Raw genomic sequence first — 72,089 nt, 5'->3', positions numbered from 1 at the left:
AAGAAAATAAAGTGTCTACGATCTGATCGTGGAGGTGAATATTTGAGTTATGAGTTTGGTCTTCATTTAAAACAATGTGGAATAGTTTCGCAACTCATGCCACCTAGAACACCACAGCGTAATGGTGTGTCCGAATATCGTAACCATACTTTATTAGATATGTTGCAATCTGTGATGTCTTTTACCGATTTACCACTATCGTTTTGGAGTTATCCTTTAGAGACGGCTGCATTCACATTAAATAGGGCACCATCTAAATCCATTGAGACGACACCATATGAACTGTGGTTTGGCAAGAAACCTAAGCTGTCATTTCTTAAAGTTTGGGGCTGTGATGCTTATGTGAAAAAGCTTAAACCTGATAAGCTCGAACCCAAATCGGAGAAATGTGTCTTCATAGGATACCCAAAGGATACTGTTGGGTACACCTTCTATCATAGATCCGAAGGCAAGATATTCGTTGCTAAGAATGGATCCTTTCTAGAGAAGCAGTTTCTATCGAAAGAAGTGAGTGGGAGGAAAGTAGAACTTGATGAGGTAATTGTACCTTCTCCTGAATTGGAAAGTAGTTCATCATAGAAATCAGTTCCAGTGATTCCTACACCAATTAGTGAGGAAGCCAATGATGATGATCATGAAACTTCAGATCAAGTTACTACAGAACCTCGTAGGTCAACCAGTGTACGATCCGCACCAGAGTGGTACGGTAATCTTGTTCTGGAGCATGTTACTTGACCATGACGGACCTACGAACTATGAGGAAGCAATGATGAGCCCAGATTCCGCAAAATGGCTTGAGGCCATGAAATCTGAGATGGGATCCATGTATAAGAACAAAGTGTGGACTTTGGTTGACTTTCCCGATGATCAGCAAGCAATAGAGACTAAATGGATCTTCAAGAAGAAGACTGACGCTGATGGTAATGTTACTGTCTACAAAGCTTGACTTGTTGCAAAAGGTTTTCGACAAGTTCAAAGAGTTGACTATGATGAGACCTTCTCACCCATAACGATGCTTAAGTCTGTCCAAAGCATGTTAGCAATTGCCGCATTTTATGATTATGAAATTTGGCAAATGGATGTCAAAACTGCATTCCTTAATGGATATCTTAAAGAAGAGTTGTATATGATGGAACTAAAAGGTTTGTCGATCCTAAAGGTGCTAACAAAGTGTGCAAGCTCTAGCGATCCATTTATGGACTGGTGCAAGCCTCTCGGAGTTGGAATATATGCTTTGATAGTGTGATTAAAGCATATGGTTTTATACAAACTTTTGGAGAAGCCTGTATTTACAAGAAAGTGAATGGGAGCTCTGTAGCATTTCTAATATTATATGTGGATGACATATTGTTGACTGGAAATAATATAGAATTTATGGATAGCATAAAAGGATACTTCAATAAGAATTTTTCAATGAAAGACCTCGGTGAAGCTGCTTATATATTGGGCATCAAGATCTATACAGATAGATCAAGACGCTTAATTGGACTTTCACAAAGCACATACCTTGATGAAGTTTTGAAGAAGTTCAAAATGGATCAGTCCAAGAAAGGGTTCTTGCCTGTATTACAAGGTGTGAAGTTGATTCAGACGCAATGCCCGACCACTGCAGAAGATAGAGAGAAAATGAAAGTCATTCCATATGCCTCAGCCATAGGTTATCATGTATGCAATGATGTGTAGAATACCTAATGTGTGCCTTGCTATTAGTTTAGCAGGGAGGTACCAAAGTAATCCAGGAATGGATCACTGGACAACGGTCAAGAACATCCTGAAATACCTGAAAAGGACTAAGGATATGTTTCTCGTTTATGGAGGTGACAAAGAGCTTGTCGTAAATGGTTACGTCAATGCAAGCTTTGACACTGATCCGGATGACTCTAAGTCAAAAACCGGATACGTATTTATATTGAATTGTGGAGCTGTCAGTTGGTACAGTTCCAAGCAGAGCATCATGGTGGGATCTACATGTGAAGCGGAGTGCATGGCTGCTTCCGAAGCAGCAAATGAAGGAGTTTGGATGAAGGAGTTCATATCCGATCTAGGTGCAATACCTAGTGCGTCGGGTCCAATGAAAATCTTTTGTGACAATACTAGAGCAATTGCCTTGGCGAAAGAATCCAAATTTCACAAGAGAACCAAACACATCAAGAGACGCTTCAATTCCATCTGCAATCAAGTCAAGGAGGGAGACATAGAGATTTGAAAGATACATACAGATCTGAATGTTGCAGAACCGTTGAGTAAGATACTCTCACGAGCAAAACATGATCAACACCAAGACTCCATGGGTGTTAGAATCATCACTATGTAATCTAGATTATTGACTCTAGTGCAAGTGGGAGACTGAAGGAAATATGCCCTAGAGGCAATAATAAAGTTGTTATTTATATTTCCTTATATCATGATAAATGTTTATTATTCATGCTAGAATTGTATTAACAGGAAACCTAGTACATGTGTGGATACATAGAAAAAACAGAGTGTCCCTAGTATGCCTCTACTTGACTAGCTTGTTAATCAAAGATGGTTATGTTTCCTGACCATAGACATGTGTTGTTATTCGATGAACGGGGTCACATCATTAGAGAATGATGGGATGGACAAGAACCATATGTTAGCTTAGCATAATGATCATTTACTTTTATTGCTATTGCTTTCTTCATGACTTATACATGTTCCTCTGACTATAAGATTATGCAACTCCCGAATACTGGAGGAACACTTTGTGTGCTATCAAACATCACAACCTAACTGGGCGATTGTAGAGATGCTCTATAGGTGTCTTCGATGGTGTTTGTTGAGTTGGCATAGATCAAGATTAGGATTTGTCACTCCGAGTATCGGAGAGGTATCTCCTGGCCCTCTCGGTAATGCACATCACTATAAGCCTTTCAAGCAATGTAACTAATGATTTAGTTATAGGATGATACATTACAGAACGAGTAAAGAGACTTGCCGATAACGAGATTGAACTAGGTATGATGATACCGACGGTCGAATCTCGGGCAAGTAACATACCGATGACAAAGGGAATGACATATATTGTTATGCAGTTTGACCGATAAAGATCTTTGTGTAATATGTAGAAGCCAATATGACCATCCAGGTTTCGCTATTGGTTATTGACTAGAGATGTGTCTCGGTCATATCTACATAGTTCTCGAACCCGTAGGGTCCGCACGCTTAACGTTCGATGACGATTCGTATTATGAGTTATGTGTTTTGATGACCGAAGTTTGTTCGGTGTCCCGGATGAGATCATGGACATGACGAGGAGTCTCGAAGTGGTCGAGAGGTAAAGATTGATATATTGGAAGGTTAAATACAGACACCAGAATGGTTCCGAAGAAGATCGGGGATTTTTCGAAGTACCTGGAGGTTACCGGACCCCCCAGGGAAAGTTATTGGGCCTAATGGGCCATAGTGGAGAAGAGGAGGCAGGCCACGCGAGGTCGGGCGCGCCCCCTTGCCCTAATCCGAATTGGACAAGGGGAGGGGGCGCGGCCCCCCTCTTTCCTTCTCCATGTCCCTCCTTTCCCCCTCTCCATTGAAAGGAAAGGGGGGAATCCTACTAGGTTTGGAGTCTAGTAGGACTCCCCCCCTTGGCGCGCCTCCCCCTTGGCCGACCTCCCCCTCCCCCTCCTTTATATACGTGGGCAGAGGGCACCCCAAAGGCACAACATCAATTGTCTTAGCCGTGTGCGGTGCCCCCTCCACAGTTTACCACCTCGGTCATATTATCATAGTGCTTAGGCGAAGCCCTGCGCGGATCCCATCATCAACACCGTCACGACACCATCGTGGTGACGAAACTCTCCCTCGACCCTCTACTAGATCAAGAGCTCGAGGGACGTCATCGTGATGAACGTGTGCTGAACACAGAGGTGTCGTATGTTCGGTACATGGATCGGTTGGATCATGAAGACGTTCGACTACATCAACCGCATTACTAAACGCTTCCGCTTTCGGTCTATGAGGGTACGTGGACACACTCTCCCCTCTTGTTGCTATGAATCTCCTAGTTAGATCTAGCGTGATCGTAGGAATTTTTTGAATTACTACATTCCCAAACAGGGATTTCTCCTTGGCCTCCAGCCGGACCTTCTCCATGGAGACCAGCTTGGCATGGGATGCCTCGGCCGCCTCCATCTCCTCCTTCAGCTTCCCTAGGCGGCTCCGCTCTGTGGCATGTTCCTGGGCTGCCTACTCCAGCTCGGCGTTGTGGTCGGCGAGCGCAGTCTCCTGCGCCTTGAGCTCCTCCTCCTGCTCCTGAAGCCGACGGGCGCGGGCAGCCCGATCATCACGGAGGGCCTTCAGCTCGGCCTCCATCATGCGGCGGCGCTCCTTGGGAGACGCTGCATTGGTCAGCGCTATGTCGCGAGTCGCTGTGACCTTGCCGGCCTCCCTCCCGCCCTCCGCAACGGCAGCCTTGGCCTGGCCCTAGGCCGACACGACGGACGAGTCAACCTGGAGCCACCCCGAGATCAGCCCCAGACGCCCCGTCACCACGCGCTGGTCGGTGCCCTGAAGATCAGCCCGGAGCCGGTCCAATGCGGCAAAGGCCTCCTCCAAAGCACCGGGCATGGCAGAAGAGCCATGGTTCGCCAGTGTGAGAGCTTGGTGAGGAGGAGGCGCAGGTGCCTGGACTGGCGCCGCTATAGCAGCAAGGGCGGTCGGGGGCTCTGGAGCCCTTGGACCGCCCGCGGGTGCATCAGGGACCGGCGCCCCCGGGGTCTATTGAGCCTCGGAAGCGGCCTCCTCTTAAGGCCTCGGCCCCGAGCTTTGAGGGGCCCGTTCCACCATAGAGGAGCGCGAGGCGGCCTCTTCCTCCCGCGTCGGGGTTGTCGCGGCCATGGCAGGTCGCGTGGCCTCGAGAGCCCTAGCCTCCTCCTTATTCTTCTTCACCACCGGCTTCAGCCTGGCCACCATGAGGAGAACATCATGAGCACGGCATCAAGGATGGAAAGAAAAAACAAGGTAAAATACTTATCATCGTCAGCAACATACGCCCTCTTCTTGGCCAGGAGCGCGGTTCCCCAAGGCTTCATGAGCACGGGCCTCGCCACACCCTCAGGATCGGCCGGGCGCATGACGGCTAGCTCCGGAATGGCGGCGACGGGCGACGAGGCAGGGGCCTCGCCCCAAGGAAGCGACACTGCCTCGCCCTTCTTCGGGGACCCTCGCCTCAGCCTCCATAGAGGGGTGCCTCTGGATCTTGTGACAACCCCGGTGGAGCGCGGGGAACCCTCAGCCAGATATTCTTCGTCCACATCATCATTGGAGAGACCACGGAGGAGCTCGCTCTACAGTGGAGGAGAGGTCTCCCCCACCTCCTCCATGGTCGCCTTTGAGTCATCCTCCCCTTCCTCCCTGGATCTCTCACCGGAGGACACCGGCACCGCGGAGTTGGGGAGCTTGGGTGGCACAAGCCCCCGCTTATTGAAGATAGGCATGGAAGCGGCCACCTCCACCCCATAGCCGCGGCGGTACAGCCAGTGGTAGGCCTCCGAGAGGCCGCCCGGCTCCTTATCAAGAAAGGTGCGCAAGACCTTTCTTAGCTCCTCGTTCGTCAAGCCGTTCGGGCGCAGCCGGATGTCGCATTCTGCGCCCTTGAGGTCCCACAAGGGGCGCGAGCATGCCTGGAGCGGAGCAAGGCGCTGCGTCAGGAACTCCATGACGAGCATGGCCCCCGTCGGCTTCTCCGCCACCAGATCTGCCGTCATCTTCTCCGGGACCGGTGTCGCCTGGGGGGTTGGTGAGCTTATCGTGAGTCCACCGGTCCAGCTTCACCGGCATCGTGGTTGGCAGCTCCAGCCGAGCGTGAAGGCGCCTGGCATCCATGAAGATCCACTTGTGCCGGAAGTCGTCCACCTTCTTCTCGGCCCTCGAGAGCGTGTTGCTGTCGTGGGACACGACGAAGCAGACGCACCCGAAGCACTGGGTTGTGTTGCATATCCGAAGGTAGAAGAAGTGGCGAAGCAGCACGACGGAGGGTGCCACCCGCACGAACGCCTCGCAGTAAAAGGCAAAGATCGACGAGAGAAGGATGGAGTTGGGGTGGAGATAAATGGCGCGGATCTGGTAATGGTCAAGAATGCCAAAGAAGAAATTGGAGAAAGGAGGGAGAAGCCCCACGAAGACACTGTACAGGAAGAAGGGGTAGAAGGTCCTCGCCAAGGTGTCCTACTTGGCGGAGCCGACCCGGAGCGCTGCCTCCCTCCCCTCGTTGTCATTGCTCGCCGTCAGCGGGTGCACGGCGGCGAGGTGTGTCTCCTCGATGATGTGGACGCACTGAGGGCCGGCTCGAGCGAGGAGGCTAGATGCACGGAAGGAGTGGCGGACTTCGCCTTCTCAGTTGCCATTGGTGGCGAGCTCGTGGAAGGTTCGACAGATCTAGAAGCGCTCTGAGTAAGGAGGAAAGGGGATCTGGAGCAATACGAAGGGAATGCAATGAATGCTCAGCAGCAAGCACCAGCCATTTTTTCAGCCCAGGACGGTTGCCGACGCAGCGTGGGGAAGCGGAGACGCCCATGTCCCATCAAGCGCCACGCGTCGAGCGGGTCCACAGGCGGTTGGTCCCGCGGCGCTTCGCCCTTGCCCTTTGGCTTCGCCTCAAAGCCAAGTCTGAGCGCGCCTTGGGCCCAGGGCCTACTGCCAGCATTCAGGGAACCAGGGTACCCAGACTTGCCTGCCTGCGGCCCATGGCGTGGCTCCCTCGATGGCCTGGTATGGCCCACCTTCAGCATCGACAACACAAGACCCTCTCAAGGTGCCAAGCCTCGTGAGGCAGATGACGTCAAGACCTCCAGAGGGAGCGGCATCCCTAGGCTTGCTCCCGAGGAGCAAAGATTCCTATGCAGGCGCCCACCTCGTGAGGTTCGGGTGACGTAAGCCATGACGACCAAGGCCAGGCGGGTGCCAGCGGGCACAGTACAACAGGTTTCCTCTTTGGTGCTAAGGAGGCAAGCGCGGGCGTTGTGTCTCGAGGAATCAGCCAAATGTTTCCATTTTCGTGCTACAAGACCAAGACCGCTAGGATAGCAGGATGGGGGTCATCGCCGAGCCCACCATGATGTCACGACCAGAAGCTTTGCAGGCGAAGACCATGTTTCGTCAGGATAACATGTACTATTTGTCTCCCTTCAAACTTGGTCGTTGTGGAATCCCTTCCCGCCTTCATTTTGGGGGAAGAGGACCAAGGCCACTATAAATATAAGTTAGCCACCACCATAGGAGGGGATCGAGCGATCTGAACCCTCACCAGCTCACACCAACACAAGAACAGACCTCCTGAGGTAGTTCTTCCTCTGTACTAGTTCATTCTTAGCCCACCTCGAGGCAAATCCACCATAAAGTAGGAGTAGGGTCTTACACCGCAAGGTGGCCGGAACCTGGGTAAACTATCGTGTCCCTTTCCTTCCCTGTTCATCGAGCTAGGCTATGAGGGCGTCGAGTCGGTAGGTGATACGTCTCAAACGTATCTATAATTTTTGATTGCACCATGCCATATTACCTACTGTTTTGGACATTATTGGGCTTTATTATCCACTTTTATATTATTTTTGGGACTAACCTATTAACCGGAGGCCCAACCCAGAATTGATGTTTTTGCCTGTTTTAGGGTTTCGAAGAAAAGGAATATCAAATGGAGTCCAAACGGAATGAAACCTTCGGGAACGTGATTTTCTCAACGAATAAGACCCAGGAGACTTGGACCCTATGCCAAGAAAGAAATGAGGAGGCCACGAGGTAGGGGGTGCGCCTGCCTACCCTAGGCGCGCCCTTCACCCTCGTGGGCCCCCTGTTGGTCCACCAACGTACTTCTTCCTCCTATATATACCTACGTACCCCCAAACGATCAGATACGGAGCCAAAACCCTAATTCCACCACCGCAACTTTCTGTATCCACGAGATCCCATCTTGGGGCCTATTCCGGAGCTCCGCCAGAGGGGGCATCGATCACGGAGGGCTTCTACATCAACACCATAGCCTCTCCGATGAAGTGTGAGTAGTTTACCTCAGACCTACAGGTCCATAGTTAGTAGCTAGATGGCTTCTTCTCTATTTTTGGATATCAATACAATGTTCTCCCCCTCTCTTGTGGAGATCTATTCGATGTAATCTTCTTTTTGTGGTGTGTTTGTTGAGACCGATGAATTGTGGGTTTATGATCAAGTCTATCTATGAATAATATTTGAATCTTCTCTGAATTCTTTTATGTATGATTGGTTATCTTTGCAAGTACCTTCGATTGATCTTTCTTGCAATGGGAGAAGTGCTTAGCTTTGGGTTCAATTTTGCGGTGTCCTTTCCCAGTGACAGTAGGGGCTGCAAGGCACGTATTGTATTGTTGCCATCAAGGATAACAAGATGGGGGTTTTCTTCATATTGCACGAGTCTATCCCTCTACATCATGTCATCTTGCTTAAGGTGTTACTCTGTTTTTAACTTTATACTCTAGATGCATGCTGGATAGCGGTCGATGAGTGGAGTAATAGTAGTAGATGCAGGCAGGAGTCGGTCTACTTGTCTCGGACGTGATGCCTATATACATGATCATACCTAGATATTCTCATAACTATGCTCAATCCTGTCAATTGCTCAACAGTAATTTGTTCACCCACCGTAGAATACTTATGCTCTCGAGAGAAGCCACTAGTGATTATGGCCCCCGGGGCTATCTTTATCATATTAAGCTCCTACTACTTAGTTATTTACTTTGCTATTTACTTTGCCTTTATTTTACTTTGCAACTTTGTCATAAAAACACAAAAAATATTATCTTATCATATCTATCTGATCTCACTCTCGTAAGTGGACCTATAGGGATTGACAACCCCTATTTGCATTGGTTGCGAGGATTTATTTGTTTTGTGCAGGTGCGAGGGACTCGTGCGTAGCCTCATACTAGATTGATACCTTGGTTCTCAAAAACTGAGGGAAATACTTACGCTACTTTGCTGCATCATCCCTTCCTCTTCGGGGAAAACCAACACAGTGCTTAAGAGGTAGCAAGAAGGATTTCTGGCGCCGTTGTCGGGGAGGTCTACGCAAAAGTCAACATACCAAGTACCCATCACATACCCTTATCACCCGCATTACATTATTTGCCATTTGCCTCTCGTTTTCCTCTCCCCCACTTCACCCTTGCCGTTTTATTTTCCCCCTCTCTCTCTATCCTCTCTCTCTTTCTCTATTTGCCTCTTTTTGCCCGTTTCTTGTTTGCTCATATGGTTGGAATAGTTGTTTATTTATTACTAAACAGAGAACCTAAGATCTATGGATCCTCATCCACTTTCTAATCTTTTTAAGAGATCCAATTATGTTGAACCAATTGCTAGTGAGTTTTGTGCACTAGATTATCTTTATGAGGTTTTGCTTGAAATTCGTGAATCTGAAAAGTGTGATGAATTACTTTATGAAGCGATTCATGATAGATCTTTGAATAAAAAGCATGATTGCAATGATGATAGTATAAATTCTATTAATGTCAATTGTGCTCATAATATGCAAAACCCTAAGCTTGGGGATGCTAGTTTTGCTATGTCTACGACTTGTTGCAACGATCATGATTGGGGTGATTCTTCTTTTGATCTTGAAAATTTATTTAAGCCCCATGATGAATATGAGATTGATAATAGTGTTTGCAATATTGATAAAAGTGGGTTTGGAGAAGTCATGACTTTAGTTAATGTTAATCCCACTATTTTGGAAGAGTGTCAACTTTGCATACATGTGGATCATGTTGAAAATATTTTATGTGATAGCTATTTTGTTGAATCTGCTTATGATCCTACATGTAATTATTATGAGAGAGGAAAATATAGTGGTAGAAATTTTCATGTTACTAAATTACCTCTCGTTATGTTGAGATTGCTATTGTTTCGTTCCGCTTCCTTGCATATGCTAGTTTTTGCTTGCCTTGGTAATTTGTTTGCCTATAAGATGCCTATGCATAGGAAGTATGTTAGACTTATATGTGTTTGTCACATGTTTTATGATGCTCTCGTTGTGCTTCAATTCTTGTCTTTCATGTGAGCATCATTAAAATTATCAATGCCTAGCTAAAAAGGCTTTAAAGAAAAGCGCTTGTTGGGAGTCAACCCAATATTTATCCTTGCTGTTATTCAATAAATAAATTATCTAGCCTCTGTTTTGGTTGTGTTTTTTGTGTTTAATTAGTGTTTGTGCCAAGTAGAACCGTTGGGAAGACTTGGGGAAAGTCTTGTTAAACTTGCTGTAAAAAACAGAAACTTTAGCGCTCACGAGAACTGCTGTAATTTTTATTTGGAAAGTCCTATTTAGTTAATTCTTTTTGTAGATGATTAATAGATAAATTCCTCACGTCCATCAATTTATTTTAGAATTTTTGGGGTTCCAGATCTTGCGCTAGCTACAGATTACTACAGACTGTTCTGTTTTTGACAGATTCTGTTTTTCGTGTGTTGTTTGCTTATTTTGATAAATCTATGGCTAGTAAAATAGTTTACAAACCATAGATAAGTTGGAATACAGTAGTTATAACACCCATATAAATAAAGAATGAGTTCATTACAGTACCTTGAAGTGGTCTTTTATTTTCTTTCGCTAACGGAGCTCACGAGATTTTCTACTTTAAGTTTTGTCTTGTGAAGTTTTCAAGTTTTGGGTAAAGATTTGATGGATTATGGAACAAGGAGTGGCAAGAGCCTAAGCTTGGGGATGCCCATGGCACCCCCAATATAATATAAGGACACCTAAAAGACAAAGCTTGGGGATGCCCCGGAAGGCATCCCCTCTTTCGTCTACTTCTATCGGTAACTTAACTTGGAGCTATATTTTTATTCGCCACATGATATGTGTTTTGCTTGGAGCGTCTTGTATTATTTGAGTCTTTTCTTGTTAGTTTACCACAATCATCCTTGTTGTACACACCTTTTGAGAGAGCCATACATGATTTGGAATTTGTTAGAATACTATATGTGCTTCGCTTATATCTTTTGAGTTATATAATTTTGCTCTAGTACTTCACTCATATCTTTTTAGAGCACGGTGGTGGATTTGTTTTATAGAAACTATTGATCTCTCATGCTTCACTTATATTATTTTGAGAGTCTTAATAGCATGGTAATTTGCTTAAAATCCTATTATGCTTGGTATGCAAGATTAATAATAAAACTTTCTTATGAGTGTGTTGAATACTATGATAAGTTTGATACTTGATAATTGTTTTGAGATATAAAGATGGTGATATTAAAGTTGTGCTAGTTGAGTAGTTGTGAATTTGAGAAATACTTGTGTTGAATCTTGTGATTCCCATAGCATGCACGTATGGTGAACCGTTATGTGATGAAGTCGGAGCATGATTTATTTATTGATTGTCTTCCTTATGAGTGGCAGTCGGGGATGAGCGATGGTCTTTTCCTACCAATCTATCCCCCTAGGAGCATGCGCGTAATACTTTGCTTTGATAACTTGTAGATTTTTGCAATAAGTATATGAGTTCATTATGACTAATGTTGAGTCCATGGATTATACGCACTCTCACCCTTCCACCTTTGCTAGCCTCTCTAATACCGCGCACCTTTCGCCAGTATCATACACCCACCATATACCTTCCTCAAAACAGCCACCATACCTACCTATTATGGCATTTCCATAGCCATTCCGAGATATATTGCCATGCAACTTTCCACCGTTCCGTTTATTATGACACACTCCATCATTGTCATATTGCTTAGCATGATCATGTAGTTGACATAGTATTTGTGGCAAAGCCACTGTTCATAATTCTTTCATACTTGTCACTCATGAGTCATTGCATATCATGGTACACCTCCGGATGCATTCATATAGAGTCATATTTTGTTCTAAGTATCGAGTTGTAATTGTTGAGTTGTAAGAAAAATAAAAGTGTGATGATCATCATTATTAGAGCATTGTCCCAGCGAGGAAAGGATGATGGAGACTATGATTCCCCCACAGATCGGGATGAGACTCCAGATGAAAAAAAGGAGAAAGAAAAGAGGCCATAAAAAAGAGAAAAGCCCAAAGAAGAAAAAAAGAAAAAATGAGAGAAAATGAGAGAAGGGACAATGTTACTATCCTTTTACCACACTTGTGCTTCAAAGTAGCACCATGATCTTTATAGTAGAGAGTCTCTCATGTTATCACTTTCATATACTAGTGGGAGTTTTTCATTATAGACCTTGGCTTGTATATTCCAATGATGGGCTTCCTAAAATTTCCCTAGGTCTTCATGGGCAAGCAAGTTGGATGCACACCCACTTAGTTTCTTTTTGAGCTTTCATATACTTATAGCTCTAGTGCATCCGTTGCATGGCAATCCCTACTCACTCACATTGATATCTATTGATGGGCACCTCCATAGCCCGTTGATGCGCCTAGTTGATGTGAGACTATCTTCTCCCTTTTTGTCTTCTCCACAACCACCATTCTATTCCACCTATAGTGCTATATCCATGGCTCACGCTCATGTATTGCGTGAAGATTGAAAAAGTTTTGAGAATGTCAAAAGTATGAAACAATTTCTTGGCTTGTCATCGGGATTGTGCATGATTTAAATATTTTGTGTGGTGAAGATAGAGCATAGCCAAACTATACGATTTTGTAGGGATAACTTTCTTTAGCCATGTTATTTTGAGAAGACATAATTTCTTTGTTAGTATGCTTGAAGTATTATTATTTTTATATCAATATGAACTTTTGTCTTGAATCTTTCGGATCTGAATATTCATAACACAATTAAAAAGAATTACATTAAAATTATGCCAAGTAGCACTCCGCATCAAAAATTCTGTTTTTATCATTTACCTACTCGAGGACGAGCAGGAATTAAGCTTGGGGTTGCTTGATACGTCTCCAACGTATCTATAATTTTTTATTGCTCCATGCTAGATTATCTACTATTTTGGATATTATTGGGCTTTATTATCCACTTTTATATTATTTTTTGGACTAACCTATTAACCGGAGGCCCAGCCCAGAATTGCTGTTTTTGCCTGTTTTAGGGTTCCGAAGAAAAGGAATATCAAACGGAGTCCAAACGGAATGAAACCTCCGGGAACGTGATTTTCTCAACGAATAAGACCCAGGAATCTTGGACCCTACGTCAAGAAAGAAACCAGGAGGCCACGAGGTAGGAGGGCGCGCCTGCCTACCCTAGGCGCGCCCTCCACCCTCGTGGGCCCCCTGTTGCTCCACCGACGTACTTCTTTCTCCTATATATACCTACGTACCCCCAAACGATCAGATACAGAGCCAAAACCCTAATTCCACCGCCGCAACTTTCTGTATCCACGAGATCCCATCTTGGGGCCTGTTCCGGAGCTCCACCGGAGGGGGCATCGATCACGGAGGGCTTCTACATCAACACCATAGCCTCTCCGATGAAGTGTGAGTAGTTTACCTCAGACCTACGGGTCCATAGTTAGTAGCTAGATGGCTTCTTGTCTCTTTTTGGATCTCAATACAATGTTCTCTCCCTCTCTTGTGGAGATCTATTCGATGTAATCTTCTTTTTGCGGTGTGTTTGTTGAGACCAATGAATTGTGGGTTTATGATCAAGTCTACCTATGAATAATATTTGAATCTTCTCTGAATTATTTTATGTATGATTGGTTATCTTTGCAAGTATCTTCGAATTATAAATTTGGTTTGGCCTACTAGATTGATCTTTCCTGCAATGGGAGAAGTGCTTAGCTTTGGGTTCAATCTTGCGGTGTCCTTTCCCAATGACAGTAGGGGCAGCAAGGCACGTATTGTATTGTGGCCATCAAGGATAACAAGATGGGGTTTTCTTCATATTGCATGAGTCTATCCCTCTACATCATCTCATCTTGCTTAAGGCGTTACTCTGTTTTTAACTTAATACTCTAGATGCATGCTGGATAGCGGTCGATGAGTGGAGTAATAGTAGTAGATGCAGGCAGGAGTCGGTCTACTTGTCTCGGACGTGATACCTATATACATGATCATACCTAGATATTATCATAACTATGCTCAATTCTGTCAATTGCTCAACAGTAATTTGTTCACCCACCATAGAATACTTATGCTCTTGAGAGAGGCCACTAGTGAAACCTATGGCCCTCGGGTCTATCTTTATCATATTAATCTCCTACTACTTAGTTATTTACTTTGCCTTTATTTTACTTTGCATTGTTATCATAAAAATACCAAAAATATTATCTTATCATATCTATCAGATCTCAGTCTCGTAAGTGGCCCTATAGGGATTGACAACCCCTATGTGCGTTGGTTTCGAGGATTTATTTGGTTTGTGCAGGTGCGAGGGACTCGCGCGTAGCCTCCTACTGGATTGATACCTTGGTTCTCAAAAACTGAGGGAAATAATTATGCTACTTTGCTGCATCATCCCTTCCTCTTCGGGGAAAACCAACGCAGTGCTCAAGAGGTAGCAGTAGGCTGGGGAGATTGAGTTCTTCGCACGCACCCTAGAGTTTGAATCTTTCTTGGGTCTATGGAGCCCCGAATCCAACACTAATTACATTGTTGCTAGATTTATACCACCTAGTTTCACATACCAGCAAAAGAAAAAGTTTTTCTATGATTTAGGACATTACTTTTGGGATGACCCACCCCTTCATAAAGAAGGAGTAGATGGTGTTATTAGACGATGTGTACCTGAGCATGAAGAGGGACAGATCCTACACAAGTGTCACTCCGAGTATTACGGAGGACTGCACGCTGGAGATAGAACTGCACACAAGGTATTACAATCCGGTTTTTATTGGCCTACTCTCTTCAAGGATGTCCGTAAGTTTGTTTTGTCTTGTGATGAATGCCAGAGAATTGGCAATATTAGTAGACGTCAGGAAATGCCTATGAATTATTCACTTGTGATTGAACCATTTGATGTTTGGGGCTTTGATTATATTGGACCTTTTCCTTCATCTAATGGGTATACACATATGTTAGTTCTTGTTGATTACGTTACTAAGTGGGTAGAAGCTATTCCAACTAGTAGTGCTGATAATGATACTTCTATTAAGATGCTTAAAGAAGTTATTTTTCCGAGATTTGGAGTCCCTAGATATTTAATGACTGATGGTGGTTCACATTTTATTCATGGTACTTTCCGTAAAATGCTTGCTAAATATGATGTTAACCATAGAATTGCATCTCCTAATCATCCTCAGTCTAGTGGTCAGGTAGAATTGAGTAATAGAGAGATTAAATTGATTTTGCAAAACACTGTTGATAGATCTAGAAAGAATTGGTCTAAGAAACTTGATGATGCATTATGGGCTTATAGAACTGCTTATAAGAACCCTATGGGTATGTCTCTTTTTAAAATGGTTTATGGAAAAGCATGTCACTTACCTCTTGAATTAGAACATAAGGCACACTGGGCTATTAAAGAGGTCAATTATGAATTCAAACTTGCCGGTGAGAATAGGTTATTTGACATTAGCTCACTTGATGAATGGAGAACCCAAGCCTATGAGAATGTCAAGTTGTTTAAAGAAAAGGTTAAAAGATGGCATGACAAAAGGATACAAAAGGCTGAGTTCAATGTAGGTGATCATCTTTTGCTACACAACTCTCGTTTAAGATTCTTTGTAGGAAAGCTTCTCTCTAAATGGGAAGCTCCTTACATTATTGAGGAGGTCTATCATTCTGGTGCCGTAAAAATCAGCAACACCGAAGGCACAAATCCAAAGGTGGTAAACGGTCAAAGAATCAAACATTATATCTCAGATACTCCCATAAATGTTGAGACCAATATAATTGACACCATAACACCGAAGGAGTATATAAGGGACACTTTCCAGAACATTTCAGACTCCGAAAAGGAATACGTATGTGGTACGGTAAGTAAACCAACTTCAAAACTGTTCTAATGGCAATTTTTCTCCATTTTGGAATATTAAAAAAAATAGTAAAATTAAAAGTAGTCCGAAAGAGACATGAGGCGTCCACAATGGTGGAGGGCGCGCCCCCCGTCCTTGTTGCCACCTCGTGTACCCTCCGGACTCCGTTTTCTTGCACAATTCTTCTTTTGGTCAGTTAAATTTCATTATATAATCTTCTGAAGGTTTTGACCACCGTACCAGGACAATATCTCATGTTTTTGTTTTGAGCTGTTTTTCTGACAGATCTAGATCACCATGACATCTCCAAGCGCCCCAAGGACATGTTTTTCGAGAAGGTCATCAACCCTTACCTTGCGGAGGTGCTGCGACACCCTCAAGCCATTGAGATGCGTGAGGGGGTGCTGCACATATGCGATGTTGAGGGGCCGAAGAAGATCGGAAGTGTGCAGATAAGACTCGAAGCAATGGAGCAACCAGTTTTCAAGTGCCAAGGGATGGTGGGACGTGGACTCAATGCCAATAACATGATGATCGAGGAGTTCACCAACAATCACAAGCTGGATGCCAAGAACATCGGGGAGGCCATCTTCAAGCTTCATGAGAAAATCAAGCATCTCCAAGCCCAGATCAATGACCTGCGAAATCAAAACTGTGAGTATGAATACATATTCAAGAGGATGAGTTTGGCTGCAGATCCGAGGATCCCGAAGACTCATTCATCTTTCTATGATGGTGAGCCTATGCCATGGAAGATGGATGACAAGACTACTTCATCAACAACTCCTTCATCACCACCTCCAAAGAAAGAGACATGAATACATGGGTATGGGTACTCCCCTTGGCAACTGCCATGCTTGGGGGAGGTGCCCCGATATCATATCACCATCACACCTTTACCTTTATCGTTTTTCTTAGTTTGATCCTTTTGGTTATATCTTGATATAGTAGAATAAAGTTTTTAGTATAATCTAGCTTTGAGTTTTGCTTTATGTTCCCTCTATGTAATCGAGTTCGTGAGTTATATATAATAAAGAGTAGTTTTGAGTTGAGGGCTTTGCTTTCTTGCTATGATCTTGAGGGAATTAAATAAAAGAAAAAATAAAAAGAAATTAAAAGATCATATAGTGATCTTATGGAGAGTAATGACTTCCACATATAAAGAGTATGATGAATAAAAGTTGTTGAGAGTTGACAAACATAGTTTTGGTCATTGTTGCAATTAATAGGAAGTAATGAAGAAAGAGAGGCTTCACATATAAATATACCATCTTGGACATCTTTTTTAATTGTGAGCACTCATTAAAATATGACATGCGAAAAAGTTGATGTTGGACAAGGAAGACAACATAATGGGTTATGTTTTCTTATATCTGAATAGAAGTTATATTGTCATGGATCCTCCAACATGTTGAGCTTGCTTTTCCCTCTCATGCTAGCCAAATTATTTGCACCAAGTAGAGATACTACTTGTGCTTCCAAACATCCCTTAAACTAGTTTTGTGGTGAGGTTCCACCATACCTACCTATGGATTGAGTAAGATCCTTCAAGTAAGTTGTCATTGGTGCAAGCAATAAAAACTGCTCTTTAAATATGTATGATCTATTAGTGTGAAGAAAATAAGCTTTATACGAACTTATGATATGGAAGAAATAAAAGCGACGGACTACATAATAAAGGTCTTTACCACAAGAGACAATATAAAGTGACGTTCTTTTGCATTAAGATTTTGTGCATCCAACACTAAAAGCACATGACAACCTCTGCTTCCCTCTGCGAAGGGCCTATCTTGTACTTTTATCTTCCACCCTTATACAAGAGTCATGGTGATCTTCACCTTTAATTTTTACACTTTTTCCTTTGGCAAGCACTATATATATATATCCACTCGGATGTAGGTTATCATAAAGTATTATTGTTGACATTACCCTTGAGGTAAAAGGTTGGGAGCCGAAACTATAAGCCCCTATCTTTGTCTCTGTCCGACTAGAACTTTGAACACATAAGTATCACGTGAGTGTTAGCAATTGTGAAAGATTAAATGATAGTTGAGTATGTGGACTTGCTGAAAAGCTCTTATATTGACTCTTTCCGATGTTACGATAAATTGAAATTTCCTCAATGACTGAGATCATAGTTTGTTAGTTTTCAGTTTAGTTTCTGATTCATACTTTACCTTGTGAATGAATTGTTACTTTAGCATAAGAAATTATATGACAATATATGTTGATGTTCTAAAGATGATCATGATGCCCTCATGTCCGTATTTTATTTTATCGACACCTCTATCTCCAAACATGTGGACATATTTTTCGATATCGGCTTTCGCTTGAGGACAAGCGAGGTCTAAGCTTGGGGGAGTTCATACATCCATTTTGCATCATGCTTTTATATCAATATTTATTGCATTATGGGTTGTGATACATCTCCAACGTATCTAAATTTTTTGATTGTTCCATGCTATTTTATTATCTGTTTTCGATGTTTCATATGCATTAATATGCTATTTTATATGATTCTGGGACTAACCTATTAACCTAGAGCCCAGTGCCAGTTTCTGTTTTTTCCTTCTTTTAGAGTTCGTAGAAAAGGAATACCAAACGGAGTCAAAACGGAATAAAACTTTCACGATGATTTTTCTTGGACCAGAAGACACCCAGGAGACTTGGAGGGCAAGTTAGAAGAGCCACGAGGTAGCCACAAGGGTGGAGGGCGCGCCTAGGGGGGTAGGGCGCCCCCCGACCTTGTGGGCCCCTCGGTGACCCCTTGACCTAGATCTTCCTCCTATATATTCTCAAATACCCCAAAAACTTCCAGGGGAGCCATGAAACCACTTTTCCACCGCCGCAACCTTTTCTACCCGTGAGATCCCATCTAGGGGCCTTTTCCGGCATCCTGCCATAGAGGGATTCGATCACGGAGGACGTCTACATCAACACCATTGCCTCTCTGATGAAGCGTGAGTAGCTTACCACAGACCTACGGGTCCATAGCTAGTAGCTAGATGGCTTCTTCTCTCTCTTTGATTCTCAATACAAAGTTCTCCTCGATGTTCTTAGAGATCTATTCGATGTAATACTCTTTTGTGGCGTGCTTGTCGAGATCCGATGAACTGTGGATTTATGATCAACTTATCTATGAGTATTATTTGAACCTTCTCTGAATTCTTATATGCATGATTTGATATATTTGCAAGTCTATTCGAACTATCAATTTGGTTTGGCCAACTAGATTGGTTTTTCTTGCAATGGGAGAAGTGCTTAGCTTTGGGTTCAATCTTGCGGTGCTCGATCCTAGTGATAGAAGGGGAACCGACACATATTGAATTGTTGCCATTGAGGCTAAAAATATGGGGTTTTCATCATATTGCTTGAGTTAATTCCTCTACATCATGTCATCTTTCTTAAGGCGTTACTCCGTTCTTTATGAACTTAATACTCTAGATGCATGCTGGATAGCGGTCGATGTGTGGAGTAGTAGTAGTAGTAGTAGATGCAAAATCGTTTTGGTCTAGTTGACACAGACGTGATGCCTATGTTCATGATCATTGCCTTAGATATCGTCATAACTTTGCGCTTTTCTATCAATTGCTCGGCAGTAATTTGTTCACCCACCGTAATAATTCCTTTCTTGAGAGAAGCCTCTAGTGAAACCTATGGCCCCTAGGTCTATTTTCCATCATATAAGTTTCCGATCTACAATTCTAGTTTCCTATTTACTTTCTTAGCAATCTTTTACTTTCCATTCCATAAACCAAAAATATTACTTTGCCGTTTATCCATCTCTATCAGATCTCACATTGCAAATAACCGTGAAGGGATTGACAACCCCTTTATCATGTTGGGTGCAAGGTTGGTGATTGTTTGTGCAGGTATTCGGTGGCTTGCGCGTTATCTCCTAATGGATTGATACCTTGGTTCTCAACACTGAGGGAAATACTTACTCTACTTTGCTGCATCACCCTTTCCTCTTCAAGGGAAAAACCAACGCAAGCTCAAGAGGTAGCAGGCTATTGTTACACATTATATCACAATCCTTATGCCTTTCACTACAAAAAAATACACTTCCGTGTTGATACGTGTTTGTCACAGTAGGTCACATTTTCTGTCATGCATGTACATCCATGACGATTTTATGACAGAATTAAGATAGTCATACATGTGCTATCGTAGAAGTGTTCCATGACATTACCAAAATTATCATCACAGAAGTGTCCACTTCCATGATGATAAATCGCGCATCATAGAATTGCTTTCGTCAAGGGTAATTGACATGTGGCATCCACCGTAATGGGTCACCGTTAAGCTATCGGGTTCCGATTTGGATTCGATAACCCGTTAATAGCCCCGACCAATGGGGATTTTCCATGTGTAAAATTCTCACTCGTCGACGGATCCACGTGTCGGCTCAGCGTTTGGACAGATGCCATCCACTCATAGTACGGGAGGCGCCTATGATATGTCGGCACGTGGCAAGGCCCAACAATGGCCCATTTCGGTGAAAAAGGCCGGCCCAGTAAAAATTAGCAAGCAAGCCCATATAAGGCCTACTCGTGTCAGGTCCATTTAAGCCCACGACGCATACGAGATGTGCCAATTCGGCCCGTCAACGGCCCGTTAACGATTTGGCACCATTGCAGCCCATCATCAGTTCGAGCCCGTTAACAACCTGCTATATATCTTTGCTCAATATCGACCCGATGTGATTTCTGCCTATTAACGACCCATTCAAGGGATGTGCCAATTGTCAGGATGTAGGTCTTTCGGCCTTTTACTGACCCATTTAAGTGTTGGGCCAATTTTCGGCTTAGTGTGTCTTTCAGCCTATTAGCGGCCCATAAATGAGTTGGGCCATTTGAAGTCGGAAATGAGTTTTGGCCTTTTAACGGCCCATGCTCTTCATGGTCCCCAGTTTATCTTTGGCCTGCTAAAGGCCCACAACATAGTTGGGCTATATACAGCACGACCTGACTTTCGGCCTCTTAGCGGCCCATGCTCTTCATGGTCCAGTACGAGACCACTGTCTCTTTTGGCCTGCTAAATGCCCACATTGTAGTTGGGCCATATGTATCCCAACCTTAGTATCGGCCTGTTAACGACCCGTGAAATCAAATGGGCCCACCTGTTGCCTACATCGATGTCGGCTGTTAACGACCCGGGAGATAACAGGGTCGAGCATTACCTTTCGGCCTAGTAATGGCCCATTAACTTAATGGGCCCACTAAAGTTCAAACATGTCAGTAGGCCCAATTAGAAAATTTGAGCCCATTACAACGAGCAATTATGCACAGGACCAAAACCGATCAATCAAAGGCCTATGAGAATTTTCGCCCCTGCGAGCCCATTAAGGGTAGTGGGCTGCTTCCTTCATATAGGGCCCATGACTGTTCATGCTAACTAATAATTTCACTGCTTTTTTTAGCTTCCTAGCGACAAATTAGCTGGAATGCGAGGCGCACTAAGAAAAGGTACGACCTACAGGGAAAACGTTGCACATCCAGCATATATTACAGGAAAGTACATCCACTTGGCAATCAGATTGATGCCAATGCAAATAAATGAACAAAACCTAATGATCTACAACGTCACAATCTGCAACCTCAGTGCGGATGACACCCATAAGCATATGAGCAAGTTCTTCCTTCTTTGCTACACTGTCTCTGAAAACATTGATCAGTTGTTGTTGCGCAAGAATGTGCGCCTCTAATTCCTCCAAGATTTCCAACATTGCTTTAGCCAGCAATTGGTTCACAAACATACATTTGTTTCCGTTGCATTCTAGACAGAGGAAACTAAACAGATTCAGATGGCAATTTGGCAGGCTTGTATTATTGATAGTGGAGAGTGTCTCGACCACTGCATCATAACATAAGTTAGGAGGGGAACCAAATAGATTAATCAGGAGTTATTGCCATATTACCTGGACTAGACTTATTGGAAAGAAACAATGGGGTTGCCTTGTTGTTTTCAGAGTTTGTCTTCTTATCTTCCGCAGCCTGCACCAAATTAACACACTAGCATTGCTATTATTGGCCAGGTCAGATAATAGGAAAGCAACACTGACACAAGGAACATTTGGGCAACCAGACCACACCAGCCTACACCAAATTAACACAATATGGCACAACTATCATCAGCCAAGTAAGGTAATACAAAAGCAACATTGACAGAATGAATGAATGGGCAACCAGAGCAGCACTACAATTCAGTAATGTGCATGATATGAGATAGTACACTCATGCAGCTCAGTATGCAAAACTACCAGGAAGTTTTCCTTACAAAAGTCAACATTGTCGCCTTTAATTATAATTTTTTCTACAACTAAATTTAGATCAGATAAAGGTTGGATTCACGCCGATTAACAAAATACATGCTGATGTAAAAATATAGTGATATACAACACGTACTTACATCAGCATTGGAGCACAGAGAATTCCCGCAACATACTTTCCTCGAATATGATCCCAGTGTAGAAAGTCTTCTATCCTTTAAGCTTATTTTCTAAAAGAGAGATGGGTAAGAAACATGTAGAAAATATGATCAGAATGCTAAAAATTTCATGATGCGAGGATACGCACATGCTTCTTAGAATGGAGTTGACATATTTTTCCTGGACTGGAGCGGACTAGTTCTTTGGCCACTTTAATCTGCTTATTATCAGTAGGAGTTGGGTTTCTCTGTGCTGGAGCAGTATCTATGAAAACTGGAGTTGGTTTACTATATCCTGGCGTTTGGATCTTTTGCAAAGACCTTGTTTGTAACGCTTCAGATTGAAACATAGCAGTCTTCCCCTTGCATGCCTTATATAGAAGAATGGTGCTTCAATTATAAAACATGCTATAGCAGAGAAATGGAATAGGTACTGAAGAATAGAAAGGCATGACATATTGACATGTATTCTCTCCATTCGGAAATAAATGGATGGGTCTAGGTGTATTTCAGTTCTAGATACATCCATTTTTATCCATTTCTGCGACATGTAATCCGGACAGAGGGAGTATGATGTAAGAGCTAGGATACGACAGTACGACGGAGTAAAAAACCACTAGTTGAATGTAAAACTGTATGCTAGCGGAATACATACAGAAAAACACTAAGGCAACATATGCGTGTATGATTGCGAAACTAAGATGGCATTGCAACAGACCACTAGAACAACACTTCAATGTAAAAACACATGGTATCGTAGACAGATGAAGTAACTACTTATGAATAACAATGCATAAGATATTCAGAAGCATGGTGTTCAAACTAAGCAGATGGCATTACGATAGAGTAGAATGACAGTACTTGAATTTGCAAACGTGTTATCATGAATGGAATAGGTACTGAAAAACAGGAAGGCATGACATATTTACATGCATGATCAGCAGGCTAAGCACATGGCATGGCAACATAGTAGGTGCACTCTAGGACATTATATGCATGATGTACCTATATCACGGGCCAAGTTAGAGCAAGGACCTTGTGGGGTGAATAGGATTCATCATCTTTCTGCAAGTCTTCTGAAGAACTGCCTTTACATGTTCCATCATATTGGGTATCATTGACGTCAAGTTTGTTGGCCGTTAGATTGCTCCGTGAGGTTCTTGTGGACATATCAGTGTGTGCAATTATATCTAACATGCATGGAAGACAACTAGTAGTTAGATTTATGTAATGAGTGCCTGTAGGAGACGATATAAATAGTAGGACTGGGGTTAACTAGCAGCAACAGGTCTCAAAAACTAAACGGAGAACACAGATGAAAGCTACAGAATATGTATCGTTTGTACTGGAGATTAACTAGATGGCACACAAAAGTATTAAAGAACAACATAGGTAATACTAAAAGTGGTATAATACTATAATCACCAGCCTGTGGGATAGCATTGCCTGACGGATGATGTCGGCATTCTGGGAATGGGGGTCCCCAGACTTGCCTGCTTGAGGCCCACTGAGTGGCTGAGCTAGCAGGCCCGTACGGCCCATCGTCATCGACAAGGCATTCAAGACCCTTGCGAGGGGCCAAGCCTCGCAAGGCAGAAGATGCAAGACCTCCTCAGGAGAGGGGTAGAGAGATCAAGGCAGGGCAAACCACGCAAGGTTCTCGTGACGTGAGCCATGACGATCGAGACCAGGCGGGCGCCGGCGCGCGCAACGTCCTTGTTTCCTCTTTGGTGCCAAGGGGGCAAGCGCGGGCGCCGAGTACCGAGGCATCAAGCAAAGGTTTCCATATCGCTGCAACAAGACCAAGACCAGTAGGATGGCAAGACGGAGGTCACCATGGAGCCCAAGACGGCGTCATCACCAGAGCCTTTTGCAGGCGAAGACCGCTTTTGTCAGGATAAGTTGTACTAGTTGTCCCCTTTCAAATTGGCCGTTGTTGGCTCCCTTCCCGCTCAATATTCGGGGAGAGGACCAGGGCCTATATAAGTAGAACTAGCCACCAAAGAGGGAGGACGGATCCAAGATCATCTCACCCACACAAGTTCGCCAAGCACAAGAACACCTCAACCTTAGGAGGCTGTTCTTCCCCTTGTACTGTTCATCATCAGCCCAAGAGGCTATCCACCACACTAGAGTAGGGTATTACACCACAACGGTGGCCCGAACCATTATAAATATTGTGTCTTTCTGTGTTGTGAGTTCGCCGAGTTCGCCTGCGAGATCTTAGAGAGCTGGGGCGTGGATCGATAGGGAGAAAACCTTCGCGCGCACCCCAGTGTTCGAACCTCGAGGGTTTTGCCGGAACCCATGATCGAACATTTGGTGGACCAGGTAGTGGTGCAGCGTAGCTTCTCTTCCGTCGATCTGCGCTCTATCTCCACCGCGCTTCGCCCACATGGCAGGCGCCCTGCTGCCAACTCCAATGACTAGCATCGATGACGGGGCCAGGGGGCTCCGAGGGTGCAGTGGCGCCCAAGTTCAAGCTGGAGATGCCGCCGTGCTACGATGGTGCAGCGGACCTGTCAGCTTTCCTGTTAGCGTACAAGGAGGCCGTCCTCGAGGTCGGGGGTGATGACAAGGTCATGGCCAACTGGCTTCCCATGGCCCTCGCCGGCGAGCCGCGCGCCTGGCTGCTCAACCTTCCCGGATCCACGGTGGCGTCTTGGGAGGAGTTGCGCGACCTCTTCACTGCGTGCTATGCGGCACCGGTGCACCACGCGGTCGCGCCCCTGCTAGGTGGCTCACAGGCGCCACCCTCAGAGCGCCACATCAAGCCGTTCCTCCGCCAGATTGGTGCTGCTTCCAAGCACTCGGGGGCTTTGCTGGGCTGGGCCATGCCTGAGACTGACCTCATCTTCAGCTCAGAAGACCACCCCATCACCACCACCGGCTTGGGGATGCTTCCGATGCTCTGTACGTGCACCATCTGCAACATGGCCGTCACCAAGACCCTCGTCGACGGCAGCGTCGGCCTCAACTTGCTCTCCGTGGAGGCCTTCAGCCTTCTTCACGTGCCACTTGAGCGACTCAGCCTCAGCAAGCCTTTCTCAGGAGTTGTTGCCGGTGCTGCCCGCTCCCTAGGGCAGATCCGCCTTCCTGTCACCTTCGGCACGCGCGACAACTACCGCACTGAGCTGGTCGACTTCGACATCGCCCGCATTGGCCTCCCGTACAAGGCCATCCTCGGGTATCCAGCTCTGGCCCAGTTCATGGCGGTGACTCATCCGGCCTACAATCTCATGAGAAGATGCCCGGAAGCAAAGGTGTCCTCACTGTCAAGGGAGACACCAAGGAGGCGGTGACGACACTCGAACTTGCCTTCAAGACAGCTGCAGCGGCGCAGCCCATCGGCGCCGGTGCCCACGAGGCCAAGGAGGCCGCGCCAACCAAGAAGAAGCAGCTGTTCACCCAAGATAAGGCAGAAACCAAGCAGGTGCCGGTCGACGAGGACGGCTCCTCAGGAGCCACCTTCACCATAGGTGCCGGCCTCAACCCCAGCCAAGAGGAAGCATTGGTGAAGTTCTTGCGCGCGAACAAGGACATATTCGCATGGGAGCCCAATCAGCTGGTGGGGGTCCCGAGAGAGGTGATTCAACACCACTTAAGGGTGTGCCCCAATGTCCGGCCTGTGAAGCAGCGAGCGAGGCGGCAGTCCACAGAGAAGGAGGCCTTCATCGTCCAAGAGACCCGCAAGATGGAGGCGGCAGGTGACATTCGTGAGGTTAGGTACCCCGAATGGCTGGCGAACCCAGTCGTGGTGCCGAAGAAAGGCGGGAAGGAGCGAATGTGCGTCGACTTCACCAACCTCAACAAGGCGTGCCCTCAAGATCCATTCCCTCTCCCGCGCATCGACCAGATCGTCGACTCCACCATCGAGTGCGACCTACTGTGCTTCCTGGATGCATTCTCAGGGTATCACCAAATCAAGATGGCGGTGGAAGATGTAGAGAAGACAACCTTCCTGACCCCGTGTGGGGTGTACTGCTACACCTGTATGCCCTGCGGACTGTGCAACGCGGGTGCGACCTTTCAGCGGCTGATGCACATCGCTTTAGGGAGGCAGCTCGGGAGAAACACGGAGGCCTACGTCGACGATATTGTGGTGAAGTCTCAGGAGGTGAGAACCTTGATCCAAGACCTGGAGGAGACCTTTGAGATCCTGCGCCAGGTGAAATTGCGGCTCAACCCAGAAAAGTGTGTGTTTGGTGTCTATCGATGTCAAAACCGGCAGATCTCGGGTAGGGGGTCCCGAACAATGCGTCTAAGGCGGATGGTAACAGGAGGCAAGGGACACGATGTTTACCCAGGTTCAGGCCCTCTTGAACGAGGTAATACCCTACGTCCTGCTTGATTGTTCTTGATGATATGAGTATTACAAGAGTTGATCTACCACGAGATCGTAGAGGCTAAACCCTAGGAGCTAGCCTATGGTAGGATTGTATGTTGTCCTACGGACTAAACCCTCCGGTTTATATAGACATCGGAGGGAGCTAGGGTTACCTAGAGTCGGTTACAAGGGAGGAGATCTACACATCCCTATTGCCTAGCTTGCCTTCCACGCCAAGGAGAGTCCCATCCAGACACGGGACGAAGTCTTCAATCTTGTATCTTCATAGTCCAACAGTCCGGCCAAAGGATATAGTCCGGCTGTCCGGAGACCCCCTAATCCAGGACTCCCTCAGTAGCACCTGAACCAGGCTTCCATGACGATGAGTCCGGCGCGCAGTATAGTTTTTGGCATTGCAAGGCGGGTTCTTCTCCAAATTCTAAATATCTTCTAAGTAGTGTCCGGCTCCCCATAAATGTTGCACTTCTTGGCTTCTGCGCCCAATAAGGGCTATCTTCCACGTGGCAAGCAAATGCGAGGAGCCAGGTCATTTTTACATTCGCCCCCCCAGCCAGGTAAATAAATCATCTATTAAAGGGATGGGGATTCTTAGATCCAATCCACACCATCCTCCCACGGCAAGAGTCCATCAGAGCACGCTCGGAAAAATCCATTCCATCATGGCCGGCCATCCCAGCTCCTCCTCCCGCTCCCGTAGCCCTAAGCCCGGTGATTGGGAGAAGTGTTCTATCCCGCACAGCCGATTAGTAGAGTTGCAGACCCAGGGATTTCTTCCTCCAGCGTATATGGTCCCCGTCCGAGCCGGGCTCGCCACCTATAATGGCAGGGAGCAAGCGGAGAGCTTCCCCAATCCCTCCAAGGGGGAGCGGGTATGCCTTGTCCCTTACTTACTAAGGGGCCTCGGATTTCCAATTCATCCGGTCCTCCACGGGCTCTTGGAGTTTTACGGCCTCCAGTTGCATAATTTCACCCATGCTTCCATATTGCACATCGCCGGTTATGTTGCCCTTTGTGAGCTGTTTCTGGGCTGCGGGCTCATTTTGAGCTGTGGAAGAGGCTATTTTGCCTTGTGCCCCGCACACTGGAGGGGTCACTTTATCAAGTGGGAGGAGCCGAAATATGGTGCATTGCCGAGACCGGATACCTGTCCGGTACCCCGAAGAAGACGTCCGAAGACTGGCCTTCGGAGTTGTTTTACATGGAGGACGTCCCCCTCCCGGACCATGTTTGGAGGGGTCTTCCCGAGTTCAACAATGCTCGTCTGAAGAAACGCCAAAGTTGGCGCCCACGGAGCCCCCAAGAGGAAGACAGCGGAGAAGTCCTTTACCTGATGGACCGGATTAAAGTGATGGCTCAATCAGGATTGACAATAATCGAGGTTTTGTCAATATGTATAATGCGGGGGGTGCAGCCGCTTTAATATATCCAGGGCACCCACTGTGGTGTTTTAACGGGGAAGATGATGCCACCCGCTGCGGGCGTAAGGGACCGGACTCCGCTACTGCTTTAGCAAAAATTCTGTCCGAGTTGTTCAAGGGAGAGGAAGAGGAGTTCATCCGTATTAAGCCACGGATGGATTCTCCATGTACGACCCTCCAAGCTGGGTGAGTTGTCACTCTTTACTCCCAACCTTCCTGCATTCTTCGTCGTAGATACTCACCTTGCCATTTCACGGCAGGGACTGTGAAAAGCTGTAAGGGAGGTCAATAGCCCACCTACACAACCAAAGGACCCTGGTTGGGCCCTCGATCCCGGACTCGAAGAGGATCCAGACATATTCGTGGAGCTGATAGACAGGCAATTCTATCAATTGAGCTGCGATGACGCCATGGTGGCCATAACAGCCGACTATCTTGACTACTCCCTGCATCGCACGTAAGAAAAAACCAAAGTCCCAACTCCCAAAAAGGATCCCCTTTTATGCACTTCACCTACCGTACACACACGGTGTTTTACAGGGAAGGCCTTCGGGGCGCCGTGCCGAACCCACAGCAACTCGCCAACAAGGGGCATCGAGGCCGGGTAGGCCAAAAAGGAAGGTGGTCAGGACGGAGACGCCGGCGCAGAGGTATGACACAAAACCTCACTCCGTGGTTGTCGCCTTTCTCAAAATATAATCACATCCATGTTTCTTAGTAGAAAAAACGCTCGCCGGACTATATCCAGAGAGGCTGCTGATCATGCCTCGACCAGTCGGGCTCCAGGGCCGGACATGGAGGCGGAAGCTAACGTGGGGCAGACGCCGGATGTTCCTCCTACAGAGCATGCGGACAGATTATCCGCTACGAATTCCCAAGTGGAGAGCGCCATGAATCACAGGCGTCGCTGGGCCATACTCCGTGACGCTTGTTTCTCCCAAGAGGCGTTCAATGCCTTCAACTCAGGAGATGCGTACATCCGTGCTACTCAAAATGGTCTTGCCAGAGCCACGGACCAGTATGTAAAGGATTTACGGGTAGGAAAATCTGACGACTATGTATATCAGTAGCCCCTGAGACTTGAAACAGTTGACACAACTGATTTAAGGATCATTATTTGTGCAGGTTCTTACAGAGAAGAATTCCCGACTGTCTCAAGAGCTAGAAGAGTGCAAGGCACAGCTAGGGGCCGCTGTTGCCACTTTGAAGGAGTCCGAGAAGGGCCCCTCTGGTAATACTTGTTTCCATTGCAAAGAATACAGGTACCAGGAAGTATACGTCGTGCATGCAAATCTAACAATAGATGTTGCAGATGACCCCGGAGTGAATCCGGAGGCCGTGGCGGTGAATGCGGCACGTGCTAATCGACAGCTAAATGCTAGCGAGCGCGTGCTTACGCGACTCAGGCATGAGAAAATTAATCTCCAAGATGTCAATATCCGGCTGGGCGTGGAACTGAAAGATGTCCGAGCCCAGCTTGCGGACTCCATGAAGGAGAATAAGCGGCTTTGGCGCGGCATTTTTAGGAAGTGCTTGAACGAACTTTTAAAGGAGTTCGGCGAAGAAGCCGGCTAACAGAGTTATGTCTGCAGGTATGCTGACGGGTCGTCCCGCAGAGGAGATGCCCGGGTCTTCGGGTGATCTTCTACTAGAGCTCTCACAACTGCACGAGCAAGTTCGACAGGTGATGCAGGGTATTGCCCAAGCCTTGTGGCCATCCGCGTCCCTGCCAGGAGGCATAGGGGTGCTTATGGATAAGCTCAAGGGAGAGCGGCGGCGCTTCTGATTATGGAAGATATCTGCCTGCCGATAAGGTGCAAGGGAAGCCTTGGCTATGGTGAAGACGCGCTATACCAAAGCAGACCCAAACCACATGGCCGAGGTCAGACCTATGGGGCCCGATGGGAAAGAGATCCCCATCAGTTTAGTGTATGATCAAGTAGAATTAGCCGCAAAGTATTCCCAATAGGATTGTAGGGTAGACAGCCTGTTGGATGGTATAGAAGAAGAATTTAATCAGTCTTAGTGACTGTGTACTTAAAGTGACATATGTAATGTCCCTAGCCGGATTGTAAATCATTTGTCATGGCGGTCCTTTTCGCTTCGACCTCTGGACCTGATAGTCCGGAGTGTATCCGAATACCCGCTCGGTTATGTAGAAACCGGGGTATGCATGGAGACCAGGCGTAGGGGTCATAAGTGCTTGAACAAATAAGTACCCAACTAGCTATGTTATATTACATGGGTAGTAAGAAACATCTTCCAGGGAGAATAGTTCCGTTAAGGGTTCCTGTCGGTGTCAAAACCGGTGGATCTCGGGTAGGGGGTCCCGGACTGTGCGTCTAAGGCGGATGGTAACAGGAGGCAGGGGAAACGATGTTTACCCAGGTTCGGTCCCTCTTGATGGAGGTAAAACCCTACGTCCTGCTTGATTGATATTGATGATGTGAGTAGTACAAGAGTAGATCTACCACGAGATCTGAGAGGCTAAACCCTAGAAGCTAGCCTATGGTATGATTGTATGTTCTCCTATGGACTAAAACCCTGCGGTTTATATAGACACCGGAGGGGGATAGGGTTACACAAGGTCGGTTACAAAGGAGGAGATATAAATATCCGTATTGCTTAGCTCGCCTTCCACGCCAAGTAGAGTCCCATCCGGACACGGGACGAAGTCTTCAATCTTGTATCTTCATAGTCCAACAGTCCGGCAAAGGATATAGTCCGGCTGTCTGGAGACCCCCTAATCCAGGACTCCCTCAGTAGCCCCTGAACCAGGCTTCAATGACGATGAGTCCGGCGCGCAGTGTTGTCTTTGGCATTGCAAGGCGGGTTCCTCCTCTGAATACAACACGGAAGAGTTTGAATACAAGGATAGTGTCCAACCCTGCAAAATAAGTTCCACATACCACCATAGAGAGAATAATATTTCCACAAATCTAATGTGTCGACACGTTTTGGCAGCATGACATCATGGCACGGCCCGATCATTATTCTAACTGTTCTTTAACCAGCCCCGCACATAACGCGAGGCGGTTTCTTGACACGTCTTGTCAAAGCAGAGATCATGTTCCCCTTATCACGGGATTCTCATCAATACAAACGTGGGTAACCCAACTGTGCCTGTTGGTATGACTCCTAGATCTGAGGTAAGTCTCAAACGGCCATGAGGAGGACGCCTGATATTCACCCTCTTTATAAAGGAACAATGCTTTTTCTTTTTCCCCTCACGCTCAATCGAATCCTTCCCCCGCTTCGAGTTATAACACCCAAAGCTCAGGTCAGGTACCTCGGACCTTCAATCATGTCCAGATCTAGCCTTCAAGGCCGGTGGATGCCTTTCTCTGTCACGGAGGAGGACATCAAAAAGTTGAGGGAGGCCAGATATCTGACCGCCGAAATTTCACATAGGCTACCCGCCCGAGGGCAGATCGTCCCTACTCCTGAACCTAACGAAAGCATCGTGTTCGTCTCCCACTTCCTCCGAGGGCTAGGCCTCACTCTGGATCCCTTTGTTAGGGGTCTTATGTACTATTACGGGCTGGATTTTCATCATCTGGCCCCGGATTCCCTTCTTCACATCTCATCATTCATTGTCATATGCGAGGCATTCCTCCGCATTGCCCCTCACTTCGGCATGTGGCTCAAGACCTTCGATGTGAAGCTGAAGACGGTCGAGGGGCAGTACGCAGTGTGCGGAGGTGCTTTAATAAGCAAAATGGCTAACACTACATGGCCAAAGGGTTCTTTTCCAGAGGTATCCGGATTGTGGCAGGGCGAGTGGTTTTGCATCACAGCTCCCCGAAGTGCCAAATGGGTAGCTGCCCCCTCCTTTCGCTCGGCCCCCCCACCACAACTGATGTTATGGATCAGCAGGAGGCTGAGCTGGGGTCCAGCCAAGGACGTGCCAGTGCTGCAGAGCCATATCTGAGATCTCTTCAAGGGAGACTTCTGTCTGGTTATGGTAATGCAAGTTATGCTGGTTCGTCAAGTCCAACCTTGCAAACGCCGACCCCTCCGTATGTGGGAATTCAACCCGGAAGGACCGCACACTATTCAGAATTTCCTCGGCATGACGCAAGAGGAGATGTAAAAATCGTTCTTCGGACCCCAAATAGAGTGTCCGGACACCACCGAGGACGTGGGCTTAAGCTGCAACCGCCCCGCTGCCCAAGTAAGTAATCCCATGGATGAACACACTGTCCTATTATTTATCACGACATCATTCTGAAGAATCATTCTTTGACCAGGACTAGATAACAAAGGAAAAGATGATCCGGTGTTCAGCCCCCCTTCCTGAGGGCTTGGACAATCCGGTGCTGGAAAAGATGCTCGAGCCAGCACCTTGTTTAGTGCCCTCAAAGGAGGATGAAGGGGGGAATAAAGAGGGAGAAAGCAGGCCTCCTTCGCTACCTATTCCAACCGAGGGAATGAGCACCTCCGCGAGGGAGGATAACACAGGGGAAGAATCTGACATTCTCTCTCCCCGGGGAAGGAAGAGGACTACCTCTGAAGATCCGGAAACCAAGGTTTCCAAACGGGAGAAGAAATCTCAGCCAGAGGGTCCTGCCTCGGAGGGTATTCTTGCCACACAATGTCCGCGCGGGGATCAGCCCTCTACCGAGCTGTAAGTAATCAAAAAGTACTTAAATAGTGAAGATATCCTACCTTACTTCTGAAGACAATAACCGATCCTTATAAATTGTAGTCCGGATCGCAGCCCTTCTCGACAGAGTTCATCTTCGGGGGATCTTCTTCCGGAGATGATGGAGAGCGAAACGCCTCCCCCGGACTCCCCAGCTCAAGAAGCGGGCGACCTTGTAGTGTCGTCGCGAAGGGTATCTCCGGATCCACTAGGACCAGAGGATAACCCTTTGGCTGCCCAGAATCCCCAGTATCCGGCTCTTAAGGAGAGCGATAGCAAGGGTCTGTACAGTGTGTAGTCGAACGCGCTGAATGATCTTTTGAGGCAAGCTGTCGTCTCGGAAGCGCATCGTACGCTAATGGGTACGGTAATTGAGACGATTTCATCCGCTGAAAGCGGGTTGCATGAAGCATTTATGAGTCTGCTGAAAGGCTTCGAGGTACGTGAAATAATGTATGCTTTTAACAGTACCACATACGTTAGGTATGCCCATGCAGGTAGTAGCCCCTGAGACTCTGGTTGTCGTCGAGGACGGTGGCAAACAGAGGATCATAGTCCCAGGTAATAACCAGACCGCCTTTATGTGCAGGTGGTTGAAGCTCCGGTGGCTAGCCGAACTGATGGGTTTGCCTAACTAAGGAGACAACTGGATGCGGCAGATGCCGACATCGTGCTTGTCCACAAGCGGCTTGACAAGGCGCAGGGTGAGTGATTTTACTGGTGATCATCACATAATAAGAGCAGCATGATGCCAGTATCTTTAATATGTTGTGACTGCAGATGGAGCTGCCACCGTGGAGACCCTTCGGGCGGAGCTTGCCCGAGCCAAGGAGCAAGCAAGGAGTAGCAATGCGGCCGCTTTAAAGGCGGCCGAAGAGTTAAGGGCCGAACAGGCCGCACATTGCGAGAGCAAGGAAAAAAATAGCCAAGATGGCTGCAGAGTTAAAAGATGCTGCTGACCGTTACCAGCTTCTCGACGAAGAAAACCGGGTGAAGGCGACGGACCTGGAGAAGGCCCTGGTGGCTGCCAAGGAAGCCCTCTCCAAGGAGGAGCTGAATCAAGCTGCAGATATCGTGTCTGGGAAGCCCTTCTTGTTGCGGACTAAGTTCGGAGATCTAAAGTATGCTCCTCTGGACCGGCTATGGAGTTCTGCAGACGCGTACATGGATTTGGCTGCAAGTGCTGCTGATGCGGCCGAGTACTTCAAGGATCAGAAAGCTCCCGAAGTGGAAAGCTGTTCTGGTCACAGTTTCACGCTCCAGTTCGTCCGCTGCTGCTGAATGATCGATTGACCGGTTGGGCCGAGCTCCATAGGTTGTCTGAACTTGCCATGAGGTCCGTTGTGGATCATCTGTGGCCGGGAGGGTCAAGGCCAAATAGCTACTTTAGCTTAGTGCAATAATTCCTTGATGATGTGCCATGCATCGATGCTGTAAAGAGATCGGCGTGCATAGAAGGTGCACGGATGGCCCTTGCCCGTGTCAAAACATACTGGGCGGAGATGGATGCCACCACTGTTGCGGCACAGGGTTCGGCCATAGGCTGAGTGGCTGCCAAGCACTACTTTGAAGAAGTCCTTGAAGGCGCTCGTTCGATAGAGGCTTAGTGCTCGAAAGATATTATTTTCTAGTGACATGTAGTCCCATTGTGCAAACAGTGTTTTTTCTGAATTAATCAAGGATGTATTTATACTTTTGCATGAAAGTACTATGATGCCTCCTGTGCGGCCGTTTATGTATATATGTATATAACCTGAAAGTTTGCAGTCATCGGCTTCCGCCCCCATGCATATAATGCGGGGGTGTTCGCAAAAGATGCATATCCACACTTGATCCAACGTCTTCGTCCGTTAAGGAGGTGATAGCGTAGCGAATGAGGCAATCGGACTATATTGCTTTAACACTTTCACTTAGCCATAGGAGTTTGACAGTGGGGCTACTATATAGCCCCTGGTACGTCTGCGCTCGTCCGAATATGGGGCGCGTACAGATATGACCGGGAAACGGTCCTTCGTTAATGCGGAGGAATCCTGAAGATTCCGATTAGTCATCGAGTGGTTGACCAGTCTCTCGCTATATCATGACAATCAGTTTTCGGCTTTCTCTACTGAGGTGCTCATCCGGATGAACCAGGGAACAACCGCAGTAGTTCTGCTACCTTAGCCGATATAACGGAACGTAAGGTACCAAAACATGGGAGCCGGGCAAACCCAACATTTGACCAAAGACATGATTCAGAGCTAATGCATATAGGTCCAAACTCACGACGCCGAACACTCCCTAAGGTGTTTGGTCTTTATAACATATATTGGGCTAAACAATGCCCTTTATAAGAAACCCCATGTGTCCAGGTACGTGCAAAATCCTGGCGTGGCCACATGCCAACAACGCCGGCATCCTTCTCGGTTGTGTTGAGTATCCGGAGGATGTGAGCAACAAGAGACAATAAAAAAGGTTTACTCGGGGCCTTAATCTAAAAAGAAACCTTTGGGCAGGTCCCTGCTGCACGTCTGCGCCTGTGTCTCTATTGTGCCGTGTCCTGGACGGGTATAGCACGATTGTCACCTATAAAAGGAAAGAACTTAGGTGAAAGTTGTCGTGCCAAAAAGAAGAATAAATTATCAAAATTCCAGAGAGGCCTGGTTGAGCCGGGCTGGCCCTAATTGCATGCGGGAAGCCCCTGGTATCGTTTTATGAGGGTTCGAAAACCAATCTCATGCATGTACGATGGAACGCCGGACTCGTCTAACTACGTCCGTGGTCTTGACGACCTTCCATCTCTTCTGGTTGGTGAGGTCATCTAGTGTGCGGCTGTTAGAGCCGCCGCGTCCTCTTCTGTATGTAAAGAACGATTGGCATTTCCGCTAACTGTGATGACGCCTCGCGGACCGGGCATCTTGAGCTTGAGAAAAGCATAATGAGGTATTGCGTTAAAACAAGCAAAAGCCGCTCTTCTGAGTCGTGGTTGATAATCACTTCGGAATGGAGCGATGTGAAAAGTTAACGTTTCACTTCGGAAGTTATCGGGAGAACCGAATACCACCTCTACTGGTAGAGAGCCCGTGCAGCGGGCCTCTTGGCCTGGTATTACCCCCTTGAAGGGGTAGTATTAATGTGGCTTGTTTGTGTCGGGTCTATCCCCATTTGGCGGACTGTGTCCTGATATATCAGATTTAGATCACTGCCGTCGTCCATTAGGACCCTTGTGAAATGGTACCCGTTTATTATTGGGTCTAACACCAAGGCCGTTAGTCCTTTGCGCCAGATATTTGTATTGTGATCCCTATGATCAAAAGTGATCGGGCAGGCCAACCAGGGGTTGAGCCTGGGGGTGACGGGCTTTATGGCGTGTGTGCATCGGGGTGCATGATTGCTTCTCCCCTTTGTCACATGGATCACATTTACTATTTTAACCTCTTTTGGGAACATTTTCTATCCTTCGGCGCTTTGCTAGCGAGGTTCATCCTCGTCTTCGCTTGGTGTCTCTCCCCCTTTGTGTTCATCGTTTAGCTTACCGGCCTGCTTGAAGACCCAACATTGTCTGTGGGTATGATTTTGCAGGTTTGTCTGGGGTGCCGTGAATCTGACAGAGTTTGTCAAGAATTTTGTTTAGGCCAGATTGTCCTTCTCTACTGCCTTTGAAAGGCTTTTTCCGCTGACCTGGTCTAGAGCCCCTCAATCCGGCGTTTACCGCCGTGTTATCTGGGCTACCTTCTTTACTTCAACGCTTGTTTTTGTTGCGTCGTGGTTTACCATTGCCATCCCTGACTTCGGATATTCTTGGGTCGCTGATGCTGCTACGGACTAACCAGCTGTCCTCACCCGCGCAAAAGCGGGTCATGAGGCTTGTTAGGGCTTCCATTGTTCTCGGTTTTTCTTGACCGAGGTGTCTGGCGAGCCATTCGTCTCAGACGCTGTGCTTGAAGCCTGCTAAGGCTTCAGCGTTCGGACAGTCGACAATTTGGTTCTTGTTGGTGAGAAACCTGTTCCAAAGCTTTCGGGCGGACTCTCCGGACTAGTGGATTATATGACTTAAATCGTCTGCATCTGGAGGTCGGACATAAGTCCCTTGAAAATTGGCCCGGAAAGAGTCCTCGAGCTCCTCCCAACTTCCAATTGAGTTTTCGGGGAGGCTTTTCAGCCAGTGCCTAGCTGGCCCTTTAAGCTTGAGGGGCAAGTATTTGATGGCATGGAGATCGTCTCCACGAGCCATATGGATGTGGAGGATGAAGTCCTCTATCCAGACTCGAGGGTCTGTGGTTCTGTCATACGCCTCTGTGTTCACCGGTTTGAATCCCTCTGGGAATTCGTGAACCAGCACCTCATCAGTGAAACATAAGGGGTGTGAGGCACCCCTGTATTGGGAGGCGCCATGGTGTTCGGACGGTTGTAGTATTCGGTGTTGGTTGTGTACCGTAGCGCGCTTCCTAGATCCATAGATAGATCTGGTCGCGCTGGATTTTTGATGCAAGTTCTCACGTAGATCGTGTGTTGACTTATGCGTGACTTTGTTAGCTGCTCTATCGCGTTCACAGGGTGGTGGATCCGTCCTGTTGGCCGTCTCACTTTTCGGTTGTATGGGCTTGAAGGCCTCATCGTCGAATTCCGGTAATATCTTGCGCCTTGGATAGCTATTTGGGTGGTAAATTCCACCATACTTTGTTACTTTGTTCCACTTGCTGTTGAGCGTATTTTGTGCGACCTTGATCCTTTGCTTCTATTTCTTCAGGCTTCTCGTTGTGGAAATAAGCCATATGCGGAGGTTCTCTTGCTCCAAGTGTGTTTCCGGGATGATGGGTGCATCTTTGTCCGGACTGTTTTCTTCCCTAGACGGGTATTGATGAGGCAAATCTTTGACGTCATCGTGTTTGGATGTTGGATCCGTACTATGTATGCAGTTTGCATCTTGATCGTGTTCTGCCACCGGGGTGGTGCAGTTGTCGTCTCTTTTGCTGTGGCGGGACTTAGAGCGGCACCGCTGATGTCGGCGCTTGGGGTGCTTCTTGGAGGGGTCATCCTCCGCTTTCCCATCGCCATTGGCTTCGTTGGGGGTGTCCACCATGTATATGTCACATGAGGAGGTGGCGGTCCAGTGCCCCGGGGGCGGTGGATCCTGTTCGTCTCCGGCTTCGTCGTCCATACCGTCGAAGTCTTCGGAGCCGAAGTCGAGCATGTCGGTTAAGTCGTTGACAGTGGCTACTAAGTGGGTGGTGGGTGGGCAGTGAATTTCTTCGTTGTCCGCATCCCATTCTAGCCGGACATAGTTCGGCCAAGGTTCTCCTGATAGGGGGAAAGACCTTAATGAATTTAGCACATCCCCGAAGGGTGAGTGCTGAAAGATGTCCGCGAAGGTGAACTCCATGATCGGCGCCCAGTCAGACTCGACGGGCACGGATATGAGTGGCTCGGAGTCTGTGGCCGGAGATGAATCCAGTGGTTTGGCGACATGGCTCTCGTAACGGGTGAAGTCAGTATCCGGCTCTATCGCCATTGAGAGTGCGGCCTCCTTGGCGGGGTCCATCCCTCCGCTCTCGGATGGTGCAACTTGCTCCAGATTAAAGGCAGGAGTAGCTGCAGATGCGTTCTCCCGAACACTGTCCGACGGTAGAGTTACGTCATGCTTGTCACGACTGTGCGGCGCGTCCGGCATGGGCTCGAATCCGTCGAAGATCAAGTCTCTGCGGATATCGGTCGTGTAGTTCAAGTTTCCAAATCTGACCTGATGGCCAGGGCGTATCTCTCAATCTGCTCCAGATGGCCAAGCGAATTGGCCCGCAGTGCAAAGCCGCCGAATATGAAGATCTGTCCGCGGAGGAAAGCCACACCCTGGACCGCATCGCTAGCGATGATCGAAGGAGCCATCAAGACTTATGGTGACGACACAAAGGAAATCTCAATGAAAGCACCAACGTCGGTGTCAAAACCGGTGGATCTCGGGTAGGGGGTCCTGAACTATGCGTCTCTGGTGGATGGTAACAGGAGGCAGGGGACGCGATGTTTACCCAGGTTCAGGCCCTCTTGATGGAGGTAAAACCCTACGTCCTGCTTGATTGATATTGATGATGTGAGTAGTACAAGAGTAGATCTACCACCAGATCAGAGAGGCTAAACCCTAGAAGGTAGCCTATGGTATGATTATATGTTGTCCTACGGACTAAAACCCTCCGGTTTATATAGACATCGGAGGGGGCTAGGGTTACACAAGGTCGGTTACAAAGGAGGAGATATACATATCCGTATTGCCTAGCTTGCCTTCCACGCCAAGTAGAGTCCCATCCGGACACGGGAAGAAGTCTTCAATCTTGTATCTTCATAGTCCAACAGTCCGGCCAAAGGATATAGTCCGGCTGTCCGAAGACCCCCTAATCCAGGACTCCCTCAGTTCATTTCCCTGGGTACGCATGCCCTAATGTGCATGTCCGAATTGCGAAAAGAGACGCAGGCTATAAACATATGGGGGCATGTGTCATATTAAATAAAAGTCATGTTTTATTCACCGACCGAATATTCTCTTAAGAACGCTAGCTTTTGGCTTCACCCAGTCTGAGGTACACATCCGGCTGACTCGGTAGTAGCAATCGCAGAGGTGCTCCCCTTATGCCCTAGCCTAATTAACGGGAACGTAGGGCATAATACAAGAGCCAGGCAACCCAGCTTAGCCAAAACTTAAGTCATATCGATGCATATAATGGTGAAAAAAGGTCCATGCGGAAGAATAACACATGTGTGGGGCATAAAGCCCGGAAAAATAATGTGCACGGTTAGCGCGTCAAGATTGTGTAACCAAGACGCAAGTTTAGAAGTTTAGGGCCTTGATGAGAAGAAAAAAAAGAGAGAAAGAGAGAACAGGCAGATATGCAAAAAATTGACGGAGGTAAGGAGATGAAGATAGAGTCTGGCGCTAGGCGTAGAATCTTCGAAGTCTGGCTGCGTTCCATGGGTTTGGCTTGAGTCGATTTTCCGATGCGTCCCGCAGACGGTACGCTCCACCGGTCAGAACCTGGTCAATAATGAAGGGACCTTCCCATTTGGGCTTGAGCTTGTTCTTTTTCTTCTCCGGCAGGCGTAGAATTAGTTCACCAACATTATAGGTTTTGGCCCGCACTTCTCTGCTTTGATACCTTCGAGTCTGTTGCTGAGAGAATGCGGAACGGGCTTTTGCCACATCACGCACCTCCTCCAAGCATCCAAACTGTCCTGCCGATCGAGCTCGGCCTCTCTTTCTTTGTACATGCGCACTCGAGGTGAGTCATGAATTATGTCACAAGGCAGAACCGCCTCAGCGTCGTACACCATAAAAAACGGTGTGTATCCGGTAGTGCGATTTGGCATGGTCCGCAGCCCCCATAGTACGGAGTCGAGCTGCTCTACCCAGTGCGTGTTTGATTCCTTTAAGGACCGCACTAATCTGGGTTTAATGCCGCTCATGATAAGACCATTTGCTTGCTCGACTTGACCATTAGTTTGCGGGTGATAGACATAAGCATAATCGAGCTTGATGCCCATGTTGCTGCACCAAAGTTTCACCTCATCGGCTGTAAAGTTTGTGCCGTTGTTAGTGATGATGCTGTGGGGGATGCCATAACGGTGTACGACCCCGGATATGGAGTCTATCACTGGTCCGGATTCAGCCGTTTTGACAGGTTTGGCTTCTATCCATTTGGTGAATTTATCCACCATGACCAGTAAGTATTTTTTCTTATGGGTTCCCCCTTTAAGGGGTGCGACCATATCAAGCCCCCAGACCGCAAAGGGCCAAGTAATGGGTATCGTTTGGAGAGCGGTAGGCGGCATATGGCTTTGGTTTGCAAAAAGCTGGCAACCAATGCAATGTTGGACCATATGCTGCGCATCTGCCCGGGCCGTCGGCCAATAGAAACCTGTACAGAAGGCATTGCTTACAAGGGCCCGGGCTGCGGTGTGATGGCCGCCGAGTCCGGCATGGATTTCTGCCAAAAGCTTCCGCCCTTCCTCTTCGGAGATGCACCTTTGAAGGACTCCGGTAGTGCTTTTCTTATAAAGCTCTCCCTCGTTGACCTTGTAGGCTTTAGATCGCCGCACTGTGCAGCATGCCTCATTTTGGTCCTCGGGTAGTTACTGCCTGGTTAGGTAGGATGGGAATGGTTCTGTCCACGGGGCAATGACGGCCATTATTATGTGGGCTGAAGGTGTTATTTCGATGGCAGAGCCTCCGATTGTGTCAGAGTGTTCGGTATCTGGTGTTGTGGCCGGGTCTGGACTATTGTTGCTGGTGTCCCCTTCCCATGCCACGGATGGCTTAAACAGTTTTTCCAGGAAGATGTTAGGTGGCTCAGGGTCGCGTTTAGCACCGATACGGGAGAGGATGTCTGCCGCCTGGTTGTTTTCCCGAGCCACATGGTCGAATTCAAGCCCCTCGAACCGAGCTGACATTTTGAGGACGGCGTTGCGATATGCTGCCATTTTCGGATCCTTGGCATCTAAGTCTCCATTTATTTGGGATATTGCGAGGTTCGAGTCCCCACGCACCTCTAGGCGTTGAATGCCCATGGAAACTTCCATCCAGAGACCGTGTAATAGGGCCTCGTATTCGACTGCGTTATTGGAGTCTGTATATAGTATTTGAAGTATGTATTGCATTGTATCTCCGGTGGGGGACGTCAGGACGATGCCAGCCCCCAGACCAGCCAGCATTTTAGAGTCGCCGAAGTGCATGATCCAATTGTAGTATGCGTCGTACTCTTTAGGGAGTTCGGCTTCTGTCCATTCGGCTACGAAATCGGCCAGTACTTGCGACTTAATGGCTCGCCGTGGTTTATATGTTATGTCGAACGGGAGGAGCTAGATAACCCATTTGGCAATCCGGCCCGTGGCATCGCGGTTGTTTATTATGTCGTTGAGTGGTACTTTGGAGGCCACCGTAATTGAACACTCTTGAAAGTAGTGTCGTAGTTTCCGGGATGTTATGAAATATTGCGTATGATATCTTTTGATAATGTGGGTACCGTGATTTGCATGGAGTGAGGACGGTGGATACATAATATACCGACTTTTGAAGTGGGAATTTATGTCCGTCCGTCTCCCGTTCGACGACTAGCACTGCGCTTACAACTTGCTGAGTTGTCGCTATATATAATAGCATTGGTTTGCCGACATTTGGTGCGGCCAAGATTGGGTTGGTGGCTAGTATGGCTTTTATTTCTTCCAATCCGGCCGTGGCTGCGTCCGTGCACTCGAAGTGTTCGGTGCGCCGAAGAAGGCGATAAAGGGGGAGTGTCTTTTCTCCTAATTGGGAGATAAAGCGGCTTAAAGCCGCGACACATCCAGTTAACTTCTGGATTTGCTTGAGGTCAGTTGGGATAGCCAACTGCAAAAGAGCCCGGATTTTGGCCGGATTTGCTTCAATTCCTCTGCTGGAGACGATAAAGCCCAGGAGCTTTCTGGCGGGTACGCCAAAAATGCATTTTTCTGGATTGAGCTTAATGTCGTATGTTCGGAGATTGTCGAACGTGAGCCTCAAGTCGTCTATTAAGGAGTCAACATGTCTGCTTTTAACGACCACATCGTCGATGTATGCCTCCACTGTTTTGCCGATCTGCTTTTCCAGACATGTCTGAATCATGCGTAGATACGTTGCGCCGGTTGAGCCCAAAGGGCATTCTGTTGAAACAGAAGGGGCCGTATGGAGTGATGAATGCCGTTGCGGCTTGGTCGGACTCCGCCATCTTAATTTGGTGGTAACCAGAGTATGCGTCGAGGAAGCACAATGAGTCGTGTCCTGCGGTAGCGTCGATAATTTGATCGATGCGAGGGAGGGGGAAGGGATCCTTTGGGCAAGCCTTATTAAGGTCCTTGAAGTCGACGCATAGGCGCCAGGATTTGTCCTTGTTTGGCACCATCACCAGGTTTGCTAGCCAGTCCGGATGCTTTATTTCTCTAATGAATCCGGCCTCCAGTAATTTGGCTAGCTCCTCTCCCATGGCTTGTTGCTTAGGTTTGGAGAAGCACCGAAGAGTCTGGTTGACCGGCTTGAATCCTTTTAGAATGTTAAGGCTATGCTCGGCCAGCCTGCATGGAATTCTGGCATGTCTGAAGGATGCCAGGCGAATATGTCTCAATTCTCGCGTAGAAACTCCCGTAGTGCGGCGTCTACGGCGGGGTTTAACTGTGCCCCAATGGATGCCGTTTTTGTGGGGTTCGTTGGATGGACTTGGAATTTGACTATTTCATCTGCTGGTTTAAAGGAGGTGGACTTGGATCTTTTGTCTAGTATCACGTCATCCCTGTCCACTGTGGAGCGCAGCGCGGTTAACTCCTCCGCCACAAGGGCTTCGGATAATGCCTCAAGGGCCAGTGCAGCTGTTTTGTTCTCGGCGCGGAGTGCTATGTCCGGATCACTAGCTAGAGTGATGATTCCATTGGGTCCGGGCATTTTGAGCTTCATGTACCCGTAATGGGGTATGGCTTGAAAAATCGTGAATGCATCCCGCCCTAGAAGGGCGTGGTATCCGCTACTGAATGGGGCCACTTGGAATGCGATTTCTTCGGACCTGTAATTCTCCGGAGTGCCGAATACCACATCTAGTGTGATTTTCCCAGCGCAACGTGCCTCCCGACTGGGGAAGATTCCTCGGAAGGTCGTGCTGCTTTGCTCAATACGGTTGCTGTCTATTTCCATTTTTTGAAGAGTCTCCTCATAAATGAGGTTTAATTCGCTGCCGCCGTCCATGAGCACTTTAGTGAGTCGAAAGCCGTCCACAATTGGACTGAGGACCAAAGTGGATGGTGGTCGGGCTGTTCGGAATTTAGGTTCGTCACTGGCATTGAAGGTGATAGCCGTGTCGCTCCATGGATTTATTGCTGCCACGCGGCAGACTTCGGCAAGGCTGCGGAGTGCTCGCTTACACCTATTATTTGAGCGAAGGTCTCGGAGACCGTTAATACCGGTAGTTGTCCACGGGAAGGTGTTCTGAGGTATTTTGGATGAGGAGATCCTCACCGCTCTTGGCCGTCTGCCGGAGTACCCAACATGCTCTAAGGATGTGTGTTGATATGGTATCCGCTGTACTATGAATTTTGCAGGGCCCATTAATCCATCCCTCCAATACGGTTCCACGCCCTGTAGTGGGCTTTTGCTTCTTTGTAATTGAGTCTGGCGACTTATGAGAGTTCACCCTTTTAGTTCGGACAGGGGGTTTTGTCAAAGCCGGATTATCCCAAAATTGTGTTTGGGTTTTCCAAGCACTTTCCATCACACAGTATTTCCGTACTATGGCCGCCAAGTCAGCGAAGTGTGCTATGTCACAATGATTTATGGCATTGAGGATTCCCTTGTCCGTGCAATTGTTGCAAAAGAACGAAATTGCATCTTCCTCGCGACAGTCCTTGACCTTGTTCATTACAAGGAGGAATCTGGCCCAATAGTGATGTACTGTCTCTTGGGGCGCTTGCCTAATGTGGGAAAGATCGTTGGTATCTGGGTGGGTGGGTGGATTTAAGTCCAGACCTTGACCCAATCTGAGATCCCGGGGCAGGGGAGTTTCCGATCTTGGAAGTTCGGGCTCCAGGATGTTGCCTGGCGGGTTCAGTATGGGACCTGATTCTAGGTTCAGAGTTAGGGCGATGTCCTCCCAGGAGCGGGTATCCGGCTCGAAGAGCTCGGGAATCCAGACATAGTTCGTCCTCAGGATAGAGGGAGAATCGCCGCATTGCTCCTCCACCACCGCTATCTAGTGGGTGACCGGCGGAGAGTTAATCTCCCTTTGGTCGGCTTTGAGCCCGATCCGATCATAGTCCGTAGCGACTCCCAGAGCAGCGATGTGATCCAAGAGCTCGTTTAAAGACGAGAGCTCCATTGGATCCATCTGCTCAGCGAATTTCGAGCTGATGTGGAGGCTATTTTCGATGACCAAATAAGTCATCGTCGGTGCAGCGACCGAGCGAGCGGTCATTACGAAGCCGCCTAGTCAGAGAGTTTGGCCTACAGCCAGGGCTCCCCCAGAGGTGATGTTGTCCTTGACAACGAGATGAGCCATCCCCCTTATGATGACGACACAGTGGAACTCTCAATGAAAGCACCAATGTCGGTGTCAAAACCGGCGGATCTCGGGTAGGGGGTCCCGAACTGTGCGTCTAAGGCGGATGGTAACAGGAGGCAAGGGACATGATGTTTACCCAGGTTCGGGCCCTCTTGAAGGGGGTAATACCCTACGTCTTGCTTGATTTTTCTTGATGATATGAGTATTACAAGAGTTGATCTACCACGAGATCGTAGAGGCTAAACCCTAGAAGCTAGCCTATGATATGATTGTATGTTGTCCTACGGACTAAACCCTCTAGTTTATATAAACACGGAGGGGGCTAGGGTTACATAGAGTTGGTTACAAGGGAGGAGATCTACACATCCGTATTACCTAGCTTGCCTTCCACGCCAAGGAGAGTCCCATCCGGACACGGGACGAAGTCTTCAATCTTGTATCTTCATAGTCTAACAGTCCGGCCAAAGGATATAGTCCGGCTGTCTGGAGACCCCCTAATCCAGGACTCCCTCAGTGTCCCTTCCGACAAGCTGCTGGGTTTCCTCGTGTCACGCAGAGAAACCGAGGCGAACCCGGAGAAGATCAAGGCCATCGAGAACATGAGCCCACCGCAGACACTCAAGGAAATGCAGTAGCTGGCTGGTCGGGTGACTGCATTGGGGCGCTTCATCTCCAAGCTGGGAGAGCACGCCTTACCCTTCTTCAAGCTAATGGAGAAGAAGGGCCCGTTCAAGTGGACTCCGGAGGCCGACCGAGCCTTCCAAGACCTGCAGAGATACCTGACCAGCCCTCCAGTGATGGTGGCGCCACGGCCTCTCGAGCCTCTAGTACTTTATCTTGCCGCCACCCTATACTCCGCCAGCGTTGTGCTAGTGGCGGTTCGGGAGGAGCACCTGGCCAAGAGCGCGTTGTGCCAAGCTACGTCACCAGCTGAGATGACGCAAGATCAGGAAGGCGCAACAAGAGCCTAAGCGGCAGCAATAGAAGACCAAGCTCGGCAGAATGACACCGTAGAGATTCCCACAAGCGATCAAGCGCCAGGGGTCCCACCACCTCAGGAGGCACCCCAGCTTGCACAAGATGCGAGCCCCACCAACATGCCGGTCCTTGTCGAGCACCCGGTGTATTTCGTCAGCACGGTGTTGAGGGACGCGAGGGCACGATATCCCATGCCTCAGAAGCTCCTGCTCATGCTCCTGGTGGCCTCGCGCAAGTTGCGGCACTAATTACAGGGCCACCCTATCAAGGTCGTCTCGGCCTACCCATTGGAGAGGGTGCTCATGAGCCCCAACTCCGCTGGAAGGGTCGCTGAGTGGAACATCAAGCTGCAGGCGTTCTAGTTGGAGTTCAGCACCACCACGGTCATCAAGGGAGCTGCGCTCGCTGATTTTGTGGCGGAATGGATGGATGCCCCGGCACTTGAAGTGGGCGAGGACCGATCTACCTTGCCAGGAAGTGAGGCGCCCGACGGATGGGTCATGTATTTTGATGGTGCCTTCGCGCACCAGGGTGCGGGGGCTAGAGCAGTACTCATCTCGCCCACGCAGGACAAGCTCTACTACGCTGTGCAGCTCTATTTTTAGCAGGGCGAGAAGGTCTCCAACAACATCGCAGATTACGAAGGCTTCATAGCTGGCTTGAAGGCCGCGGCAGCTCTAGGGGTAAAGCGCCTCACCATTAGGGCGACTCACAGCTCCTAGTCAACTTCTCCAACAAAGTATATGAGCCAAAGGATGAGCACATGGAATCATACCTCACAGAGGTACGTAAGATGGAAAAGTAGTTTCTAGGTCTGGAGGTGCAGCATGTGCCCCGTGGCACCAACAAGCAAGCCGATGACATCGCCAGGAGGGCATCCAAGCGGCAGCCCCAAGAGCCTGGCGTCTTCGAGGAGCGGCTCTTCAAGCTGTCAGCGACGCCACCACTTTCAAGCACGGCACGGCCCCGGGAGGAGCTCCCACAACCGCCTGCCACGGGAGCCCTAGCCTGTGGCCCAACCTCAGGAGCTTGCTTGCTCTTGGCGCTCGAGCCCCAAGAGGGATGTTGGACCAAGGAATTCAAGGAATATCTTATGCAAGGGGCGTTACCGGAGAAGGAAGAGGACGCAGAGCGCGTGGCCCGGCAAGCCACGGCATACTGCATCCAGGACGGTGAGTTGTACAGGAAGCGGCCAAATGATGTTTCGCTGCGTTGCATTTCCAGGGACCAGGGGAAGGAGTTGCTGATCGACATACACGGCGGGGACTGCGGACACCACTCGTCGTTATGGACTCTCATAGGAAAGGTGTTCCGCAGTGGATTCTACTGGCCCACGGTGCTCAACGACGCAGCTGAGCTGGTAAAGTCATGCGAAGCTTGCCAGTTCCACGCCAACCAGATCCATTAGATAGCTCAGGGCCTCCAGACTATACCGCTCACATGGCCGTTCGCGGTCTTGGGGCTAGATATCTTGGGCCCATTCCCTCGAGCACCAGGGGGGCTACCGCTACCTCTATGTCGCCATCGACAAGTTCACCAAGTGAACGGAAGTGGAAGCCGTCCGCACCATCCCAGCTAGTTCCGCGGTTAAGTTCATCAAGGGCCTCATGAGCCATTTCGGGGTCCCCAATCGCATCACCACCGACAATGGCTCAAAGTTCACCAGTAAACTCTTCAAAACATAATGTGCTAATCTTGGAACACATATCTGCTATGCTTCGGTGGCAGACCCCAGGAGCAATGGCCAGGCTGAACGTACCAACGCGGAGGTCTTGAGACGCCTCAAGACTAGGACCTTCAAGAAGAAGCTCGAGGCCTGCGGCAGGGGCTGGCACAACGAGCTCCAGTTTGTGATGTGGTCCATTCGCACCACCGCCACTAAGCCAACGGGAGAGACCCCATTCTTCCTCTTCTACGGAGCCGAAGCGGTCCTCCCTCATGAGGTCAAGCATCGCTCCGCACGGGTCCTGGCGTTTGATGAAACACAGCAGGACGCCATGCGGGGGATGGACCTCGTACTGGGGTAGGAACGTCGCCGTGAAGCTGCACTAAGGGCGGCAAAGTACCAGTAGGCACTACGGCGATACCACTGTCGCAACATCCGCTCTAGGATGCTCAAGGCAGGCGACCTCGTCCTGAGGCAGGTCCTCTCCAGGGAAGGGTTGCGCAAGCTCTCACCCATGTGGGAGGGCCCGTTTAGGGTCGTCCATATCTCCAGGCCTGGCGCCGTGCGCCTGGAGAAACAGGACGGGGTGCCCATCCAGAATGCCTGGAACATCCAGCACCTCAGGAAGTTCTACCCATGAAGCAAGGCCTAGTGCGTGTGAAGAAAGGCCCAGTGCATGTGAAGCAAGGCCCAGTGCCTGTGAGGAAAGGCCCAATGCCTATGAAGCAAGGCCCAATGCCTGTGAAGAAAGGCGTAGTGCCTGTGAAGAAGGCCCTTGTGCCTGTGAAGAATCCCCACCCATGACACTCTCATGTAATAATGAGTGGGGCTGTACACGCCCCGGAGTCTCAGGAGTGCCGCCCTCGGGCCTCGGGGGCTCCCTCCCACGCTTAGTGGCAGCACTTAGCTCCGCGCTGGTGAGAAGACATGAAGACTAGACTAGGTGCCGGACGCGGCTTTTCATTTTCTTTCCGTAATTGGATCGCCTTCTCTTAATCGAAGTTTGCTTCTGGTGTTCCTTGCTGACTTGGTTCCGTCGCCTTTTGCAGCCTTTTCTGAATCTAGTTCGCTTATGTTCTCTCTCTCGCATACCTCATGAGGGGGCTAGGCAGGTGCCTTCGCGAGGGTTTCTTCCTCCTGTGTTGGTCCTTCTCTCTGCCTTCGGTCTGCTTTCTCGCGAGGCACCCTCGTTCGAGCCCACAAGCTGGCACATCTCTCCTAATCCGTGCCCCTTGGGTACCGTGGTATGAAGCACTGGGTCAAGGCTCGGGTGAGCAATAAGTCTCCTAGCGAGACTCCTAACTAATTCTTTGCAGTTCCTGAGCAACCACTAAGCCAAGATGGGAACGAGGAAACAAGTGCCTCATGAAGAAGAGGCTGCCCCGAACGCGCCAGGCTAAGTTATCTCCGCACAAAATAACGACACAACACGGAAATAACAAGCATAACGTAATGATTGAGGAATCACAATTCTATACACGCCCCTCCGGGCCCATACTGGTTTCATTTTTGATACAGGAAAGGAAAGAGGAACAAAACAAAAGCGGCGTTGCCACGAACCACGGAGGCAGGCCTCCAGCGACGTCTCGAGCTCAGTCGGATCCCTCCTCGCGCTTCACGGAGGCGCGGCAACGAGACGACCCGCTACCACCTTCAAAGCGAGCGCGGCGGCGTGGCGGCTGGTTGTAGCCGCCGTTGCTGGAGCTTCTGCCAAGAGAAGAGGCACCATAGCTGGACGAGGCGCGGCCGGCGGGGTCGCCCTCATCGCGGCCATCGCTGAGATCGAGCACCTCCTCGCCGTCGTTCGTCTCGGGGCAGCACCCAGCGTGGTGACCATCTTCCCCAAACACCCTCACGTAGAGGGTCGCATCACCGTCATACTTGAAATGGAGGGTGCACCACCTACCCAGGCCACGCGCGCGGGCGAATGTCTCCCAACCACGGGCAAGAGCTATGTTGCCCGCGGCGGAGACTTCTACCGCGACCCAGGAGGCCCTGCTGTAGCAGCCATCCGCCTGCATCGAGAGCCCGCCTGGACCAGAGGCGGGCAGCTCGTCGACGAAGAAGCACGGAAGCTAAAGCCAGTTGCCGGCCGGATCCTCCAACCAGACAACGAACTCCGACAGCACCTCTGCCGAGTGGAAGCGTGGCCGGGGAGGCCGCGCAACCACGTCACATCTCACCACATCAACGGGGATGCCACGACCGGAGCGACCCCCACCACGCGCAGCGACGCCACCCCGGGAGTGGGGGGCCACGGCGGGAGTCGTGGTGTGTTTGCGGGTATGGCTGCGTCCCCGCTTGGGCGCCGGGGAGCCGGGCACCTCGCGAGGGGCCTTTCCTTTATCCGCGGTGGAGAACCTCTTTGACGGCGCCATTAGAGCAGAGGAGGAAGAAGCATGCGGAATGGGAAGAAGTGGGGGATGGGGGCTCCGCCCCCTTCCTCATTTATAACAAGAGAAGGCCAACCAGCGCCCCCCACGATCACAGGTAATGATGGTTTTCCTTGCATGTCGCAGGGACTTGTCAAGTCGGGCGATTGCTGAGGCGGCATGGGGAAGCGGAGATGCCCACGTCCAATCAATCGCCACGCGTCAACCGAGGCCGTAGGCTTTTGGGGCCCGCGGCGCTCCGCGCTTGACCTTTGCTTTGCCTCGAAGCCAAGCCCGAGCGCGCCTTGGGCCCGGGGGCTACTGTCGGTGTTCTGGGAACGGGGGTCCCCAGACTTGCCTGCTTGCGGCCCACGGCGTGGCTGAGCTAGCAGGCCCGTACGGCCCATCATCATCGACAAGGCATTCAAGACCCTTGCGAGGGGCCAAGCCTAGCGAGGCTGACGACGCAAGACCTCCTCAGGAGCGGCCTCACTAGGCAGGCTCGCGAGGGGCGGAGAGATCAAGGCAGGGCAAACCACATGAGGTTCTCGTGACGTGAGCCATGACGATTGAGACCAGGCGGGCACCAGGCGGGCACCAACACACGCGACGTCCTTGTTTCTTCTTTGGTGCCAAGGGGGCAAGCGCAAGCGTGGAGTACCGAGGCATCAAGCAAAGGTTTCCATATCGGTGCAACGAGACCAAGACCAGCAGGACGGCGAGACGGAGGTCACCATGGAGCCCAAGACGGCGTCATCACCAGAGCCTTTTGCAGGCGAAGACCGCTTTTGTCAGGATAATCTGTACTAGTTGTCCCCTTTCAAATTGGCCGTTGTTGCCTCCCTTCCTGCTCAATATTTGGGGAGAGGACCAGGGCCTATATAAGTAGAACTAGCCACCAAAGAGGGAGGACGGATCCAAGATCATCTCACCCACACATGTTCGCCAAGCACAAGAACACCTCAACCTCAGGAGGTTGTTCTTCCCCTTGTACTGTTCATCATCATCCCAAGAGGTAATCCACCACACTAGAGTAGGGTATTACACCACAATGGTGGCCCGAACCAGTATAAATCTTGTGTCTTTCTGTGTTGTGAGTTCGTCGAGTTCGCTCACGAGATCTTAGAGAGCTAGGGCGTGGATCGATAGGGAGAAAACCTTTGTGCGCAACCCAGTGTTCGAACCTCGAGGGTTTTGCCAAAACCCGTGATCCGACAGATGATTACTATGGAACAGCGTTACCAAAAGAACAAGTCTCTTAGCAGAACTATGGAACATCGTTAACTCCTGGACAAGACCCATAAGAGATCAACATGAATATAAAGTGAAATTTGATAATCTATTTTCCATGCTTAGATGAATAAAAAAGCCATAAATGTTGCACACAAGTAAGATGAGGGTACAACCTATCTGGCCTCCATCCATAGGAGTGAGCATCATGTGCTGACTTGTCGATGGTCCTGCAGTTGTTGTGGCTGTCCATGTTGGGCACGCGCATTTGATGTAGGGAACTATTGAGTGGGGACTATAGCTCCCTTCTGGTGTATGCTTCCCTTGTTGGAGCAGCTGTGGTGAGAAGGAAGACGGTGTGGCTGTAGATGCAGAAAACACATAATGGTAAGAATGACACATATCTCTGATCTAAAGAAATACCCTAAGAGATCAAAAGTAAGGTACAAGAGTGGTCACACGTCTGTTGACTGAAGAATAAATTGGGGTCACACGATTTTATTTTATTTTGGTACTGTCCGATCTACGCCGGATGGCTTGATGGCCGTCTTGTGCCTCCCGGCTGACACTGTTCAGAATCTTCCCCGTAGAACCAGCGACCATCGGTAGATCAGTCTGCCTCTGCCGTCCGTGGCCGCGACAGCTCCGACCAAAACCCCGCTCCCCGCCCCACCACACTGTCGTGGTTGCCTCGCTCCCAGCCAATCCAGAAAGACTCGTCGTCATCTAGATCTGTTGGCGGTAGTACCTTCAACCCACGCAACTCTAAGATAGCCATCTAAGCGCTGCCGAGTCGGTGAGTCCGGCACGGTTGTGGTGGCTACCGGCGGCGGGAAAGCAGAGATGTCGCGACGGTCGATGGCTACGGAGAAGTAGCGACGGGGCCCTGGACGGATCCGAAGTTGGAGCCGCTCTGGTGCCGTGCACAACGGCGAGAGTGAATCAGCTCCGGTATGGTCCACGCGACCATCGTCGAGGCAGCTCCAGCAGCACGGAGTAAGAGGCACACATCCCAGTGCACGACAGCAAACACACAACGTCTCTGGCATGGGGGAGGAGTGGAGCGGTGAATTTGGTGCAATGGGGGCGCCATGGAGGAGGGGCTGAGGTTTCACGCTTGGTGAGAAGGGAGCTTCCGTGGAGAAGGTGATTTGGCGCCCACGAGGTCTGAATGGGGAATTGGGAGGGGGAACCATGTCTTACGGACCCATTTGTTTGAAATGTGGGGGGAGTAATAGTTCTACCCCTGCCTTTAGGCTTCTGGGCATGTGTCCATGTACTGAGGGTCGGGGATAGTAGAATAACTTTGCTTCTCCCAAATAGTAGGCGCAAGCGATTTCGGGCGAGGGGCGTGTTTTGAAATAGTGGGCACGAGCGATTTCGGGCGAGGAGGGCGTGTTTTGAAATAGTGGGCGCGAGTGATTTCGGGCGAGGAGTGCGTATTTTGAAATAGTCGGCGCGAGCGATTTCGGGCAAGGAGAGGGTGTTTTGCCGCCCATGGTTTATGAATTATTCGGCACATGTCATTTCGGTCGAGGAGAAGGCGCGCTTGGATGAAGTTATGAACCTACCCTCGATGTACAACGGGCCAATTGATCTGTGTCCCACATAGGCCGGTAATTTCGTGTCTCCCATTTATTTGCTCGGGCAAATTCCACCGAGCAGAGGGTGTTTAGCGATTCGTTCAAATTTTGGGAGAACGAGCATCCACGTCTACCTTACCAAGTCGATTCGAATCAAATTTTGAAATATTAGCTTGCCACTTCTTTTTTAGATGGAGAGATGATGCCTGGGACTAATGTGTTTTTACATGCTCGTTGCTAACAATTTACTATATGACAAATAGTTGACCCACTCAAAACGGGAATCAAACCCAAAATGAAATATCTTGATTCAATGAAATAGCTCATTCACCAGGTCAAAATAGTGTACTAAATTCAAAATTGAACACATCAATCAACTGACAGGTTGCACATTAGTATAGTACTCCATGAACATGTTGAAAGTCAAATTAATGAACTTGTTTGATACACATATCCCTGTTCATGTGTGGATTGCAGACAACATGTTATCCAACTTAAATATTTGAATGCAAGTTTATATCGAAACATGGTTTATATCAGTCTTTGATGCATAAAACGCGACCTCCCCCTCTCCAAGACTCCTGCTCTCTCTCTCTCTCACCGACAATCTTCAATTTTATCACACGCATCCAAACACAAACCTTGTTGGTCTCTCTCTCTCTCTCTCTCTCTCTCTCTCTCTCGTTGTTTGTGTGTGTGGGGGGGGGTATTTCTAGTTCGCATGCACACTCCATGTATAGGTATCTCTCACACACTATGTATGATTCTCTAGTCCAAGCTAAATATCTTGGGTGCACACATCATACGCACCCAAATTCCCTGGCTTGTTGCTCGTAACTCTCTCATACACCACTCTGTCGTCTTAGAGCTCTTCCCTCTCTCTCTCAAACTCCATATCCCTAGGTCGCACATACACATGCATATATCACTCGCACTCGATAGACCCATCTAAAACTCTCTCTCTCTCCCTCGTTCTCTCTCCATGTCACATGCACAAACACACAATCTCACGCCTAGCCAAGTATGATGTTCTCTCACTCAATTTTAGGCACACGCAGTCCCCCCTATATGTATATGATTAGCTAATTCTTAGTCTCCATCACAAACATGTGCATGGTCTATCTCGATTCTCACAGGGCGTCTTTCTATCGCACACGCACCTCATCCCTCGATCTCCTGCCCATATAGTCCCCTCACGATCTCGAAGGGATCTCTCTATCACAAACACACCCTCTCTCCCTCCCCATGTCTCCATCTTCTCCATGCGTTCCTCTCTGCCTTTGTGCCTTGTTGGCCAGACCTCTATTGGACATGTGCTATAGGGGTGTCTCTCTCCGTTGCAAACAATCATGCACTAGCTATCTTCGTGTATCTCCTCACCTCACTTTTCTATCTTGGAGGTGCATGCGTGATATGTTTGCATAAGAAACAAACACTCTCTCTCTCTATCTAATTTATCATTTGTTGTCCCTTTCTCTTTTACGCACATACTGTTTTGCACACTCACTCATTCTCCTTCACACGCATTTGATCTCTCTCGACTTACACACTCTCTTCGGTCCATAGCATATAGATTTATTGAAAAGTCAAACATCACAAAGTTTGACCATGTACATGCAGAAAAACATTTACATCTAGAACGGCAAACATATATAATTAGATTCATCATGAGATGTAGTTTCGTATGATGTATCTTTGGTATTGTAGATATAAATAATATTTGCATAAACCTGGTCAAAGTTTCCAAAGTTTGACTTCTAAAAAATTTATATGCACTGCATTATCGAGCAGATGGAATATCTCTTTCCCCCTCTTAGCTATCTAACGCACCACTCAGCCGTATTGGGGCTCCTCTATCTCTCTCAAACTTTATATCTCCCTGGTTCACACATACACATATCTCGCTCGCGCTACATAGACCCATCTAACATTCTTTGCCCTTGTTCTCTCTCTATGTGACACACACCCCCAAGTACCATAATCCCTCACTCCATCATAGGCGCACGCACTCCCCCCTAAGTATGACTATCTCTCTGTAGCCATCAGGAACACACGTATTGTCTCCTTCCATCCATACGTCTATCTTGATATCTCTCAAGGTATCTTCCATCATGCACACACATTTTCACTCGATCTCCCACCCATGTAGTCCCATCAGTTCTCCAGGGGATCTCTCTGTCACAAACATACTCTCTCTCCTCCCCATGTCTGCATTTTCTCCATACGTCTCTCTCGACCTCTCTCCTTTTTTGTCAAATCTCTCTTGGCCACGTACTATGAGTCTTTCTCTCTCGGTTGCAAACAACCACACACTATCACCTCACCTCGCTTCCACTGTCGAAGATGCATGTGTGATATGTTTGCATAAGTGTAACGCCCAAGATGCGGCTATATCTCCCATGTGTTGAGTCACGACTTAGAGGCATAACTGCATGTTGGTTTTGTCGCAAGAAGGGTCATATTCACACAATCCCATGTAATGAACAAGAAAGGATAAATAGAGTTGTCTTACAATCGTTGTCGGCATCCTGGGAACGGGGGTAACCCAAAAACTGCCTACCTGCGATCCAGGGCGTGGCTCCACCAACGGCCTGGTACGGCCCATCTTCATCAGCAACCACTCAAGACCCTCACGAGGGGCCAAGCCTCGCGAGGCGGACGACACCAATACCTCCCTAGGGGTGACCTCCCTAGGCTGGCTCCTGAGGAGCGGAGATATCTATGCAAGGGGCAACGACCAAGGCCAGGCGGGCGCCAGCGGGCGCAGAATGCCAGTTTCCTCTATGGTGCTAAGGAAGCAGGTGCAGGCGAGGAGTCCCGAGGCATCAGGCAAAGGTTTCCATATCGGTGCAACAAGACCAAGACCAACAACACGTCAGGACAGAAGTCACCACGGAGCCCACGGCGGTGACACCACCAGAGCCTTTGGCAAGCAAAGACCACCTTTTGTCAGGATAAGTTGTACTAGTTGTCTCCCTTCGAAATTGGCAGTTGTGGGATCCCTTCCCGCGTAAACATTTGGGAAAAGGACCAGGGCCTCTATAAATAGGGCTAGCCACCACTGTAGTGAAGGATCGGCTCATCTTGGATCAGATCACTCCACCAAGACCATCCTAAGACACACCAGCTCATCGAGCTCAAGAACACCTCTCCTCAGGAGGCTGTTCATCCACTGTGTTGGATTAGGGGTTTCGGCAAACCCTTGAGGTTCGAACACTGGGGTGCGCATGAAGATCTCTCTCCCCGCGAGCCCACTCTCGCAGCGATCTCAAAGCATAGCTCGCCGAACCCAAAGAACAAGGGACACCAGGATTTATACTGGTTCGAGCCACCATTGTGGTGTAATACCCAACTCCAGTGTGGTGTGGTGGATTGCCTTGTAGGCCGAGGATGAACAAGTACAAGGGATGAACAGCTTCCTGAGGAGAGGTGTTCTTGAGCTCAATGAGCTTGTGTGTGTGTGTGTGTGGGTGGTTTAGATGATCATGTCCTCTCTATGGTGGTGGCTAGTCCTATTTATGGAGGCCCTGGTCCTCTTCCCAAATATTATGCGGGAAGGGATCCCACAATGACCAGTTTGAAGGGGGACAACTAGTACAAGCTATCCTGACAAAAGGTGGTCTTCGCCTCCCAAAGGCTCTGGTGGTGACACTGTCGTGGGGTCCGCGGTGACCTCCAATCTGCCATCCTGCTGGTCTTGGCCTTGTTGCACTGATATGGAAACCTTTGCCTGATGCCTCGGGACTCCTCGCCTGCGCTTGCTTCTTTAGCACCAAATAGGAAACTGGCACCCTGCGCCCGATGGCGCCCGCCGGGCCTTGATCGTCATGGCTCACGTTACGTGAACCTCGTGAGGTGCCCCTTGCATAAATATCTCTGCTCCTCGGGAGCCAGCCTAGGGAGGCCGCCCCGGAGGAGGTCTTCGTGTCGTCCGCCTCGTGAGGCTTGGCCCCTTAGGAGCGTCTTGAGTGGTTGCTGCTGAAGATGGGCCGTACCAGGCCGCTGGTGGAGCCACGCCCTGGGCCGCAGACACGCAAGTTTGGGTACCCCCATTCCTAGGACGTCGAAAGTAGCCCCCGGGCCCTAGGCGTGCTCGTACTTGGCTTCGCGGCGAAGCCAAGGGTCAAGTGCAGAGCGCCGCGTGGCGAGTGACGGGACGTGGGCGCCTCCACTTCCCCATGCAGCCTCGATTTCCACCTGGCTAGGCAACCACTGTCGTCTTCGTAGCTCTGCCTCCTTTAAAGGCAGCACTCTCCGCCGCTCCCTCATCTTCCGGAAAGCAGCTGAGGGAGTCCTGGATTAGGGGGTCTCTGGACAGCCGGACTATATCCTTTGGCCGGACTATTAGACTATGAAGATACAAGATTGAAGACTTCGTCCCGTGCCCGGATGGGACTCTACTTGGCGTGGAAGGCAAGCTAGGCAATACGGATATGTATATCTCCTCCTTTGTAACCGACCTTGTGTAACCCTAGCCCCCTCCAGTGTCTATATAAACCGGAGGGTTTTAGTCTGTATGACGACATACAATCATACCGTAGGATAGCTTCTAGGGATTAGCCTCTCTGATCTCGTGGTAGATCTACTCTTGTAATACTCATATCATCAAGAACAATCAAGCAGGACGTAGGGTTTTACCTCTATCAAGAGGGCCCGAACCTGGGTAAACATCGTGTCCCCTGCCTCCTGTTACCATCCGCCTTAGACGCATAGTTCGGGACCCCCTACCCGAGATCTGCCGGTTTTGACACCGACATTGGTGCTTTCATTGAGAGTTCCATTGTGTCGTCACCATAAGGCTTGATGGCTCCTTCAATCACCACTAGCAATGCGGTCCAGGGTGAGGCTTTTCTCCCCGGACAGATCTTCATATTCGGCGGCTTTGCACTGCGGGCCAATTCGCTTGGCCATTTGGAGCAGATTGAGAGCTACGCCCCTGGCCATCAGGATAGATTTGGAAACTTGAACTACATGGCCGATATCCGCGGAGACTTGATCTTCGACGGATTTGATCCCATGCTGGACGTGCCGCGCATTCGTGATGAGCATGATGTAACTCTGCCGTCGGACAGTGTTCGGGAGATCGCATCTGTAGCTACTCCGGCCTTTAATATGGAGCAAGTCGTGCCATCCGAGAGCGGAGGGATGGACCCCGCCATGGAGGCCGCACTCTCAGTGGCGATAGAGCCGGATACTGACTTCACCCCTTACGAGAGTCGTGTCGCCAAACCACTGGATTCATCTCCGGCCATGGACTCCGAGCCGCTCATATCCGTGCCCGTCGAATCCGACTGGGCGCCGATCATGGAGTTCACCTCCGCGGACATCTTTCAGCACTCACCCTTCGGGGATGTGCTAAATTCATCAAGGTCTCTCTCCCTGTCAGGAGAACCTTGGCCGAACTATGTGCGGCTAGAATGGGATGCGGACAACGAAGAAATTCACTGCCCACCCACCACCCACTTAGTAGCCACTGTCGACAACTTAACCGACATGCTCGACTTCGGCTCCGAAGACTTCGACGGTATGGACGACGAATCCGGAGACGAACAGGATCCACCGCCCTCGGGGCACTGGACCGCCACCTCCTCATATGATATATACATGGTGGACACCCGCAAAGAAGCCAATGGCAACGAGAAAGCGGAGGATGACCCCTCCAAGAAGAAACCCAAGCACCGACATCAGCGGCGCCGCTCTAAGTCCTGCCACAGCAGGAGCAGTGATACCGGGACAGGAGATAATAACACTCCGGATAGTGCCGAAGACAACAACAATCCCCTCCAGCACGATGTAGAGTCGGAGGACGAACAAGCTAGCCCTCCAGAGCGGGCAACAGATGGAGAACCGGAGGATGACAATTACATGCCTCTCTCCGAAGACGAGGCGAGCCTCGGTGACGACGAGTTTATCGTGCCTGAGGACCCCGTCGAGCAAGAGTGCTTCAAGCACCGGCTTATGGCCACCGCAAGTAGCCTAAAGAAGAAACAGCAACAACTTCAAGCTGATCAAGATTTTCTAGCAGACAGGTGGACCGAAGTCCTTGCGGACGAGGAGCATGAACTCGAGCGCCCGTCCAAGAGTTACCCAAAACGCAGGTTGCAGCCTCACCCCGAGGAGGAAGCATTGAAACCTCATTCACCAATCTACAATGCGGCTAACCGGCCACTACGCGGCCGAGTCAGTAAGGCGTTTCAGCCTAAAGTTTAGCCCGCACCCCGTCGCCACTCAGACAAAAATACTAAGGCCTGGGGAAACACAGAGGACCTGGGAAACATCTTGGACAGTAAGGCAAAAATCACAAGGTTAATATACGGGACACGGGCACATGCACCCACACATGATGATGATCATGGCATCGGATACACCAAGAGTAAATCCGGTTGGGCCGAATATAGCAGACAAGACTCATACGAAGTACGTCGGGATATAGCCTGGCACAGAGGTGCCGCACACCCCCTATGCTTCACTAATGAAGTTATGAATAATGAATTCCCAGAGGGTTTCAAACCCGTAAATATTGAATCATACGACAGCACAACAGATCCCGCGGTATGGATCGAGGATTTCCTACTTCACATCCACATGGATCGCGGTGATGATCTACATGCCATCAAGTACCTCCCACTAAAACTCAAATGACCAGCTCAGCATTGGTTGAATAGCTTGCCAGCAGATTCCATCGGCAGTTGGGAAGATCTGGAAAACGCATTTCTTGACAACTTCCAGGGCACTTATGTGCGGCCACCGGATGCTGATGTCTTGAGCCACATAACCCAGCAGCCAGGGGAATCAGCCAGACAATTCTAGACTCGGTTCCTGACAAAGAAAAACTAAATTGTAGACTATCCGGGTGCAGAGGCCCTAGCGGCATTCAAGCATAACATCCGCGACGAATGGCTCGCCCGCCACCTCGGCCAGGAGAAGCCGAAATCTATGGCAGCCCTCACAACACTCATGACCCGCTTTTGCGCGGGAGAGGACAGGTGGCTGGATCGCAGCAACAACACATCAAGGAATCCGGATACCTCAGATACCAAAGATGTTAACGGTAGGCAAAGTCATAACAGACCAAAGCGCCGCAATAACGGCGATAACACCAAAGATACGACAGTCAATGCCGGATTCAGAGGCTCGAGATCCGGTCAGCGAAAAAAGCCATTTAAAAGAAATACTCCGACTCCGTCCAGTCTGGATCGCATACTGGATCGCTCGTGTCAAATCCACGGCACCCCCGAAAAGCCAGCCAATCACACCAATAGAGAATGATGGGTGTTCAAGCAGCCGGCAAGTTAAATGCCGAAAACAAGGACAAGGGGCTGCATAGCGATGACGAGGAGGAGCCCCGGCCGCCGAACCCAAGAGGACAGAAGGGGTTTCCCCCACAAGTAAAGACAGTGAACATGATATACGCAACCCACATTCCCAAGAGGGAGCGGAAGCGTGCACTAAGGGACGTCTACGCGACGGAGCCCGTCGCCCTGAAGTTCAACCCATGGTCCGCTTGTCCGATCACCTTCGATTGCAGGGACCACCCCACTAGCATCGATCATGGCGGATCCGCCGCACTGGTCCTAGACCCCATCATTGACGGATTTCACCTCACTCGAGTCCTTATGGACGGCGGCAGCAGCCTGAACCTGCTTTATTAGGATATAGTGAGAAAAATGGGTTTCGATCCCTCGAGGATCAAACCCAGCAAAACCACCTTTAAAGGCGTCATCCCAGACGTAGAGGCCCATTGCACAGGCTCAATCACAGTGGAAATGGTCTTCGGATCACCGGATAACTTCCGAAGCGAAGAGTTAATCTTCGACATCGTCCCATTTCGCAGTGGTTATCATGCACTGCTCGGACGGACAACATTTGCAAAATTCAACACAGTGTCGCATTACGCATACCTCAAGATCAAGATGCCAGGACCCCGCGGGGTCATAACAGTAAATGGGAACATAGAACGCTCGCTCCGTAGAGAAGAGCACACTACGGATCTAGCAGCAGAGGCACAAAGCAGCCTGTTTAGGCAGACCACGAATTCGGCGTTACAGTCCTCGGACACCTTCAAGTGAGTCCGGAACAATCTGCAACAGGACTGCCTTCCACGATCAATGCTCACCCAGCAATCCGGCCCCCGTCCCAGTCCCAGTGTAGCGACGAAATTCATGCCGCGCGTACATAACTACGCATTGAAAATACCATGGACATAAGCGGGGGCACAATCGGGACACGCCCTGCATTGTGGCTTAACCACGCCAGGGGCTGTATACCTTTTACATTCCTTTTCTCTTTCAGGGCATAACTCTTCGGAAGCCCTTTTCGGCAGTCCGATTGCCAAACACACTTAGGAAGCAACAACCAAGGCGGCAAGAAGCTAAGATGAACACGGGAACCGCCAGGTGGTTTCTAATAATACTTGATATACCCGCTTTTCACTATTTATGCATAGCTTCCCTTGGGATAGGACATTTCGAATTGTCCTACTTTATGCTTATTGCACTACTTGTACCAGTATGTTTCAACGTATTATTCAAATAACAATGCATATTATTAATCTGTCATTGCATTATTTAAGTTTTTCTCTTTCTCTTATATGTCCATTTACGACATTCTGCACCTACACGTTCGGGCGCGGTCAGTACGCCAGGGGATTTCGATTACCCCGTAATACGGCGCAAGAAGTCTGAACACTTTCGACAGTGCGGCACCCCGAACTTATAGCATTATATGCATCAGCTCCGAATCATGTCTTTGGTCAAATGTTGGATTGCCCGGCTCCCATGCTTTGGTACCTTACGTTCCGCTATATCGGCTAAGGTAGCGGTGGGAGAACTACTGTGATTGTGTCCCGGTTCTTCCGGACGAGCACCTCAGTAGAGAAAGCCAAAAACTGACTGTCATGATAAGGCGAGATACTGGTCGCTGTTCGAGAGGTCTCAAGTCCTTAAAGACTTTTTCCGCTTCGGGCGAGGAGTCGGCCTTGTCCGGCTTAGGCATGTATAGCGCCCCAAATTCGGCCCTCCGAATACCAGGGGCTTCGCCAAAATTTAAAATCATAGACTTCTATGGCTATGTGAGAGTGATAAAGCATTATAGTCTGATTGCGTGGTTCATTGTGCGGAACACCTCCCTTGGCGGACCCAAAATTGGGGTAAAGATTGTTCAGGTTTATCCCGAACACCGCAGTACTAGTTACATGGGGGCAGAAGCCGACGACTGGCCAACTCTCAGATTTAATAAACGGCCGCACAGAAGGTAATATTTTAAATTAAGAAAGCGTCGCATGGCGCAAATGAACGCGTTTCATATTACAGGATCACATGAGCATGTTCATTCAAAAATTACATCCTTGTCACACTCATCTGCCACTAGGCGGGAACCCTCCAGGAGACCCTCATAATAATTCTTGGGGCGGAGATGCTCCTTGCCCTCCGGCGGCCCCTCCTTCACAAGCTTCACGGCGTCCAGCTTCGCCCAGTGCACCTTCGCCCGGGCAAAAGCCTTGCGTGCACCTTCGATGCAGACGGACCGCTTGATGACCTCAAGCCGTGGGCAGGCTTCCACCAGCCGTCTCACCAGACCGAAGTAGCTGCCGGACAGGGGCTCGCCAGGCCACATCCGGACTATAAGGCCCCTCATGGCCTGTTCGGCCGCCTTGTGAAGTTCGACCAACTACTTTAGCTGGTCGCTCAAGGACACGGGGTGTTTGGTCCCAGTATACTGAGACCAGAATAACTTCTCCGTTGAGCTCCCCTCCTCAGCCCGGTAAAATTCCGTAGCATCCAGCACACTGCGGGGAAGATCTGCAAACTCTCCTGGAGAGCTCCGAACTTGGGTAAGAAAAAGGAAATTCTCCTTCAAATGCTTGCTTTGCATATTGAATGCCTTACCCGCTGCTATCTTCTTCGCCGCATCAATCTCCTGGAGGGCCTTGTGGGCTTCGGCCTTGGTGCTCCGGACGCTTTCAAGCGCCTGCGCGAGCTCGGACTCTCGTGTCTTGGAGTCAAGCTCAAAGGACTCGTGCTTTTTGGCGAGAGCCTCGAGCTCTTGCTGCACCTCGCCCACTCGGGCTTCTTGTTTCTCCCGTTCAATGCGTTCTTTGGCCGCTTTGTCTTCGGTCGCGGACAATGCCTTCCTCAGGGTCGCCACCTTGGTTGTCGCCCCTGACAAATCCATGATGATCCTATTACTTTATACCCGAACTTCTCTTTTAACTATATAGATAGTGGTATTTCTTACCTTTGCTCTCTTCGAGCTGCCTCTTGGTCAGGCTAAGCTCGTCCTCGGACCACTTCAAGTCCTGCTTCAGCGCAGAGAACTCCGCAGTATGTACGGCAGCGGCCAGCAGGGAAGCCTACACATACACATAGACATACTCTAATTAGACTCCTGGGTTATCATTTGATCCTCTATTCGGCTTTTCTTCGCGAACACCGAACAGAGCATCAGGGGCTACTGTCTATGCGGTAATATTTTCTTATATTTTGATTGCTTACCTCAAACCATGTTAGTAGGCTGGCACAAGCTTCGGTCAGTCCATTTTTGGTGGACTAAACCTTCTCGACTACCGCACTCATAATAGTGTGGTGCTCTTCTTCAATGGAAGCGCTGCGAAGCGCTTCCAGCAGGTTGTCCGGTGCCTCTGGTTGGACAGAGGACACCGGCATGGATGGTTGGCCCCCCTTGACGGGGGACCGCCTGCTGGAGTCCGGAACCGTCGAGGGTTCCGGCATAGTGTCCGGCTGGGGCCCGAACTCAAAGCCCGTAGGAGCTTCGCTCACTTGGTACCCAGGGTCCAGGAAGTCGCCGCAAGGCGCCCCCAGGACCACCTCCCCTTGGCTCGGTGCCTGTTTGGACAACACCTCGGCGTTGTCCGTAGGGCGAGGGGTGGAAGCGGTCGGAAGAGAACCACTGTTCATATCCAACGAGCCCAACGAGCCGCTCGACAAAGGTACGTCGAGATGAGATCGGGACGGACTGCATAATCATGTTAGGCATGAGGAAAGGCAGTACAATAAAACATATCATGAATTACTATGGTGTCCAGACACTTATGACTTCGCCAGGGGATTGTCCCTAGGCAGCCACTGGTCGCTGCTGTCGGCGGCCGTCGTGGCACGGTCCGGAAGGAGGGTCCTTCCCTTCTTGGACCCTTCGGCCTCCCCAGATAGGCCGGCCTTCCTTTTCTTGTCTCCCCCAGCTAGGGGGGGGGACTCTTCTCCTCCTCCTCGTTTCCATGGGAGGAGTGTGCGTCAGAGTCATTGTTCGATGACTCTGATACGACCGTATGCCAGAGACCCTTTCGGGTCCCCGCGGTCTTCTTCTTGGTCTTCTGTGCCGGCACCTCGTAAGGTGCCGGAGTCAGCATCTTCATTAGAAGAGCGTCCGCAAGATCATCGGGCAGCGGGGCTGGGCTATCAAGCTACTCCGCCGTCTTTATGCAGTTCTGTTAGTGACATGGGAGATTAGATCCTACACATAACTAAACCTGGGAAAATAAATACCTCGAGAAGTATAAATGCTTACCGGGCCGGCATGGCGCTTTGCGCTGAGTCCGCGGTCTTCGGTGAGAGGGGGAGGGATCTCGGCGCTCTTGAATAGCACCCTCCAGACGTCCTTGTGCATCGTGTCATAGAGCTCTTGCAGCATCTGGTGCTTGGCCGAGTCGAACTCCCACAAATTGAATGCCCGTCGTTGGCACAGAAGGATCCGGCGGACGAGCATAACCTGGACCACGTTGACAAGTTTAATTTTCGTGTTCATCATGTTCTGGATACAGGTCCGGAGTCCAGTTAGCTCTACCGAAGAAAACTAGGACATGCCCTTCTCTTTCCATGAGGTGAGCCGCATGGGCATTCCGGATCAAAATTCGGGGGCCGCCACCCAGTTGGTGTCGCGCGGCTCGGTGATGTAGAACCACCCCGATTGCCACCCCTTTATGGTCTCCACATAGGAGCCTTCGAGCCAGGTGACGTTTGGCATCTTGCCCACCATGGCTCCTCCGCACCCCGCCTGCTGGCCGACCACCACCTTTGGTTTGAATTAAAAGTCTTCAGCCACAGGCCGAAATGGGGCTTGATGCGGAGGAAGGCCTCGCACACGACGATAAATGCCGAGATGTTGAGGATGAAGTTGGGGGCCAGATCATGAAAATCCAGCCCGTAGTAGAACATGAGCCCGCGGACGAAGGGTGGAGTGGAAATCCTAGTCCACGGACGAAGTGGGTGAGAAAAACTACCCTCTCATGGGGTTCGGGCGTGGGGACGATCTGCCCCGCATTCGGCAGCCGGTGCGCGATATTCGCAGCTAGGTATCCGGCTTCACATAACTTTTTGATGTTTTCCTCCATGACAGAGGAAACCATCCACTTGCCTCCTGCTCCAGACATGCTTGGAGTGGTTTCAGAAGAAGAACACGAACTTGGGCGCTAGAGCTCGAGTGTGCGGGAATGGGTAAGCGAGAAAGAAGAAGGTGTGGGTGAAAGAAAGTAAATCTTTGTCCCTTTATAAGGGCGGAGGAGGAGATGAGTCTCCCCACTTGCCTGGCAAAACCACTTATTCTCCAGGCGCCGCAATTGATGGCGCGGCTGGGTTACCCACGTCCGTATTGATGAGAATCCTGTAATAGGGGAACACGGTCTCTGCTTTGGCAAGACGTGTCAAGAAATCCGCCTCGCGATATGTGCGGAGCTGGTTGGGAAGATGGTTCGAATAATGACCAGGACATGGCATGATGTCATGCTATCAAAACGTGTCAGTAGATTAGATTTCTGGAAATATTATTCTCTCTATGGTGGTATGTGGAATTTATTTTGCAGGGCCGGACACTATCCTTCTATTCAAAACTATTCCATGGTGTATTCGGAGGAGGAACCCGCCTTGCAATGCCGAAGACAATACTGCGCGCCGGACTCATCGTCATTGAAGCTTGGTTCAGGGGCTATTGAGGGAGTCCTGGATTAGGGGGTCTCCGGACAGCCGGACTATATCCTTTGGCCGAACTATTGGACTATGAAGATACAAGATTGAAGACTTCGTCCCGTGTCCGGATGGGACTCTACTTGGCGTGGAAGGCAAGCTAGGCAATACTGATATGTATATCTCCTCCTTTGTAACCAACCTTGTGTAACCCTAGCCCCCTCCGGTGTCTATATAAACCGGAGGGTTTTAGTCCGTAGGACAACATACAATCATACCATAGGCTAGCTTCTAGGGATTAGCCTCTCTCATCTCGTGGTAGATCTACTCTTGTAATACTCATATCATCAAGAACAATCAAGCAGGACGTAGGGTTTTACCTCTATCAAGAGGGCCCGAACCTGGGTAAACATCGTGTCCCCTGCCTCCTGTTACCATCCGCCTTAGACGCACAGTTCGGGACCCCCTACCCGAGATCCGCCGGTTTTGACACTGACAGCAGCGGATCTCTTCCCCCGGTCCAATCTGACACCAACTACCCCCGCCACCATGGCACCAAGCCGGAATAAGAAGGGACAGGAGGAGTCCCGTACCTCAGCCCCCGCAATGCCGGTCTATGAGCCCGCCATCGAGCGGTCGATGGTGCTCAACCAAGAGGCGATGGGCAAGGTGCGCCCGGCGCTTGCCGTCGGTTTCAAAGAGTGGGGGGAAATGGTGGCCTGGCCTGCTTCCCACGCCGATGTTGACAGGACGGCCACCGAGGTCCCCATCCATCTTCACGCCCTCTGGGCAGGCTTGATTCACCCCTTCTCCAATTTCTTCAATGTGGTGCTCTCGCACTATGAGATCAATGCACTGCATCTCGATCCCCAATCCAGCATCCACCTTACTGTCTTTGCCTTTGTCTGCGAAGCCATGGTGGGCATTGCCCCTTCCGTGGCCCTGCTTCGCCACTTCTTCTTGCTGCACCTGACAGATCCTCTCCAACGCTAAGGCTGTGTGTCCCTTCAGGCCGTCGCGGTGACGGCCAGCTCGGGGATCGACTTCGAGCTCTCATCGGCCGTCGGAGGCTTCACGAAGAGGTGGGTGTTTGTGGACGTTGGCGTGCGCATCCCCCTGCTGCTGCTCCCCCGGATTCCAGCCACTCCGAGCTCTGGTTGGGGGCATGCGACGCTCACCGATCGATGGCTCGCCCATGTCTGGCACCGTCTTGCTAGGCTGAAGGACCTCGGAGTGACGGTGTCCATAGTGGTGAATGAGTTCATCTGGTGTCGCATCGCTCTGCTTCAGCGCCACTCCCGGAAAATGTGGACCTTCTCTGGCTATGAGGACCGCATGAGGCTTCAGGCTCCAGCTCTTCCTCCTGAGGCCCGGCGCATGGTGCTCGAGCTCCTGACGGGCGACCCGATGCCAGCCAACCTGCCAGAGGAGGGCTGTCTTCTATACTGCTGCTCGAACAAGGTGGAGTTCGTGAAGCAGATGCCCCTCTTTGATGAATGGGGACAACACCCAGTTGGCCTTGAAGGGCCCCATGAGAGCCCTGTCTTCGTGCCCCCCTGCCTGCCGCGAGAGCGATGCCCGCCCCAGGAGCGGGCGTAGGGGGCGGTCACCGTCGAGCGATGGCGGTGCTGCTGCTGAGGAAACGGCACCACTCGGGGCAACTGAGGTGCCGTCTCCCAGGGCTCGCGAGAGCCTCCCTATGGGAAGTGATGCAGCTCAATGCTCCTGAGGCTGAAGCCCCTGAGGCCCCAGCAAGTCGCCGGGAGGCGAAAACCTAAGATTCCACACCGCCCCGCACTCTTGAGGTTGCCTGCCCAGGAGCTATCCCAGCCGTGCCCGGTGTTGGTGACCGTACCCAGGGCTTCGGCCGACTCCAACCCACTTCGAAGCACTCCGCAAGAGGAAGGGGTCCCCAACCGGCAGCGGAAACACCTTCCGGCCATTGAAGCAGAGGAAGTACATCGCCATTGATGAGTAAGTACCTTATCTTTGTAATTTCCTAAGTGACGCTTCTCCTCCTGACCATAATTCCTCAGGGTCCCTTCCACCAGGGCAGTGAAGTCTCCCGAGAAGCAACCCTTGCCTGCTTCGGGCTCTCTGCTGACTCTGAGCGCTCCATGTCATCCTGCCGCGCACGGCGCGAGGCCTGCCTGGGAGGTGGACGTGCCAGCTTGGCGCCTTGACCCCGAGCTCTTGTCACGCCTTCTTCATGGTCCGGCCTATGTCGGCGTTCTGGGAACGGGGGTCCCCAGACTTGCCTGCCTGCGGCCTGCGGCGTGGCTCAAAGGGGGGCCCAGCACGGCCCATCTTCACCAGCACAAACCCAAGACCCTCACGAGGGGCCAAGCCTCGCGAGGCGGACGACACGGAGCTTCCTCAGGCACGGCCTCGTCAGGCTGGCTCACGAGGAGGCGGAGAGATCAAGGCGGGGTACCTCGCGAGGTGCCCGTGATGCAAGCCATGACGACTCAGGGTGCCAGGCGAGTGCCAGCCCGTGCAGCGTCCTCTTTTCCTCTTTGGTGCCAAGGGGGCAAGTGCAGCCGCGGAGTACCGAGGCATTAGGCAAAGGTTGCCGTTTCGGTGCAACGAGACCAAGACCAGGAGAACTATGAGATGGAGGTCACCGTGGAGCCCAAGACGGCGTCATCACCAGAGCTTTGCGCAGGCGAAGACTACTTTTGTCAGGATAGTTGATACTTGCTGTCCCCCTTCAAATTAGCCCGCCATTGTTGGCTCCCTTCTCGATCAATATTTGGGGAGAGGACCAGGGCCACTATAAATAGGACCAGCCACCCGCGTAGCAAGGGGGTTCGGCTCAGTCTCCTCCAAGGGCTCGACAAGTAGAGAGGTGGTATAAAGAGAGAGAGAGATAGAGAAAGGTGGCTGAACTTCTCCCAGCAGTTCATCGCCCCAGCCAAGAACAGACCCTCGCGAGGCTGTTCTTCCTTGTACTGCCCATTATCATCAGCCCAAGAGGCAATCCACCACACCACACACTGGAGTAGGGTATTACACCACAACGGTGGCCCGAACCAGTATAAACCCTGTGTCCCTCGTGTTGTTCTTTTCGTAGCTTTGATCCCCACGTGGCGGAGGGGTGCAGGGAGGTAGCAGGCAAAATCTCCGCACGCACCCCAGTGTTCAAACCTCAAGGGTCTGCCGGAACCCGAAATCCGACATTTGGCGCGCCAGGTAGGGGGTGCCGCCCTCGCTTCCCGCGTCGCCCAGACAGCCCCTGTCGGCGGGCGTCCTTGCCGTTCCTCGTCGCCCGCCATCAAAGCTGCCACCGGCCCGGCGGGGGACGAGCAGCAAGCATCATCTCAGCATCCATCCGTGCACCAAGACGGCCGCACCGCGACTCCCTCACTCGCCCCGGCTGGATCTTCGTCCCGCGCGCTTCGCGCGCCCGTGGAGGCTCGTGCTGCACTCATAGCGGAAAACGAGCTCCTGCGCTACTGTCCCGTTGACGACGTCTACGAAGAATGGCTCGACTGCGTCGCCGAACTCGTCCGCGCCGCAGGAGGCTCCCCCGCGCCGTCCGCTCCGCTGCACCGCACCCCGCCCCGCGCGGGCGACCAGGCTCTGGCGGCGCCCCGGCTGCCTCCTCCTCAAGAAGATGCCATGGCTCCAAGACGCGTGGCCCCTGGGCGCAACCCGCTCCGTCAGGTGCCAGCGCGGCAAGAGCAGAGCTGCCAAGAAGTCCCTCGCCCGCCAGAAGCTGCCCGGGCACTCCCTGCTCCAGCACGTCGCGACCATCCTCCTGCTCCAGCGCGTGCGGACATGCAGGACCAGGCTCTCCATCACCCAAGGCCCCCAGTGGCCACAGCATGCCGCCGCGCTTACACCACCGAACTGCGCAGTGTCGCATGGTCGGGCAAGTTCAAGGCGGACCTGCCTCCTCGCTACGACGGCACAGCCGACCCTGCGGAGTTCCTCCAGCTCTACGAACTGGGCATCGAAGCTGCCAACGAAGACGAGAAGGTCATGGCGAACTGGTTTCCCATGGCGCTCAAGGACGGGGCCCGCACCTGGCTCCTGAACCTGGCTCCAGGCACAATCTCCTCCTGGGAAGAGATGCGCACCCGCTTCATCGCCAACTTCCAAGGTACTCGCGGCCGGCCACCCGCCGTGAGCGACATGCGCCGCATCAAGCAACAACCCGGGGAGACCCTGCAAAAGTACATCCAGTGCTTCAACAACGCACGCCTCAAGATTCCCAAGGTGACTGAAGAGGCCATCATCTCAGCCTTCTCTGACGGCGTGCGCGACGTCAAGATGAAGGAGGAGCTGCCGATGTATGAAGACCTGTGCACTTCTTTGGAGTTGTTCAACTTGGCGAACAAGTGCGCCAGGGCTGAGGAAGGGCATCTCTCCCTCCTTGAGCTGCCTGCCGCAGACCCGGAAGAGAAGAAGCTCAAGGCCAAGGAAGTGAAGCGCAAGGGGGCTACCGTGCTCGCGGTAGAACCAGACGCCAAGCGGGGCAGAGATCAGCCCGAACCCCCAAGGGCAGCCGGTACTGCGTGTACCATGACCTCCACAGCCACAACACCAGCAAATGCCAAAAACTCCGAGCCATGCGTGAAGGAAGGATCGGCCGTCGCCCTGACCGTGGTGACCGGGGATACGACCGAGGAGGAGGAAGGAACACAGGGCGCTGGGAAGACCGTGGCCCGCGCCAGGGATGGCGCGACCAACCTCGCGAGGATCGGTGGCAAGACCCACCTCGCGAGGGAGGCAGGAGGGATCAGCCTCGCGAGGATCGCCCGCAAGGCAACGCAGGCCTCCCACCGCTGTCGCCGCAGCCAAGGAGAAACGAGGACCGCCGCCAGGACGAGGAGGCTGGGGGCTTCCAGGAGCCGCACGCGATCGCCTGCATCCTGGGCGGAGCTCAGGCCCCAGCCTCTCAGCGCATCTTCAAGCAGTTCGCCCGCGAAGTGAATGCAGCCTCCCCAGGCTCGAAGCCACGCGCCCTCTCAGGTGGTCGGCGTGTCCCATCACCTTCAGCTCAGCAGATCATCTCAAGTGTGCGGCTACAGCCGGAGTCCTCCCGATGCTTTGTTCCCCAATCATCAGCAACGTGGTGGTCACTAAGACCCTCATCGATGGCGGAGCAGGGCTCAACGTCCTGTCCGTGGAGACGTTCAACAACCTCCAAGTGCCCTACAGCCAGCTTCAGCCAACCAAGCCCTTCTCCGGTATCACCGACGGCTCTACAGTCCCGATCAGGCAGGTCCGCCTCCCCGTCACCTTCGGGGCGCGCGACAACTACCGCACCGAGCTCATCGACTTCGACGTCGCTCACATCCTCCTGCCGTACAACGCCATCCTCGGGTACCCGGCGCTGGCCAAGTTCATGGCCATGACTCACCATGGCTATAACGTCCTCAAGATGTCAGGGAGCGGCGGAGTAATCACGGTGCCCTGTGAAGAGAAGGACGCAGTGTGTTCCCTGGGGCGAGCCTTTCAGGTCGCATCACTGGAGGACCCAGATCGCGGAAGGAGGAGGCTTCCTGAGGCCGCCCCCAAGAAGAAGAAGACATCGTCCGGCCTGGCCCCTCAGGAGGTAGGCCCCTTTGGGCCCGTGCCTGCCCAGGGTGAACCTCCTTCTGTCGCATAGGAAAGCGCGCTCGGCGCCCTCCTTAGGCAGGGCTCGGGGGCTCTCCCCTAGAGGGGCACCGACCTAGCAAGGGTCACGGGGGAGGCGCTGGGGCACCACATGGAGGCGTGTTCCAAAGCACGTTTCCCTCAAGAAGGAGCAAGGCAAGGAGATCCAGACCCACATGAGTTCGTCAGCAAGGTCATTCAGGAGCTACAGGAGTCCAGAGTCATGAGAGGCGCCCGCCGCCTACCAGCAGTGGCTCCCCATCAAGGCGAGGATGGCGGGCTGCGCGTCTGTGTCAACACACCAGGGCTCAACCAAGTCGCCCCCTGGAGCGCCTCTGGCCCTCGCGAGTGGGGCGCTGCGAAGGTCCACCCCACTGCTACATTCGCATGTCTAACGGCTTGCCGAGCGCGGCTGACGCATACTAGTGCCTCATGAAGGATGTCGCGGAGGCGCAAGAGGCCAGGTGCTCCGCAGCCCTGGCGGAGATGAAGATAGCCCACGAGGAACCGCCAGCGCCTCCAGAGCCTCCCGAGGCCCCTGGGCCTGGGGGCTCATGAGGATCGGCACCCGCAGCCCACCGAGCCAGCTACACGAACACCCCTTCGTCTTCAGCGTCATCAGGTGACATCTTTCAAGTTTCACTTCCAGCTGGGAGCACCCCCAGGGCTGCATTATTCCCAGGCCGCGTGGTTCCGTCCCTGCGGCGTATATCCCTTTTTATTTCGCGTGGTAGCTTACCTTGTTGGGGGCGCCCCTCGGGCTGCATGATCCCCAAGCCGCTCGGGCCAGGCTCAGCGGCATGTACCCCATTTGCGCTCATTTCCGGTTATGTGTTAGAACTGCCATGCTTGATTATTGGATGCCGGTCCGCGGCACCTCCTTTTCTCCATGCTGACCACTTGCACATTAAAGGGGGGGGGGGTACCTGAGCATTGCGACTCAGGGCTCTTACTGGCTCTCCAGCCCTCACCCTCTGGCCTTGACCACGGCATCACGACCTGGCATACCAGCGACGGCTGAGACCAGCTCGAGGGCCAGGACCCG

The sequence above is a fragment of the Triticum aestivum genome, chromosome 5A (genome assembly GCF_018294505.1).
Source record: "Triticum aestivum cultivar Chinese Spring chromosome 5A, IWGSC CS RefSeq v2.1, whole genome shotgun sequence".
NCBI classification, from domain to species: Eukaryota; Viridiplantae; Streptophyta; class Magnoliopsida; order Poales; family Poaceae; genus Triticum; species Triticum aestivum.
The sequence above is the reverse complement of the archived record's forward strand: the minus strand, read 5'-3'. Positions refer to the sequence as shown.